The sequence below is a fragment of the Pezoporus wallicus genome, unplaced genomic scaffold (genome assembly GCF_028554395.1).
Source record: "Pezoporus wallicus isolate ANWC-B61680 ecotype Strahan unplaced genomic scaffold, APGP_CSIRO_Pwel_v1 contig_7485, whole genome shotgun sequence".
NCBI lineage: Eukaryota > Metazoa > Chordata > Aves > Psittaciformes > Psittacidae > Pezoporus > Pezoporus wallicus.
In genome coordinates, this window is record NW_026641901.1 from 1,132,718 (window position 1) to 1,204,806 (window position 72,089).

The 72,089-nt window shown below is 39.5% G+C and overlaps 2 protein-coding genes across 6 annotated transcripts in view; both read right to left on the minus strand.

The window, feature by feature from the left end:
* Positions 1-10,699: 10,699 nt before the first annotated feature.
* Positions 10,700-37,283, minus strand: GDA (guanine deaminase). 5 transcript variants are annotated; one of them, XM_057425823.1, is made up of 14 exons: positions 37,054-37,283; positions 31,433-31,521; positions 29,631-29,802; positions 27,503-27,590; positions 25,157-25,262; positions 22,915-22,942; positions 21,637-21,744; positions 20,122-20,229; positions 17,750-17,847; positions 16,890-16,957; positions 16,294-16,440; positions 13,781-13,899; positions 12,072-12,099; positions 10,700-11,046 (listed from the first exon to the last, which is right to left on the minus strand). In XM_057425823.1, exons 1-14 carry the CDS (start codon positions 37,174-37,176, stop codon positions 10,976-10,978), a joined length of 1,353 nt encoding a protein of 450 aa, XP_057281806.1. In that variant the 5' UTR covers positions 37,177-37,283; the 3' UTR covers positions 10,700-10,975. The 5 variants fall into 5 exon arrangements, with proteins under 5 accessions (XP_057281806.1, XP_057281809.1, XP_057281807.1 ...); XM_057425826.1 differs by lacking the exon at positions 37,054-37,283 and adding an exon at positions 36,704-36,840; XM_057425824.1 differs by lacking the exon at positions 21,637-21,744.
* A 32,345-nt stretch (positions 37,284-69,628) lies between these two features.
* CUNH9orf85 (chromosome unknown C9orf85 homolog) overlaps positions 69,629-72,089 on the minus strand; it is a 21,255-nt gene continuing 18,794 nt past the window's right edge. The window contains exons 3-4 of the mRNA XM_057425811.1: positions 72,079-72,089; positions 69,629-71,319 (exon numbers count right to left, since the gene is read on the minus strand). The exon at positions 72,079-72,089 is cut by the window's right edge and continues 103 nt beyond it. Coding sequence (XP_057281794.1) covers positions 71,142-71,319; positions 72,079-72,089 — 189 coding nt within the window. The 3' untranslated portion in view covers positions 69,629-71,141. The remainder of the gene's footprint in view (positions 71,320-72,078) is intronic.

Sequence of the window (72,089 nt, forward strand, 5' to 3'; positions counted from 1 at the left end):
AGATAACATCTGTCAAGAAAAAGTCAATACTATTTGCAATGGGTGAAATTTTACTTTCTGCTTTTTGTTTCTGTATTTTTAATTTTCATTCAGTTGCATTTCTATTAGCAGAAGGCACTGAACAACTTGAGTAACTTTCTGCTGCTGACAGCCTAAGCTGGATTTAGTGGATACCTTAGAAGTGGCACTTCATGAACTAATTATAGGAGCAGCTGTTTGCAGTATCCCAGAAAAATGATTCCAGGCTGACACAGGGATACAGAAAACCATGATCTCCCAACTGAGCACTTACCTCAGATATATAAGGCTATTTTACCTATAAGCTGGATATAGCTTGCCAGTTGGGAAAATTCCTACTGAAGACATTTTATCTAAATGATGGTTAAATTCCAGTGGCATTGATGAAACATTGGAAACAATACTTTAATTGAATGACATTTTTCCACCAGAAAGCATTTCACAATTTACAAGCAGCTGTATGCTGAATGTTTCAGTCAGGGCAATCACTTGGCTTTTCTTGCAGGGAAAAGCCAAGATGATGTTGCTGTGAGAAGAATCATTTTGCGTCTTTGCTGTGTATATTTAAGGTACCCAAGGATTGGTGGGGAACTGATCAATTTCTCCAGTGCCATGCCCCTGGAAAGCGCCTTCTCTGTAAATCCTCACCATCATTTCAGGTGATCCCAAACCCAGCCTGTGCCCAGGCAAGGAGCAGGAGGGGTGCTCTGTACCCTATTGTCCTAGTGGTTTAGATGCTGCCTTCATGGCCTCCACACCTGAAATCACCCATCAGTTTAATGAGGTGATGTGACAATGAAGTAATGACATTCACTTGCCTGTATTACAGTTTTGGGGTTTACTGTACCAAGTGTACCTTGCTCTTTCTGCACAGGTGGTTGTGCCTGAATGCTTGTATCTCTCATTACAGTTTAGCATTCCTGCTAGAAACAAAAGCCACCCATTAATGCCAGATGCTCTTTACTCAAATGGGAATTAAAAATGCTCCTTTTTAGGAGTATATATAAATAAATTCCATTGTAATCCATTCTTTCTGTTTCACTTTATCTTTCTTCTCTTTCCATTTGCCCTGCAACTTCTCAAAGGGTTTTACAAAGCAGTAATAGTATTACCAACCACTGTTCTTTTTAAAGAGAAAAAGAACCTGAATTGTAGGTGTTTGTGAAGGTTGCTCATAGAATCATAAAATAGTTTGGACTGGAAGGGACTTTCAAAGGTCAAATAGTCCAACCCTTCTGCAATAAGCACAGACATCTTCAACTAGACCATACTGCCCAGAACCACATGCAGCCTGGCCTTGAATATCTCCAGAGGTGGCACGTCCAACACCTCTCTGGGCAACCAGAGTATTCTATCCACTATTCTACCAGTGCCAGTATTCTACCACCCTCATTGTAAATAATTTCTTGCACACATCCAGTCTGAATTTCTCTTTTAATTTAAAACCATCACCTGTTGTCCTATTGCAACAGGCCCTGCTAAAACGTCTCTCCTCATGTTTCTTATATGCCCCTTGTAAGAACTGAAAGGCCATAATAAGGTCACTTAGGGGAAATTTTCCAAAAGTGCCAATCTGATCAGTTCATTTCCATTTTAAGTGTTGAGTATTTCCTAAGATCAGGCTGATTTTTTGCAAGCACTTGCACCCTTTTTCTTCCACACAGTTTCCCATGACACACTGCTTCACCGTATCTTAGTCCCAAAACAGAGCTGTCTATGCACATGAACTATATTAGAAGATGTGCAAGTACAGCAGTTTGAATTTAGCTTTACTCTTGACAGTTTGAGATGGTGTTGAGGTAAGGGTGCCCTAGTGATAGGGGCACCAGCCAAAGAGTGCAGCAAACTGTGCTCTCTGCTCTCTGTCCAGAATTTGGGCTGCTCATGTAGGCTGGCTGAGTGATGAGGTGTCCAAGCTACATCCCAGACTGTTAGCACAGAGTTCTAGCACCGTGCTTGAGGGACAAAACCCCCATAATAAGCCAAGATGATGAGCATTTAGCATGTGTGTAGTGTGATGCTGCTCTTGTCTACTGTGCCTGGAACAACACTAGCCCACCCGCTCTGTGCATGTTTCTTACAGCTATGAACCTTCACTAGGGTGCTGGAGGGATGAGACTTTTTTAAGTGCGAGCTGAGTTTAAACTTTAGCTACCGTTTTAATACTTCTAGGTTTTAAGAAGCAAAATATCTTTTATATTGTGAGATAGTACCTCTAGGACAACATATGAAAGGGAGTGGCACTGCTCATATTTAATCCAGATTTCATGGCATTTCTGACCATATTTGTAGGTTAATTCCTAAAGGACAGTTTTAATCAAAATTAACACAAGAGTGCAGTCATAAACTCATTATTTTGGAAAGAAGACAGCTGATTATGGAGTACAAGCGTAGGGCAAGTAACCTTCATCTTGTATTTTAACTACACACAAAACTCATGAGCTATAAACCTATTAAGTTCAGTTATAAATGATCCAGTATCTGATCCAAAACCAAGAGGAGTCTTTGTTTTCTTTCTGATAGCCATGGGAAACTGACAAAATCAAACTGGTAATGATGTGCTCTTGACTATTCAATGGCTTTTTTAAGCCTGCAAATTCAGTGTTTGCTTGTGTACAATGTGCCTGCATCAACTCATTGTAGTGAAAAAGGTAATTATAGCCTGAGATTTACTGACAACATACTCAAAGGCTCTCAAATTTTCAAACTGGCTCACAGATCCCGTATACTGTAACAACTACAGTCACATTTGGGATTTATAATGCTTTAAATAGGAAGTCTCAATATAGTACTCTAGCAAAATGTTGCACATAACATTTCTTACTGCTATTTTCCAAAATAAAATGTTAAGTAACAGCATTCCTATGTTAAAAACCTAAGTGGGCCTTTCTATTCAGAAAAGTTGTGTATACAGAAGTTTTCTTTTTCTTGTCTTTTCTCTGTGGTTTGAATGACTTCTGCTGATAAGTTGGTTGATGAAAATACAGAGCAGCTTTATTTCTTGTGGACATAATTTTGCATAAGTTGGTAACAACTTGCATATAATTCTCAAAACCTCAGCATACAGTTCTTCAGTGTGTAATTAGTGATTCTCCTGTGGTAGTTTTTGTCCTAAGAAAACCCACTTCTGGTGAGTTTCAGAGCTGCTTAGACTGGGGACATTTTTACACCTAAGCTCTGCAAAGTAAGAAAGTGAAGAAAAATGCATTACAGGAGATATGACCCTGTACGCTTGCTGTCAAGCACAAGAAGCAAGCATTTCAGGATAGTCTACTTAGACACAAAATAATAAAGAGCTTACTGAAGCACTGGCTTTGACTTATCAAGCCAACAAATCTGGTAATAGAGATACACCAAAAGCTGTTAGAGGGTTGAATCTGAAAAAGATCCCCTAAATACTACTGTGCATGTTAAGCAGAGTTTGCAAACAGCTATGATGGGTGTGCCTGAGTTTCCCAGGGAAAAGGTGAGTTCTGTGCATCTCCAACACTTCACTATGTATTATGATTTTCACCTTAAGTCTTCATTTGTCAGCTTGACACCTTTTTCTCTCCAAAGTCAAACATATAAAGAGATGAGGGCTGGTGTAAATACAAGGCCTCTTTATTTTGTTTCCACAGTACATGACTTCCCATTTAGCATGATCAAAACCAAGCAGAACAGCAGAAATTGCATAAGCCATCTTTATCTAATACATTGTTCTTCTTTGAAACTACATGAGAACAACAAGAAGGATAAATTCAACATTAACTCCGGTTAGGCACTTTTCACAAACAAAAGAACCAGAGCCTGCACACAACAGGCAACAAGCAGACAAAACCAAGGACCAGAATCAGAAAAGCCTACTCCACTGAGATGTCAACATTCCTTGGGGGAAAGAAGGTCTGCTTGAAGCAAGGGCTGAAAACTTCCTCAGCTAAGGAGTATGTGCACCCACTTTTTAAAAGCTTCATCAGTAAAAGCTTTTTAAGGAAGATACAGCCCCACTCTGAAGCTACAAAGCCAGATAGCACACAGAGATCAAAGCCTTCTCTTGTCACTAAGATTGGTCCATTCTCCTGAAAGCTTATAACTAGGAAGCTTTTGTACCTAAATGTGCCTAGGAGCAGTTGGCTATGCAAAGCCTTTGGTGACTTAAGTGCAAATCAAGCTAAAACATCATTATGTTTTTGTTAGCTGCTCACAGTTTACCTCTTGGTCTTTTATGTCCTGGTTTTGGCTGGATTTAATTGTTAAAAGCTGACTTAAGTCATTAAGCCAAATCACTGAGTGCAAGAGCTGTGCAAACATAGCGTCTACTTGCTGGGACAAGGATTTTGAGTTGTTTTAGGCAGGCAGGTGTAAGATTGCCTTTTAGCCCTATCTTTCTCCCAACTCCACTCATTCAGCAGTTACTTTCAAACTAAAACCAGGAAGATGAGAAACCATGGTCTAAAGCCAGAATAAAAGTGAGTCCTGACCAGAGGAGGAAGTGTGAGTCTAGGCCTGACTGTTGTATTCACTTCTACAGAAGTGACTGCCTCTAGAGAAGCCACAGGGGACCCCTTGGGTTGGAGTACATGCTGATTCGGGGCCTTTTCCAAGAAAAAATTTCCACCAAAATTTCCAGGAGACTGCACTCCAAAACCATTGCTCAGCTTTTTGGAAAAAAAAACCAAACAAAAAAAAAACAACAAAAAACCTCATAGCGCTATTAACTTTGCACAACAGATTGCTGTTGATGTTGCTGATGTCCTTTTTGTTTCCCAAGAATTGTTTTTGTTGATGTTGTTATTGGTTTTTGTATAGAGAGCCAATGTCATTTGCTGGCTTCACTCCTGAGAGAAGCATGAGTTGTTGCACATACAGTACCAGGGCTTAAAAAAGCTCCAACTTTAAGCCAAAGTACCTAGTACCTAGAAATTCACTATCAACTATGTGTTCATGTAATTTAAAACCCTGTGCTCTCTGCAGTGCATTAAGTTCAAAACAGTCTGATTTTTTAAGACAGCTAGCTTATTTTCAGTTACTCTAGCCACACCACGTGCTTGTCTTCCAGTGTCCAACTCAGTCATCACTGCTCCATGAGGCACATGATGGAGGATGATGTCTGGAGCATGCAGGAGCACAGACTGTTCCTCAGGACCAGGCCATTTTAGTCTACAAGCTGGGCAATCCCAAATGCTTCATAGGACATTTGGAGACAAAGCGTAGCCTGTCCTTGCATGAGGTTTCTTCTGAGTTTTTACAGTTTTGAAGTAGAGGTTGAGAGGTTGACAAGTGTTACGTAATTGTGCTAGGATTAGCTACAATTATTTGGGCTTGTATTATCAAGTATGTAAGTAACTACTTGGGAAATGTGCTCAGTCGTTGGTCCTCAATGGCTTTCAGAAGGAATGAGGTCTGTGATTTTACAGAAAATTGTCTGAAAATCTATCTTCTTTTCTGAGAATTTCCCACCTAAAACTTCACTGCTATCTTGTTTTTGAATACCTCTGATACAGCTTCTTTCTGCTTTGCATTATTGTGCATTCTGATACCACCCTTTTAAAATTTCTTCTTTTTTCTTTTCCTTTTTGTGGTCCTTTCTCAAATTTTCAAAATCCTTTGGTTGTTTTTTGTTTTTAAATACCTACTACTTGTACACTATCATTTTAGAGATGAGTTGACCGCTGCTACACACAGGCTGCAGATAAGGCAGCACCGTTTATTCACAGAAATCCAGTATTTTAAAAGCTGTTCACCATATCCTCTGTTACGGATTGTTCCTGGAAAAGCTCAAACCAGTATTTTTAAACAGCCTGTTTGAGTAATGTTGTTAATATATTTTCATTTTAAAACTGGGATATTCTTTGAAAGACAATACACAAGTCTTCATTTCAAGACTTGTGAATTGGTTTTGAATGTATGATCAGAATACTTACATTCTCCTTTGTCAGTAGAATAGTAGGTATTTAGCAAGGATTATTACCTTTTTGCTAATCTGCATTGAATAATCACAATTAAAATATAAAAGAATCTACTTCTCTCTAAATATTTTAAAATTAAAACACTGTTTGTGTGAGCTTTCATTAAGCCATTATAGTTTTTTCATTCATGAGTGTATAATCAATGCACAGATTTTTATATAGGGTCATTTTAACATTTCTTTTTTTTAACAGTAAGTCCACTTACAATTCTCGTGGTTTAAACCCAGCCAGACAGCTTGTTCACTCACTCCCAGTGATTGGTGCCGAGCTGACAACAATCGAGGCCCCGGCCCCCCCCCCCCCCCCCCCCCCGGGGCTCTTCCCTTCCCTGCTCCCGGAGGAACGGGGAGGAGGATCGAAAGGGTGCAACTCCCACGGGTTGAGACAAGAACAGTCCAGCAAACACTGTACAACACAAATCATCACCGCTACCACCAACAACAACAATGATAAGAGAAAATAACAAGGGAAGAGAATACAATACCACCGGCCAAGAAACGAGTCTGACCCAGAAGCCTGTGTCCTTCTGGGTAACTCCCAGTTATCCCCCACCCCGGGCATGAGGTGCTGTGGTATGGAATACCTCCCTGGCTAGCCCGGGTCAGGCACCCTGTCTCTGCTTCCTCACAGCTTCCCCTCCTCCCTGGCAGAGCATGAGCCTCACAAAGTCCTTGGTCAGGGTAAACATCACTGAGCAACAACCGAAAACATCGGTTTCACCAACATTGTTCCCAGGCTGGAAGTCAAAACACAGCACTGCACCAGCTACCACAAAGGAGAAACATGACTGCTACTGCTGAACCCAGGACAACAATACAATAACGAAAAATTTTTAGTCCAGTGGGCAAACATATATTTTTTTCCCCTACAGAGCTTTCCGGTTGCACAGACCCTGCAGAATGAATATAACCCAAATGTTGCTTTAGGTCAAGGCAACATTTTAAAGTGCAGAACTCCACTTGCCACACATGAATAATTAAAACAATGCTGCATAATGCATAGGCAATACTTACTAGCATGTCATTAATAATCAAAACCTAAAGTGACACAATGAGATCAACCTGTAACAGTAATTTAAATACATTCCTTTTATAGTAAGTGCTCATTTGAACATAGAACACAGTAAGCATATTGTCCCAACAAGCAAGCTTTCCATAAACTACCCTTTTCTTTGTCTGAATGGTGTGATAACTTTGAACACAACAGACACATTAAGAAACAAAGATCAATCCACAAGCTGGCAAGAGAATTAATAGGGAGTGACATTTGGAAACAGCTGTGTGTATATTTTTCCAGAAGCTTTATTTTCAGTCAGTAGCACTTTGTCAATTTATACTGACTGAAAATTATCCCTTTCTTTTCTTCCACTTACTCATCTCCCCTCAGTGTTTGGTTGCTTTATTTTTACCTTTTTTTATTCTTTTTTTTTTCCTGTTAAGAAGAGGAAGGAAGAGAAGGAGGAGGCTTTTATTTGCCTTCAGGTACTAAGTTCTGTGACAATAAGGATGGAAGGAAAATAGTCCAAGTCCTCAGCTCCATCTCCATTAGCATTTTGATTTGAGACAGTAATGCTGTTCTGAAGTGAATTTCCAATCATCCTCTCTTACAGAACCTTAGTTCAGTTTGCAGGGTGGTTTTGGTATGCAAGAATTGAGTTTATTTTGAAGAAAACTACACTGGAGGCCCAGCTGCATGCCAAATACACTCTAGCCTCTAAAAGAGACACGTAGAGTCTGAACCAATCGTTTGGCCTGCTTCAAACTGCATATGCAGTGGGACATTTATCCAAGGAAACAGACTATATGAAGTCTTACGTTGCATATAGTGTAGATTTACAAGTCCCAGCAGTAACTGCTTTCATCTGCTTATCCTCCCCTACCAGAACAAGTATTTCAGAAATCTACACATAGCCAGAGAGTCACAAGGACTGAAACTTCACAGTAAGATCCTCAGGAACTTTACCAAAATTGCTTCAGAGAAGTTCGGCAACTACATCCTCTGTATCTCCTAAACTGTGTGTAAGCCATATTGCACTGAACAAGCTTTCAGGACTATCCCAGAGAACCCAACCTCACCTTTTTTTCCGACACTACAGCCTTCTTCCATTGAATTCTATTTCAGATGCTGAGGTTAAAGTACCTCCCAGTTTATTTGTTGTATTAATTCCTCCACTGGCTTCCTTTCACATAAAATTAAGGCTTCTTTCCTTCACCCCTAAGCACTTCAGCAATTAGTGCAATGCTATATAGATCTTGCTCCTCACTCCTTCTGGTCTTTGGCACTGCAGGGGCCCATGGCACTATCTGCAAATGAAGTTCCTCCTCCAGCTAAGATTCTTCAAAAGTTGAGTCTCCATTTCTGAGACTGGGTAGTGTCTGGGTACTAGACACTAGTAAAGCTATAATCAAAAGGCAGAGTTCCTACTTTGGGCCTGAATTTAACAAGAATTAAACTGCTCATGACACAGCCAACAATCAGATACAAAGTTCATTGGCAGCAGTTATCCTAGGGCTACCAAAGCATCCCTTTGTAACTGGGCCAGCAGTATAGTGTTGAACTTGTTAAAGTTTTTCTGTATTCACAGTTTGCAAATAAGCAACTCCTCCTCCCTCACAATTTTTTTTTTCAGAAGAAATGCTGAATCCCATTCTTAACAACACTACAAAATAGCGAGAAACAGTGCAGTCAGAGACAGTTAAGGCTACCACTAAATTAAAAGCACTGATTTAATTTATAGTTCTGGAGGTAAAGAAGTAGGGCACAAATACACATTGTACACAAAGGTGTGTGATCTTTCTCTGCACCAGAAAACATTCTTGAAGGAAAGCCAAAGCTGAAAACCATGTAACTCCCTAAAAATAGTTTTAAACAGTAGCTGGGAGGATTAAAATATATGTCTCACAGATCTTTGGTTTTGGAATGTGAAATCTGGTCAATTAAAGTCATGTCAAAATTCATGAGGAAAAATGCCCCCTGAATGAGGAAACCAAGTTAAAGAGCTGACAATTGTATTTGCCAAGCATGTGTGCTACTGTGTAGGTGACTGGGACGCATGAAAAACAAAGTGGTTAGGAAAACACCCTGATGGAATGTGGAAATCTTAATCCCCAGATCTTGACTCCTAAAGCCTTAGGAATCATTGATCATAATGGATATGAAGGCTGCACCTCCGCAAGCACACACAGAGCACAGAGCCCTGGGAAGATACCAAGCCAACTCACCAGGAGCAAGCCGCGTAGCTACACCTCAGTGGTGCCTAAAAGCCAGTATCCCCTGCTGGTCAGTAGGGCTAAATGGCTATGGCAAAAAAAAAAACAAAACACACTGAAAAAACTGTGCTGCTTTAAGTGCCCAAGGCAGCTCTTACACTTCCACTTGATGCCATACTGGCTCATGTAGACGTAACCGTAATGGTACATAAGCTCTGAATATGCTTTTAATATCAGAAGGTTATCAGTGATGTTGGGTCAAGTACTCTCTCAGAAGTAGACATGAAATGAGACTTTGGTGCAGTAACCTCCCTTGTTCAGTGAACACAGGGAAGTCCTGTGCCTTTATATCCCCATACAGTGAGATAATAGCATGAAACAAAGCTTAGTGAAATTAAATGAGTTTGAAGCAGGCCATAAAACAATATTCCACACATCTGTAGTAACTCAACACAATATTGTCTCTACTGACACTGAAATTAAAGCTTACATCTTTTGTCTTGCAAAAACATAATAAACAAGAAGCAATCCCCTCTCAAACTAATTTCAGGAAAAAAAAGAAAATAAGTCTCTGATAAAAAATAGTGAAATATGCTTTTTTAAACAAAAGGAAATCACACAGATTCCCAAAATAAGAAGGGCACACTTTTTACCTGGAATTGTACAGGGCTGGAATTATGGCTGCCATATTGAAAGAAACCAAAGAGCACATTAAAGCTCAGCTGTGTTGTCCAGTAAAAATTTCCACCTCAAGTAAAAGATGGCAATGGCCAGAAAAGCGTTTCTCCTGGACTTTTTAAAAACTCACTCACTTTCCTTGCAGAAAGAAGGGGCTCCTTCTATCTGAACAGTCAGGAGCAAATGACCTTTAGCAGGTTCTGCAGGAAGCTGAATTAGATGAAGCGCTCTCTTTAGTCCAGAAAAACATCATAATTTGTTTGCCATTGAATAGCTGCTCAAGTATCTTAATGCCTGCTTCTAAATTTACACAGGTTTCATTCAGCTGTCACTCAGCTGAAATGATTGCAATAGAGTAGGTGGAAGGTCTGGCTGACCAGTTCCAGACATAGGAACAAATTCTGTGGAAATGCATTTTCAGCTTATGGTATCACAGAACAATGCAGCCCTCCCACTCTCACAGGCCATGTCTCTGCAACTAATGCCCCATTTCTTTGTTCTTCCACTAATTCTCTTCTGACTACAGATGACAAATTTGAGCTCTTTTAATAATAAGGACCCTTATTTTTTTATGAATACATACTTCTCATCCAATTTACCTTAAAAAATAAGCTCCTAAAGAAAACTGGGAAATGTTCTAAATGCCCCCAAATGCCACTGATTTTACCATACTTGGAAATAATATAATATTACAGAAATTGAATTCTTCCATTATATTCATTACCTGAAAAATCAATTTACTAGCACTGGCTTCTCTTTATTTATTATTTCTTTTTTTTTTAATTGAGATGCATTATAGACAATGGTGGTCTCACTGCTCTTCATAATGCTTCCTACACTAGGAATAGCAGGTGTCCTCTTTAATTAAGATATTTATCAAATCCCTTATCTATGCACACATGCTGTTTTACACAGAAATTTAAATATTCTTTTCCTCTAGAACTATGACAATTTCGGTAAAGTAATTCTTGAAATGTCTAACAAAATTTTAGTGTTTGCAAGTTTTAAAACATTAAACAAAAATGAGGTGTCGTTCCTGATGGTCAGGCACTGTGTTTAATCAGTCTGTTCCAAATCAGATGCAGAGTTATCAGCAGAGTATTTTGGAAAAGGGAAATGGATTTATACTGAACTTGAAAAAGGAACCACTTGTCTTCCAGCCACATACACTTCAGAAATATTCCGATCGTCACCTGAAATAACATGGTCAAAACAGAGATTTGCACTTAAATCTATGCAATGATTTAATTAATGAAAATTATGCAATCCATAAATGAGTTTTGGAATACACTATTTGCAGTGACTGTTTCCTAGGAATGTGAAAGTTTATTTGGAGAAAAATAGTCAGGGCTACCACAAAGATCAATGGATGTTTAAACTACCCGCGCTTCTTTTAAGAAACACAGCATTCAGCTGCTAATGTGTGACATGGGCTTTTCATATATTTAATAGATTCAAACCCTGAAAACATTATTTATCTGTACAGAATTCATGTTGTTGCATCTGAACTAACTTAGGTACCAGGCAGCAGTAAAGCTGGATTGCCTCAGCTATTTTCTCGAAAAGGCAAAAGCTGAATTGGAGAATGACACAAACATGGCCAAAACTACCACCAGTTATCTCTTTGGAAGAACATAACAGGCAGTGTAGCTCTTGTTCCATATGATGCCCTACAAAGAGTATCTGTTCTCTTAGCAGGGTAGAATTGTTTGGGTTGTGTTTTCTGTGTTTTAAAGGCCATTTTTTTTTTTTGGGGGGGGAGTAAAAAAAATCCACAGTGGTAGCTGGTCTGCAGAAATCCTTCTGAGCTTAACTGGTTCTGAACTGGTGATTAGCATGTCAGTGTAAATTTATTGTGAAATACGATTTAGCTCATACTGTATATAAATATAGGTGTGGTAATCAATATTACAAAGTGCATCTGATCATGCTAAACTATGTCCCAAAGAACAAAAGTTAAACCACTCAATTCTTACTCAGTATTTATAATAGATAGTATTTATAATAAATAGAAGTAATTGTATATTTTATGCAAATAAATACCAGTAGTGACATTAATGTTTATACACATTGTAAATAACTATATTTAATTACTGTAAACAAATGTATATTTAATTATGTATAAATAAGTTCATTAATAACCTTAACATTAATTTTAGCAATTTTTTATGTAGGAAACAAGAAGACAATTTTATGTGGGCAGAGATTCAGAACATACCTAGATACAGGAACTTCTGGAGAGTGTCCTAAAAAAAAGTGTGAGAAAACCAAATTCAAAAGCGTATCTGCTATCTTATAATTACTTGAAGCTTGAAAGAACTGATATAAATAGTTTCCCATAATATTCCTATTAGCAGTAAACCAAAACTTAATTTGCATGTTTTCTCATAAGCAACCTTCAGTAAAGAGGCTGTATGTCTTGGGAAGAAAACACTGCACAAGTTTGACAGTATAAACAAATACATGCCTAAAACACAGTACCTCCCCTTCCTATTTCTTAGAGTTCTCAAATTCATTTGCTTATTGAAAAATAAGAAAAAATTTTATTCATTCTTAAAGTCCCAAGAATTGTTAAGTTATCTAAAGATGTTTAGACTTAAACTCGAAAATATTTTTTCCAGAATTATTTGAATTAGGAAGTAAGTTTAAAGAATTTAATCTAATCCATATTATTGTGGTTTAAACAGACTAAGAAACAGCCACCTTACCACTTATGCCCACATAGAATCATAGAATGATTTGGGTTGGAAAGGACCTTAAGACCATCTAGTTCCAACCCCCCTGCCATGGGCAGGGACACCTCACACTAAACCATGACACCCAAGGCTCTGTCCAACCTGGCCTTAAATACTGCCAGGGATGGGGCATTCACAACTTCCTTGGGCAACCCATTCCAGTGCCTCACCACCCTTACAGGAAAGAATTTCCTCCTTATATCCAATCTAAACTTCCCCTATTTAAGTTTGAACCCGTTACCCCTTGTCCTATCACTACAGTCTCTAATGTAGGACTCTAAAGAGTCCTTCCCCAGCATCCCTATAGGCCCCCTTCAGATACTGGAAGGCTGCTATGAGGTGTCCACGCAGCCTTCTCTTCTCCAGGCTGAACAGCCCCAACTTTCTCAGCCCTTCTTCATACAGGAGGTGCTCCAGCCCCCTGATCATCCTCGTGGCCCTCCTCTGGACTTGTTCCAACAGTTCCATGTCATTTTTATGTTGAGGACACCAGAACTGCACACAGTGCTTCAAGTGAGGTCTCACGAGAGCAGAGTAGAGGGGCAGGATCACCTCCTTCGACATATCTAAGTAAACAGTGACATTTAAAATAAGAGACAGCAACCGGGAGTCTGGACACATCACTAAATTCAAGTTGATCATTACCTTTTCAAGTCATAAGGGATTTTGCATGAAATGTGCCTATTGCATAATGTCAATACTTCTTAGATGTTTGCATAAAAACTGTGCTTTCAACTCAAATTAGCTGTCTTGAGTTCTTTCTTAAGTTTACAACAGCAGTGCAGTCAAGGTAAGCTAGTCTTTATCTAGTAAAAGGTGGCCATTTTTGAGTTTGAACTCAAAGCATTAACTAAAACTAAATTGCTTTTTCTTGGCTGCCATCTGTCACTGCAAATAGATTAATTCTCAGCTTGGGCTAAATAAGCATGCATTTTAAAGTGTTACATGCATTTTTGCTGATGGGGATATGGGACAGTCACTGAGGACAACAAGGTTGTAAAAAAACCCCAAACCAAAAAACACAAACAAAGAAATAACCACTGGCTTTCTTTGCTGAATACAGACAGCAGTGGTATATTACATCTGATTCCTGTTATTGGAATAACTCCCAAGAGATTTATTCTGGCTGTATCACAGACCTTCCCCACATCCTTACTGGTAATTTTTTGATCATTAATCCTGTTCTGATTACCTCAAAATTATCAGCAGAGAACAAGTCAAAAGGGCTGTCTGAAGCCTTCGTGTTGATTAGCAGTGCATCAAATTCTTTGCCAACCTCAAAGTTGCCAATCACGTCATCTAGTCCTAGAACTGAGGACGAAAATAGAAGAGATCTTCAACATAAACCTCTTTCCACCATCTGGAAGCACCTGGAAATTTACTTGGGATGTTCATAAGAAAAATGACAAGAATTTGGATTAATACAATGAAAAACAGGAAAGCAAATTCAACATTAAGTACGTTAGCATCTGAGTTCTTAAGTAATCTCTCAGTAAAAAAAAGAAGCGTATTTTGGTGACTTTCTGAAGGGCATCTTTTAAGGGTAAAAGAAATCTGAAAAACAGTTTGAACCCCTCTTTTGTTTTTGTTCTTTGAATGTACTCCATTGATTTTGTGTCATTGCAGATGTGATGTATAGACCACTATCAGTTTAAAGGGTAACAATAATTGTTTGCATTGCAAAAACATTAAAGCTCCAACAGGGGTAATAAAATGAAGTCACAGAAAGATTAAAGTATATAATACTACTGACCTTGCTAAGAGTATTAGATTTAGTTGTTTAAACAGCTTAAGTAGCTTTGACAGTTTGTATATACCTATTATAATAGTTACATATAACAATATGATAATAACAGAGGTGTGCAGAGAGAACAATTTAAGGTAATTGCCAGGAATAAAGAACAATACGGTGTGGAAAAATAATCATAGCCAGATCTGAAGTCTCATACCCACCTGTAAGGCTTGTTATTTCAAAGCTTTATTACAACCTCTGGTTCTCAGGTCCATAAGCACTGAAAATCTACAATTTCATCTTCAGCAGCTAGGAACTTGCAAGTGCTCGGAATACGTAAAAAGAGGCCTCTGTGTCTCCTTGGAAATTACTTAAGAGAGTTATAAATTGGACAAAGTATATGTGTACTAACTCAGCTTCTCCAATACTCCTGAGTTAAACTAAGTTATCAAAGGGGATAATATCTGCAAATAATTTGTTCACTTTTTTTCAGATTGCTCCTCTCCAACAAAAGAACTTCAGCCTCCAGTGAAGTCTGTGTGTGGCAGGAACTTCACAGTACTTTAAAAATGGTGAAATTCCTGCAATGGTGAAATATTTTGACTACCTACGAGTTTCAACGAAAATGATCTCGTATATTACAGAAAGTAAGGCTTGCGAGCAGACTGCAAGTTTTAGATTAAACACAAGGGGGTGATAAGTGCTTAGAAGTCTCGGCAAAACAAAGACCTGCAACACGTATAATCGCTCATTTAAACGTCTGCAAACCGTACCTGTCCAGGCTACTGGAAGGCTGTATGAATAGTTTTTATTCTGTCCTCGAAAGTGATTCGTTAAGTAAAAACCAGCTCAAAATCAGTATAAAAAAATAATCAGACTACTAAGTAAACCTAAGAACCCAGATAAAACAAGAGCAAGAGTAGCTGGGAAGGGAAACCATGTGCGAGCTTGGGATTTTAACAAATATTCCTTTCCATATCTCAGCCAATTTATTCCCACCTTTCATGAGAACAGTATATACTGTGATAAAAACCCAAATCCTCTCCTTTTTCGTCCCCTGTCCGTTTTCTGTCTTCTCTCTTTCCCCATTACACCCTCTAGAAATTCAAATGCAGTCCTGAGAAGACCTGTTTGATGATATTTTCATTACCTCTTTCAGACTTCCATTAATAGTTCATAACGGTGTTTTCCAACAACTACAGGAAGACTTAGGACCAGTTCTTTAGCAGTTAGCTCATTTCTGCTATCTGAAATGGTATTAAATTTTTACTTATGTGTGGATTTGCTCTCTCGTAAATCATAAAAGTTCTGCTAAAACTTTGCTAAGTGTATAAAACTGTATCTGCATATGACCATGGCAAAACATACCAGTGAACCAAAATAACTGATACACTATATGATGTACACTATATGACTATATTCTGCAGATGTAGTTATACCTTAAAAAATATTTTTGCATATCCTGCTTAAACTTTGTGCTTTTCTCTGACTGAGGAGTGATTTGCATGATGTTTTGATTTGCTGAAAAGATAGTGATGAACTGCCTCACTGAGAGCTACAAAAACAGAAACAAAATTAGAAACCAATGACAAACAGGATTCATGATTGTACAGTAATTGCACATCTTCTCCTCTAAGTGCTGGTGGCTGAAAAAACAAATTTCCAGTTGGTGTGATAAACACACTAGCACTAACGATTAAGAAGTATGAGGATCTTTGCAAAGAAAATGTACAGCCCTGAAAAATCATTAAGATTCAATTGTTAAACTCTCAACATCAATATGAATACTCCTCTGCGATGAGCCTAGCATGGGTATGAGAGACTGAAGGACCTCTCTCCCCAGATGCCATTTTAGATGCCATCACTCTGGCACCAGAAATTCTGTGAATTCAGCCACCTTTTAAAGAGAGGTATACTTAACATCAAGAGAAACTGTAGTTCTCTAAAGAAATTCTAAAGAAATTTCTTCTTACCTTGGCTTCCTCCCAGAGTGGCAAGTTGAAAAGCTTCTTCAAGAGTTAGTCCTGTTTCATTCACTTTATTGATCTGAAGGCTATTGGATGCCATCATTGTTTTCCTGATGGCATCAAGCATAGAAGCTGAATATCCACCAGCAACATCTAGAAGAGATCAGACTCTTAGAAACAAGCTTTGGGAATAATTCTCTGGGTTCAACTTCTATGATCTTTAATTAAATGTTACAAACAGATGTGTTAAACACAGAAAGTTTTACTGCAAAGCGCTGTCTCTGAATGTGTAATTCCTAATAAATGAGCTCTCACAGATGTCAGGTAAATAGAACACAACACACAATATCAGAAACCTGAAAAGTTGTTGTTCAAGCCCTGTTTATTCTCACAACAGAAAGAGAACTTTCTTTATTCATTATTGGTTTTCTTTTTAAACACTTTAGAACTAGCTCTAGACTTCACTACTCTAGAAGCAGTGAAAAAACAAAAGCAGGTCCATAAGCTGGAGACATGCCGTCTTTTAAATACCGACAAGTAGGCACATTTTTGCATCCCCCAGTGTTTTCCAAAAGAAGCCATTTTTACAGTAAACTACTAACCTGTGCCAAGGCCAAGTTTCACATTGTTTTTCAGGACCTTTTGCACATTTAAGACACCGCTGCGCAACCTGGATTGGAAGAAGAAATGTGTTCTGCATGAAACATGCAGAGAAAGTTCAGGAAGAGTAGGGCTGCAGAGATGTTCATGACACAGGATACCAGAATGTGTGCAATAGATTTGGTTTATTAAACTGGGCCGGAACATTTGCATTCATACACCTGAAAGATGGGGTTTAAACATTTAAAACAAAGGCAGTTTTTCTCAGTTAAAATCTCCCAGTTTTATAGTTACTTGCTGAAAACAAACTTTCAGTATACCTGTGAAAAAGCCCAAATATGGTGTAAAATATATTCCAGGAGATGGGAAGACATGTCATGAGCTTCAGTAAGTCAACACAAACAAAATATTATGTTAAAAGTAAAATTACTGTTAACATTTAGTACAGTATCCTGACTGGATACCACACAGTATCTCATTTCTGCTTAATAGAAAAAAGACTATATAGCACATTCCCATTTCCCCAAAACCTATGCATACTTTGGAAGGGAGATGGCCTGAATTTTCAATTGATAGAACAGTCAGAAGAAATGAAGGTTAAAGAAATGAATATTTATTTATATATAGAGAGATAGATATGTATATGACTATGTTGAAAGATCGCAAGTCAGTCCAGGTCCATGCAGAAGTGGAGCATGAATGGTCATGCTCAATCCAATATGTCACTTTGGGTGGAACAAAATAGTATAGATATATATATATATAGAGAGAGAGAATATGTAGTAGTTGTATAATAGTAGGCTGAACTCAGGGTACTATGTGATCAACAGCTTGATTTAATTGTACAAGTCTTTTAACTTACGAAAAATTAGAATTGGGACAATGTGAAATTGCAGCTCCACGAAGACTAAAAAGTTTCAGCTCTTCTTCAGAAAGATAACAGGCATGAGCCATCACTGTCTAAAGAAAAACAGAATCACCAATTTACTCAATATTGCATTTATTTCAGAGCCTGTGATTTTTGCTGCATCGCCTTTAATAGCCAAAAGGACGCCTGTTACCACCAAGGGAAATTAATGCACTGCTCGAATAAAGCTCTTGAAAGGGGAGAAGCTCTTATTAACTTCAGTATGCCTGACATATTCACTCTCTCAGCTTTTTTTTCATTTATTAACCTAAGAAGATAGGGTGCTGACTCTTGCAGTGACTGCTTTGACCTAAAAGCTTCCAGGAACTAAAGCAAGAATTCCCCAGTTGGCCTAATGCTGCAGTAATCTAACAATTTATATTTTGTAGCTAACACAGATTTTAAGTACTGGGGCTAGGAACATATCAGAGAGAATGGAAGATGTACGTACTCTTACATGTTTCCCATTGTCTCTCCAAAGGTTTGCACCAGGCATACATATACATGGAATATATATACACACACACACACACACACACACATATATATATATATATATGGAATATTCTTTAATTAAAAGAATCTATTTTTTTATGCAACTGGTTAATGGCTTTTCTTTCTTGGCCTGCATAACTCACTTTAAAAATAAGATCACAAGCAGTATATACAAAAGATGAAAGTATAGGATAGTATCATTTAATAGGACATAAACCAATTATTTCTAGACAAATCTAATTGGAATTACCTCATATGCCAAATGCCTACTCGAAAAGAAAGAGCTCTGTTAGGCCTTGCAATCTGCCAATAGCAATGAGAACAGTACAGGGCCTCTTTCCACTGAGCATCTCCTAATAGCACTCTAGCTATCTCCCTACTTACCTATCTCCCTACTTATCAAGCTCAAGTGTAATTGAAAATGCGATGAGAATAGCCACATCTTAAGGACATACATATTAGCTGCTGACCTGTATCTCTGCTGATCTGTACTCTTTTTCAAAAAGAAGGAAATACTTCACCACAGCTCTGAAAATCATACTTTCAAAACAAAAACAACAACAAAAAATATTGTTGCCTTAGTTTTGGTGGTTGGGGAGGACGAAACATCTGCAGTTTTGTTATTATGCTTGTGTTAATCGAATGCCTGAAAGAACTGGTAACCCTAATTTTCAGTGACTTTTCAGGGTCACGCATATAAAAGTCTGACAGAATTACGGCCTGGTTTTGCAGAGCTAATATTCTCTTTAGGATACTGACGCAACAAATCAGCAAGCATAGGACTGCATGAGAGATCAAAAGCTAACACTGTATACATATTAAAGTAGTCCATACTGAATTCTCAGATGAAAAGGACTGTAAATAAGTAACTTACTAGGGTACAATTTCAAAGAAAGAAATGAGAGTTCAATAGCTAATTGTCAAGGAGTTCCAAGCTGCCCTTTGTGCCTCTGAAAATTCTTTCCTAAAATTTTAAATCAATTTGACTGATGTTTTGGCACTCTGGCTATAGTTAAGCTGTTCATACTCACTCTTGCATGGGCTGTCCACCGTCTGATAAGCACCAATAAATGCCTGGCAATCCAACCTGTACTTAAGTGGGGGCTGGTATCAGATCTGTTTTCATTTATTTCACCAACATAAAGATTTAATGAGTTTCAACTCTCCAGGCCACTGTGCCTCTCAACACTTGGTAAAATCAGCCAACAAGAGCACTTCCGAAGTCAGAACAGTAAAGTGTACCTGTCTGTGTGTGAGGTTCACACACAGAACACAAAGAGCTGCTTTTCTGTAGGAAACTGCCAAAAAATTAAGGTGGTCCTACCAATACACCATAGAACAAATATTTCAGTGTGCAAGAATATTGTAATATAAGGACAACTGGGTACTGCCCGAGAATCGCAGCTCCTACAATACCAACTTTACCTAGTTTTCTTCTAACCCCACTGTCCCAATTTATTTGGAATCCTTGGAAAATGGATCAGGAAGCATAAAGTACCTTTATTGTTCATCTACCCTAAAATGATTAGGAAAAGTGTGAGCTTGTCTAAAGTTCCAATAACTTTGCAACAACATCTGTGCAACAAAGAACATAAAAACTGATTTACTTTAACCTAGACAATAGAATCACAGAATAGTTTGGGTTGAAATGGACCTTGACACTCATTTAGTTCCAATCCCTCTGCCATGTCAGGGACACCTTCCACAAGACCAGACGTTACTGACCTTGAAAAAACAATAGAAACTTTTCAGGTACCTATTAACCTTTTCAGTTAACCATCATATTGTCTACATAAATCTAAGCTATGCTGTGGAAGTTTTTATGCAGCTACCTTGCTGGTAAGCAACTTGTTTTTATCATATAATTCAGTGTAATTCTGGTAGGCAGGAAACATGTTCTCCACAAGTTTGAGTTCTTCTTCATTTTCACTTATGTGACTCTGCAATAAGAAAATAGATAGGAATGAGTGCTTCAAATAGCATTAAACCTGGCATTACAACCTTCTGAGCAACCTACTGTGCTAAACATATAACAAGAGAAAGTAGTATTTGTAAAGCCTACAGTTAGATCTAGTCCTTGGTTTTTTTGTTTTTTTTTATCGGAGATGTCTTTGGGACCCAGAGGAGAACCTCCATTTGTTTCTTTAAAAGTGAAATGAGATGGTATGCCTTGATTGTCCATCACAGCAGTTTGGTGACACGATGGCCCACTTGTATTTGGCAAATTTCAACATAATAAATAAAATAATACAGATAACTATGAGGTAAAAGAGAAAACCAGCCTATCACACAGTGCACCCTCGGATCAAGGCAACATATAGGTAGCTGCTCCATGGATCTTCAGATAGGCTGATTAATTCCTGGTCTGATGAAATAAAAATCTGATCCTTCTGTACTCCCACTGGAGCATATATTTTCAAAATTCCCACTTTGTAATGACAAAAATCCTAATGTAGGATAGGTTTAAAACAGTATATGCTTAGAACTGTGTAATCAAAAAAGAAACATCTTGAAGTTTCAACAGACCTGAACACCTCTGAATTTGTCTTTATTAGACAGAGGAACTTCATCATACAGAAAATCCTACAGCAATGTTAACAATGTTAAATAAGATATGAAGATGAGTAATTCTTTTATCTACTGAAATTATAGCAGCCTTTCAGTATCTGAAGGGGGCCTATACGGATGCTGGAGAGGGACTCTTCATTAGAGACTGTAGTGATAGGACAAGGGGGAATGGGTTAAAACTTAAACAGGGGAAGATTAGATTGGATATAAGGAAATTCTTTCCTGTTCGGGTAGTGAGGCACTGGAATGGGTTGCTGAGGGAGGTTGTGAATGCTCCATCCCTGGCAGTGTTCAAGACCAGGTTGGACGAGGCCTTGGGTGATATGATTTAGCGTAAGGTGTCCCTGCCCACGGCAGGGGGGTTGGAACTAGATGATCTTAAGGTCCTTTCCAACCCTAACTATTCTATGATTCTATGATTCTATGAAATGTGCAGAAGCAGCAGGAGGCAGAGACAGATGTGGCAATCTTGGACTAGGGGAGAGCAACATTTAGCAAACCCACGGGTTGTTCTAACCTGCAGTACCAGATGATGGTCTTCTAGTGACCATGTGCCGGGGCTTGCTGAATTGTGCATCCTCCTACCTATGAGCTTTCTCATTTCCTGTGCAGGTCACAGCGTTCTTGCAGAGTACCATTAATAAATTCAGAGGAATGTAAAAGACAGACCCCAAGGTACGAATATGATTTAAGTATTTTCCTGGCATTATGAAAACTCCTTGATCCATATGCTATCTATCTAAACTATTTAAATTGGATACAGAGCTCTTGCAGGTTACCTGCACATGGAGGTCACGAGCCTGTGCTAAATCGCCAAGCGCACAAAGCAAATCCTCTGTGCAGGAAGGGCCAAAGCGGGGAGTTATTACAGGCTGTACCCTTGGATACTGAAAATATTAAAAAGACATATTAGGCATTCTACCTCTATATATGAGTATACAAGCATTTACACAGCAACTATATTTTGCTCCATCTCTTATTGCTTGCTGCATCCTTGCCAATTCACACTGTAAAGTCATTTACTTATTTTTATTAGAAATTTCACCATTGAAATAGAGAATCAAAGCAATGAATGACCACGTTTTTCTGAGTCCCACTTCTGTGAGTATCAAAGACCCAGTGATTTAAAACTGAAGAGTTCTTGCTTGATCTTCTCCAATCATTATAGCAACAAACTGTCCCTACACTTCCTACACAGGAAGATTAGTGCTAGCAACAGATATGTTATGCAGTAGAGAAGAAGACACCAAGACTAGAGCTACAGATGTTTACCTTACACCTTCCACTTATGGATTAAAATTTTCATAAAAAACAGACAACAGCATTACAAATCTGCCTTCAGTCACAGGAAATAGTTGTGCATGTGGCACCATTAAAAGGCAGTACATGATAACTTGGTTTGCGGTTTCTTATACCATCTTCCTGATATAAGGAGCTCAAGACTTCTCCAGATTAGCCAATTTAGCCAACATATGATTTAGACATGAAACTCTATGCTCTTGAATATTTTGAGACAAAAAAATCAAGAAATTAAGCCATTGAAAAAAGAAAGGCTGATACAAAAGGTATCCCTGATTGTAATATGTATGGAGTGTCAATTCTGTGTTTACACCCAAGGAGTGTAAACCTGAGTTTCTTTAGAAACACATTGGAAGACATGTGCTGACCCAAGATACTAATTTGGTAATGGGTTAGCAACTGTACTGTAAACACACTGATTTCTGCTGGTGAGAACTTCTGTCTATTTATATACCACAGAGTGAGAGACTGTGGCTTTCACCAGAAAAGTTTCCTTTCTAGGAAGCCGAATATATTTTAAAGTTGAAGCACAGAACATTGCTGTGCTCTCACCACCAAATTTACACAGCTACAAGTCCATTTCTCAACAACATGGCAAGCAGAACATTTTTCAGACTGATGACATCTCTCTACTACACAAAAAGATGTATATTTATTGACTTGTCACTAAGTCAGCAGTGTTTGTCAAAGGGATTAACTATTTCATATATTTACATGGAATTTCCTGAATACTGAAGTGAATAAAGAACTCTACTTACTTTCTTTTCCAGGAGTTCTTTAACAAACCTGGAAAAAGGCAGAAAAAAAATCTGTTAGAAACCTATTACCTGTGCTATAAATTGTGACAATATCTACTTAGATACCTTAAGTATTTCAGACATTTTTTACAGAAAGTTGGGCCAAATTCTCAGATGAAATAAAAAGAAGCAATACAGTGAAGTCACAATAGTTACACCAAATTATGCTAGTTGTGAATTTGATCCTAAATATTCAGAATCTTTTTCATTTGCCGTAATTAGCATTAGACATGTGGTAATTGCTCTGAGTTGTCACTGAAAACCAGATACATGTTACATTAAATTCACTGAAAACATAATTATAAGCTACAGATGCAACATTAGAGGAAAAAAAAATAAAATGTCCATGAACCTAAATTACAGCATTAAGCATAATCTATTATTTAAAATCCTGTTTCTAAAAGATGCTGCAATATCTTATGCTCACTTACAGCAGTTGCGTATGTCCTCATTCACTTACAGGACCCTTGCTTTTCTGGAAATGCTTATAACAATGTTAGCATATAGGTATCTACCTTATAGAAAATACAGTATAGATTTACTTACTTTGTTAAATAAAAGAAGCTTCCTCAGGGACCTCCATGTAAAAACCCCAAGCAGTCAATACAGATAATGCAGATGAGCAAATAAAACTTCCTCTGACTTTGCAGGGAAGAAATTCTTTGAAAATCCATATGCACAGTGTATGCAAATAATTTCCAGAAGCCTGTTTGAGATGGTTTGTGGAGAGGATCTCTGTGAATTCTTATGGCATAGTTATATTTAGAAAAACCTGTAATTTTGTTCACAATAAATGCTGAATCAAATTTGTCAGATATCTTCTGATGAAAAAGAAAATGCTGGAGGCTAGATTCACAACCCTGAATGTGGTGCTAGATCAGCAGCTAGAAGTGAGAAACCTAAGCTCAACCTCCACAGTGACTGAAAAAATTTGAGCCCACCATCTGACTGTCAGAGCCAAAACATAATGTGTATTAGATATCATCTGTCTGTCTCTCCTCTCATTGATTCACCTGATACAATACTAAAAGATTGACTGGAGCAGAAACTGTAACACAAAGTACAACTCTCAGACGATAATCCAAAATCTCCTGAAACAGACGGCTGTTTTCATTCTTCTCTACATTCTCTGAAAAGTGTCAGCATTGTTTCAAAACTGAAATACCTTTCTTAAAATACCCGATGCTTTTTTGGCTTATATACTTCATTATAAGGAAAGAAGCTCAGATTCAAACCACTGTCTTCTGTAGCAGTAGAACAGATTTGAACATAGGTCATCTTCTTTCCAGATGACTACAACTATTACCAACATATAATGCATATAGTAGAGTGCAAATTATTAATACTACATGTTTTAAAATGTCTTTAAACATAAACACTGCTAGAAATCCATTACCATTTCTAACTTTTACTTGCATTCTTCTAGCATGATTTGCAAAAGTAAGGTAGCAACTTCACGTAAGTGTAGCAAGACCTTTATATTACTGTTATTACTGTTTCAAATATCATTCTCTTTCAACATGATACTTGAAACACTTATACAAGTTAAGAAATAGTCCCATGAGAAATGCTGTATGCCTGCTTAAGCATTTTCTGAGCATGGATGTGAAACATAAGGGTAACCTAAGATAGCAGGCTGCCATTCTCCAGTCTTGGATCCCCTTCGCCATGTACATTGCATTGATTTCATTATCTTTCATTCTCTCAGCTGCAAGTTAGAGTAATTTCACTGATGCTATGCTGTAGAAGATAAGAGCCACAGCATGTTTGAAATGGGGTACATGAAAGCTGGCTCCTACAATCTGAATAAAACTTATCCTAAATGGGGGAAGGAAGTAGCTCAGAAGTTAACGGGAGTGAAGGAACTGATTGCCACCCCACCATCGCATATCAGGTCACATCACCTCCACGAACAGAGCTGTGAAGGGAAAAAAGAAGGCAGAAAACAGACAACCACCTACACATATTCTTTGCAAACCCCAGAGCTGCAGCTTTTCCCTTTCTTTGGAAGAGCTACGGAGAAACTGCTTGGGCTGCGTGGCAACCGCAGAAATTGCCAGAACTGTAGGAAGCAATGCCATCAGAAGGAAAAAGAAATGTTCCTAATAAATTCACACCTGTAAGTTCTTCAGTCAGATTCACATTCACTTTCAGATGGATAAGAAAAGTCTTATTTCTAAATCCATCAATTTAATCACCTCACCTTTCTGTCTCTTGGACAGAGTCTTCAGTAGTCTCTTTGTATTGTGGCACACTGTCATTCATATCCATGCAGACTTTTCCAACAAATGCTCGTTGACCAAATTTATCTGGTGAGATCCATAAAAGAAAAAAAATTCAGATTCATTTGTTCTGAAAAACTGCTATCAAAGCCTGTACTGAAATCAAAATAGCAAATGCCACCCCAGCAAGTTTCATTTTAGATGAACACAATTGATCTTTTCTTATCTTTAAGTTGGGACCATCCCTGTGACTCTTAAGGCTAAAAAGGAAAGAGAGGGGAAAAAAAAATATTCTTCTTCCACACTAGTACTCAATTTTTTAAATGTTCTAATTGAGGATAAGATTACTGTAGTTTAACCACAACCAGAATTTATAATGGTTGTACATAAAGACAACTCTGAAGTAGAGGATGAGAAACACAAACACCGAAGTACAGTAGCTGTAGTAGAACGTTACCCTGAGCTGACAGAAGGCACAAAGACCTCAGGAAACCATTTCTTCTTCAGAGAAAGGAATGAGGCTCCTAACATGCCTCCTACATGCAGTTGGATGGAGAAAATTACCACCACTACTTCTAGCATCCTTTCTTGAGATTTATCCATACTAAGACCAGGAACTCATGCGTAAGACTTAAAAGGAATGCATATAATGTTCAAATCTAAGCTTTTAAATGTACTTGTAAACTAGATCTCTTTTGCCCACTTTTACTGTCTGAGTTGTTGAATACAACAGCTTTAAAGTTTCAGGTTTTCATACAAAATCAGAAAGGGAATCTTTGGTGGACACTGAAATATTCATTAAATTGCTCTGCTATGGGAGTTGGCTGAGCCTTGAGAAATCCTGCAAGAATCACAACACTTTCAAACAGAAGGTAATTGCACTGGTGAACAAGAAGGGAGGGGTAAGATCCTGATGCAACTCCCATTGTTATGGTTTCTGAGGGTGTTTGGAAACTTCAGATTATCAGGAAATAAACGCACTGTCTGCACCTCTTGTCATTCAGTCCTTTAATCCTCAAATAGCAAAAGGCTAAAAAAAGCAGAAAATGAGCTGAAGAGCAACTCCAGCAAACTTAAGCTCTGCCAGCAGCTGATTTGGAAGTGAAGAGACACAAGAGGCACAAATTCGATGGACGGACCACCCAATGGATAAAGAACTGGATGGATGGCTGCACACAAAGAGTTGTAGTCAAAGGCTCAGTGTCCAACTGGAGACCAGTAATGAGTGGTCTCCCTCAGGGGTCGGTGTTGAGACTGATTTTGTTACACCTTTATTGTTGACATGGACAGTGGGACTGAGTGCGCCCTCACCAAGTTTGCTGATAACACCAAGCTGTGTGGTTTGGTTGATATGCTGGAGGGAAGGAATGCCATCCAGAGGGACCTTGACACACTTGTGAGGTGGGCTGATGCCAACCTCATGAAATTTAACCATGCCAAGTGCAAGGTCCTACACCTGGTTTGGAGCAATCCCAGGCACAGCTACAGGTTGGGCAGAGAAGAGATTCAGAGCAGCCCTGCAGAGAAGGACTTGGGGGTGTTGGTCAATGAGAAACTGAACATGAGCCGGCTTCAGTGTGTGCTCTCGCAGCCCAGAAAGCCAACCATATCCTGGGCTGCACCAAAAGGAGCGTGACCAGCAGGTCAAAGGAGGTGATCCTGCCCCTCTACTCTGCTCTTGTGAGACCTCACTTGCAGTATTGTGTACAATTCTGGCGCTCTTAACATGAAAAGGACATGGAACTGTTGGATCAAGTCCAGAGGAGGGCCATGAGGATGATCAGGGGACTGGAGCACCTCCAGTTGGGGCTGTTTAGCCTGGAGAAGAGAAGGCTGCGTGGAGACCTCAGAGGAGCCTTCCAGTATCTGAAGGGGCCTATAGGGATGCTGGGGAGGGACTCTTTGTTAGGGACTGTAGTGATAGGATAAGGGGCAATGGGTTTAAACTGAAGCAGGGTAAGTTCAGGTTGGATATAGGGAAGAAGTTCTTTACTGTCAGGGTGGTGATGCAGTGGAACAGGTTACCCAAAGAAGTGGTAAATGCTCCATCCCTGGCAGTGTTCAAGGCCAAGTTGAACAGAAACTTGGGCAACATCACTTAGTGTGTGCTGTCCCTGCCCATGGATTGGGGTTTGGAACTAGATGATCTTAAGGTCCTTTCCAACCCTAACCGTTCAATGAGTCTATGATTCTATGACAGATAAAATGAACAAAAAAACATCATTAGTAGAACGAGAGATTGCTAGCAAGTATAAAACTCCTAAGCTCTGTTTCCTTCAACTAATACAGTCTGAATAATACCCTTCAAAACTCACTGTTAGCCTTACCAATAATTTCAGCAAGAAGAAGAGAAGTATCTGTATAAATTGTCGCAAAGTAGCAAGCTGTAGTCGTGCCATTCTTTAGAGTTCGTCTCTATAAAAAGAAATCAACTGTTTCAACTGTCTGGAAATAAAGATAGTCAAGCTGCCAAAATGCAGAACAGGCAGCCTGATTTCAAACTGCAAGAACATTAAGTTATTTTGAAATTGTGCAGTGAATTGAGAAAGTAAAATATAGATTTTTAATTTCATAATAGCTTTTTTTAAGTCTGAGTGTTCATAAATACAAAAACTCCTCTTCTAAATTTATACAGGACTTCCACAATGGCTAAACCCATAAAAACCATGCTATATTTCCTTCAGTCAAACTGGAAATAAATTCTGATTTATATTTAGAAATACAACCAGTCTTTTATGTTTTTTTCTGGTTTTGAAAGGCTTTCCAATTTTCACAGTGAAGCACTGTTTACCTAATGCTAGCAAAGCAAGGCTTCTGGGGAAAAAGAAGTGGTTTTCATTTGGTCACCGGATGTGGCTGGTAAAAATAGCCATACTTTCATGTATAACACCCCTTTGTTATGCCTGAATACAAAGGAATAAACTTCAAGGTAAAAGTAAACTGAGAATAAATGCTCAGAGTGTAATTCAATTACTGAATTATATCATTTGAAAGGAGAGGCTGGTTGACACCTGCTCATACTACTTTGGGAGCACATAAACAGTAAATGAAGAGCCATATAAAGGTACATTAAGTCACGACGAAATCTATAGCATCACTTGCCTAGACTTAAGACTAATACATACTCTATTGATTACCCATCTGTCTTACAGGTTTAAACAAATTTTTGGATTCTGGCTACAATGTAATTTGAGAAATCTTTAAAATTTTTAAATGAGATAGAAGGTGGGACATTCAACACAACTTTTGAGAATGGTTAGAGCTAATTTTTTTACAAACATGAAGGCAAGCTCTCTTTTTTTTACAATATTCGAATTAAAGCAAATAGTTAAAAATATGTTTTTAAGGGCTTCTAAAATGAGTCTCAAAAATAACAATGTCATTAATGAGGCAAACTACTTTGGTCTTTCTTAGTTTTTCAACCCCATGATTCTCTACTTCTGGATTCCTAATATCATTGTTAAATTAAACCTAAAAACATGCTGTTTCCAAGTCATCAGCTTGAAGAATTTCCTTACCTAGAAGTGGACCACAGGAGGTTCCAGGCATAATATGATAAATGCCACCTACTTTGTTTCTTTGACAAATTGTAGAAAGTCTTTATTGAAAACAGAATTTTGATTTGAAAAAATCACTAGTTTTTTATTACAACTCCAAAAGTACAAAGATATATATGAAACAATATCTGCTCTTTGCAGGTTTAGTCCTATTTCTAAGAGTTTTAGACAAATGCAAGGGAAATTATGCTGGCCAAATCATTTAATCTGTTGAAGATATTTCATCCACATATTAAAGGATACATTTCCTTTAAGCACAGAATCAGTATGCTGCAGAATCAGTATACCTGCTTATTGTTCATCAAGTGGAATTTGACCTTAAAGCCTTTATATTGCTCAAAACCAGCCTAGTTCAAACACAGTCTCTCTCTTTGTGCCACAATACCATTGACAGACTTCATCTAAAGCCTCTGTAGTGACAATCCTGCTACAAGGGCCTCAAATGTAGAAACATCTTCCTTAATTACTTCAAAGCACCCTAGATTTGTTGGCTGTGAGAAGCATCTTCTCTTTCATGTGGCCTTTGCAGAAAAGGAAATATCCTCCAAATTTAGGTGTTGTTTTTTTTTTTTTAATATGCTTTGTTATTTCTACACCTGCTGGCTATAGAGTATTCTTAAATGTTGGTCGTTGCACTCAGATATCAGAAAAGTTGATATATAAATTTATTGTCAACCATGGGATTAAATGAACTGTTTTACCAGCAACAACAGAACAAGACTGGAACTAGTAGGAGACAATCTTGGCTGGCATTAGAACAGTAGCTGTACTGTTGGTTTTATCTAGTTTTCATGACATTAAAACATGCTCTGCTACTTCAAGTGACCTTCTGAAAACTTACATGTATTTCACAAATATGAATATCATCAAGTCAGTAAATTATATTTGCAGTACTTACAACAACTCTGGTGTACACTTCTTCTGCAAAGTCACTGTCTTTGTATTTGGCTTCTGTTGGGAATGTGTAGGTAGTCAACCATTGCAAAAGAGGTAGATCTACTCTTGTACCAGCAAATGAATACTGGGGAGCATGAATGTGTGTATCAACCATTCCTGGCATGAAGAATTCACTAGGGAAAGAAAACAAAAATGTTAATAAATTTTCCACAGAAAGTAGTTTTGCTTTAAACAGTGTTTGAGGAAAATCCACCAGAGTGAATGGCAAGTACAGATCAGCCTTTCACTTTCAGCATCAGCCTATCAATCACTACTGCACCTCTATCCATACTCCTTTTATGGTATAAAGCAGCTGACGAATAACTTTTATACAGACCTACTACAGCTAACAGGGAAAACAATGTAAGACCATGATGAATCCAATTATCTTTAATAACAGTAAATACCAACAAATAAAACCAAACTGACTTCATAATAACTAAAATGATTCAAGCTTAGAACCCACCTGATAAAGAGAGGATTTGGGCACAGTCTTTCTTGCTAGTATGGCTATATTTGGAATACCTTTAGCTGCAAGAACATTATATTTACAGAACGGTAACTTTCTATATCTCAGTTTTCCTCTAAATATGTCTCTCTGTGTATATTCAATCTTGGAATTTCAAAGCTTAATGGAAGAACAGGACCGTGTCTACAAATGCAGACACAGATACCCATGAAAAAGATCTCTACTGAATACCTGGACAGGAAAGGCATCTTTACAATGGAACTGTAATATTGTTTATTGTCATGTAGTGTTCATGCAGTAACAGGGATGAATATATCAACATCTGATGGAATTTCATACAGTATAAAATTTTTCACATTCTTCTGCCCTTCTCCCTGGCTACTGAATGAACAGTGATTTAGCCTCTTTGTACTTTCCCTTCTTCCTGTTTTCCTGCGTGCTAGAAATGCTGAAAGACATTTCACAACTGATCCATATTCCCAGCACCATCCATTTTCCTCAGGCTATTTCAAGTGAAGAAAACATCTGATGACTCACATATACTGTATGATTGGCCTTCCAACAAAGCATACAGGTTTTTTAACAACTGAACACTAAAACAGTGCTGCAGTTCTAAACTCTAAGCCACAAGTGGTTTACACTTGTATAGTTTACAGCTGCTACATGCAAAGCATTGCAGGTACAATCCAAAACTATTTCACTTCACCAGAAAGGTGGGGGATTACACTGGCTGAGGAAAAAAGAAACATTCAAGCTGCAATACAGTTTGAAATCCAAGTCTCTGTGTTCAGAAAGTTTAAATAGTCTCCTTTTATTAGAATTTGTAAGCAACTGTGCCAAAGCCCAAGCAAGTGCCTTACATCTGTAGTGTCAGTGGCACCTGTATTTGCCAAGTCTAGAATTTTGAGCTAGTTAGGCACAGCATGTTGCTAACAAAATGGATATAAAATGTAATTTCAAGAAAGAACATCATTTACTTGTGTAAGCACAGAAGAGGTGTGTATGACAGCTACATATGACATTTTGTCCCACGCAGTGTAAATCAGCCAGTACAATTCAGCCATGGCTGCAGTGACAAACCAAGGAACACAACCAACCCACGGACCATCCACCCTCCAAGTCCCATCCAGGATGGAGGCAGCTCTTGGGTTAAGAGTTATCACAGAGCTGAAAGGGAGTTTTGCCCATGAGATTGGACATAATGTGCTCTCTGCTAAAATGTATTCACAGAGACTTGCATTACTTCACTGAGACTAAACTCCATTAGCTGAAATTAATCTAAACAAAATACATACTGGTTACTCAGTTCTCTTATGTCAGAGATTTTGAACCCCCACTTCCTAGCCAGTTGCTGTTGCTGATCAGTTTGCTCCAAAAACACAATCTAGAAGAAAGAAAACATAGTTAGATACTTTAAACCTGTATCCCTCCTCAGCTTTACATGAAGGCAAAGTGAATCACATCTTAAACCAGATTTTGCACACTCACAAAGGTTATAGTTTTGCACTGACATAACTGTTCTGCCTAACTATGATTTTGAAAGGCTTACTCACAATACAGTGAATAACTGCACCCACTTCGTAACTTGTAAGGAAACAATTCATTCATTTTCAAGTGATGAGACTTAAGCAATAATTCCCAAGTAAGGACTTCAGTGTCCACTGGTGTTCCTGCAACATAGCACTATGCTAGCGGTGTGGTCATTCGTTGTAGAGGTGTGTGGCAGCCTTACCACAATGCAATTACAGCATTCATCACCAGAAGGGTCAAATTAATTGTTTTACCTAGGACTGACTAGCACTGAGCTAACTATTTTCTAATTTTCTGCTCATGTCATTAATGTTGTTTTTTTGTTTGCTTGGGTTTGCTTTTTGTTTTGTTTTTTTTTTAATTTTATTTCTGAAGTGCCTGGGAAGAGAAAAGTGAGGGGAAAAAAGTGAGTCTGTTCATTTTCCAGGACAGATTTCAAGCATGACTGAGATCTTCATTTATTTAAAAAAAAAAACCTACAATCTGGAGCCTAACTCAGCCCCATTTGACTCTTGGAGGACACTGAAGCTACTGCTGCTGAGTTTCTGTTGCCAAGTCAGGATTTTAGCACACTTTATTTTTAAATTGCATGGTATTTTAATCTGCAACATGATGCTTGGCAGATGAATCCTCAACTGTTTAATTCTCTGGTCTGGCAATAACAGGCACACCTCTCCAAGAAAGACTGGGGAGTCTAGGAACTGCAATGCCCACCACAGGCTCCAGGTGGGATCTGGACACCCACAACACTTCACAGAGCAGATAGAGGACCCTGACGCCTACTCCTGTGAAAGACTGTCTATCCTGGGCTTTCAGGAATTCTTGCCTAACCACAGTTTCTGCCAGAAGATAACTCATGGACTTCTAACTCCCTTGGTGTAAAAGCTAGTTCCTCTAAGTTCAAGGGAGTACTCTTGCTGCTACTGGTATCCTTCTGCTCCTGTGAAGATTCCCACACTGAGGGCCTGTATCACCTTCAAGACAGCAGTTATATTATGAGGCAGCAATTAAAAAATCATGTAAAGGAAACATCAAATAGTTGTAAAAAGGCAGTAGGAAGGAACTTCAGAGGAAGATCAAGAGGACCAGAAGAGCACTGTTTTATCAGTTACTTGCATGCCCTTTTTTATGTGTATGACATAACCTTTTGCATTTTCTACCTTTTTCTACAGAGAAAAATAAGCAAAGACAGCTAAGCTGTATACAAGAAGGTTTTGGCTGCTTATCTTGTAAATGTACATATGGCTTATATGATTTACATTGTCTAAAGAGTAGATGTTTTAAATTTTTAGTCACTAAAAAAAATTTAAATTATACCTTATAAATAAATACAACACTACCAAAAATTGCAAGAATATTGTAGTCCATTAATACTTCTCATAAAGCAGCATCTCTCCTTCTAAAGAGGAATATATCCAGCTTAATTAGATATATATATGAAAAGGGCTTAGACTACAGACCTACAGAAATTTCTGATGAGCAATAAAGAAAATGTCATTCTGATGCTGAAATCAAAATGGATGCAGGGAAAAAAAAAAAAAGAAAAAAATGGGAAAAAGAAAAGTGGGGAAAAAAAAAAGGAGAGAGAGAGAAAAACATGAAACACCAGATGACAAATTCTGGAAACAAGTGTTGCCATGGAAAAGAAGTGACTATTATATGCTCTTATGGTGCAGATAAATAAAATACTGAAATCATGGAAGTATGAAGAAAATATGTTTCAAGGGAGATGAACACAGGGAATCAACCTTAAACTTGACACCTGGTCCATTACTGTCAAATGCAGCAATGGATGAATCAGTAAGACATCTACACTCATTGCAAACAAACTTCCCAACAGTACTCCTTGGTTACCTAAGAGATGCTCCCCATTGCTTTAGCATGTTTTTGTTATGGCCACCTTTCCAACACTGAGTGCTTAATGGTCTTTAAGGTCGGACATGCGTGAGTATTTGCTTGCACATTCAAGGTAATCAATGTGGTGCATTGGTCCTTTAAATTAGTTCTGGGCCTTAACACTGTTAAAGCAAGAAAAAACCTCTATGACAGAGTCACTAGAGTCACAAGAAGTATACAAGCAAGACTTCAGCTTGTACAGAAGGAAGTAAAGGAGAACAACCAGTGCTTTGGCAAAGTTGTATCACATAAGCAGTTATCAATGACTGCTAACACTAGTACACAAATAGTTCATTCAGTTCTGATGTGTTACCTGTGTGACGGTGCTAAAGGATCCAAAGATAAGGAGCAGAGACCTCCCTACCCTGGTGCCTAGCTCAGGCCTCTTTTATTCCCTGACAGAATCATAGAATCAACTAGGCTGGAAAAGACCTTTAAGATCAAGTCCAATGGTTACCCCAGGACTGCCAAGTCCACCACTAAACTGTGTCACTAAGGGCCTCATCTACACAGTATCTGAACGTTTCCAGGGACAATGACTCCACAACCTGGCTCTCACGTTCAGCTATCCATCAGCATCCCCAGGTCTTTTTCCTTTGAGCAGCTTTCCAGCCACTCTTCCCCAGGCCTGTAGAGTTGCATGGGGTTGTTGTGACCCCTGTGCAGGACCCAGCACTTTGCCTTGTTGAACCTCATACAATTGGCCACAGCCCATCAATCCAGCCTCTCCAGATCCCTCTGCAGAACCTTCCTATCCTCCAGCAGATCAACACTTCCAGCCAACTTGGTGTCGTCTGCAAATTTACCAGCCAAAGCTCCTCCATCAACGCATGGTTGGTCCACTCAACTACACATCAGCCCTGATGCAATAAAGTCTGAATGCCTTCGAGTACCACAGTGCAAATAACTTTGCTACCAGAAGAATGGAAAATGAATGTTACTGGCTGGAGAAACACAAATTTTGTTTTTTTTTATCCAGCTGTGCTTGTATTAACTTTCCTTCTGGCTACGACATTCATAAATGAACATAGATGTAAGGGGTCCATCCTTGTTTCCCCTCTCACATGCTTCTCTTCCTTTCTTGTTCCCACAGTGATGAGTTGACTTTTGCAATTAGACCTGATGCCTATTGCTTGCCTAGTTCCCAAAACTGGAATGTGATTCTAGCTGAGAGGCAGGACCCAGCTCCTGAAGGAACAGCCCAACCTCCTGAGAAAGGCTAAGCAACAAACTCCAGACGGATGTTTGTGTCTTGATACTTTCCTCCTTATACAGCTAACACACGTCACATGCTATCCCAGCTGGCTTAAATTAAACACTTATGTTTGGCAGTACGTAACAGTATTAACTCGTATTCCACAACACTTGCTCTCTTCACAACACTTCTCTCTTCAAGAGGAGGTTTTAGCTTAATACTAGTTCTATTTACTTAATATTCTATTCAGGTAATTACACCACTATTTCAATGATAACTCACATGCTGCCCCTGTGTCTGTTTCTTTTACTCTGAGGAACAGTCATCTTTCTATTTGCATTCCTCAAGAGCGGCACCACACTGTTCTCCAAACTGCTCATTTAGACACAGTCCTGATTCTGCCAACTTAACAATAACTTGGGTCTTCATAACTGAAAGCAGCATTTTCCTTGCTAAAGTTCCCTTTAAACCTACAGGCAAAACAGAGAGAGCTGACATTTCACTTGTAGCCTTTATCAGCCAAGCATCCCCACTTGCAGTGGGGGTCTAAGCATTCTTTCTGTGGCACTGGTTGTATGCGCCTGTCCCTTGGAAGACATGCTCATACTGGAGAACAAGACCTGGCTGCTCACAAATGATCTGTTAACCCTCTCAGAGTCAGTGTGAGATTTTTCTATGATGGACTCAGCAACATGAATCAGAAGAATGATATCTATTTAGTTAAGATTACTTCTCTGGGAGTAGTACTGAAATAGTTTTGGTTGAAAATTTGGACAATAAAGGTAAGCAATTTTCTAACCACCATGTCCTCCTTGAAGAGCCAGTTCTTCAGTGATTCCAGTGGAAGTTCTGCCTGAGGTTAAATTAAAAGTAATAGAATAAAAGGTGCCAAACCTCACTAATATCAGGTCCTGGAATAGCAAAATGCCAAGAATTTGTATTATAAAGAGAAGAAGATGGAAGTCCTTGTGACTGTAGTCTGTTGGGAATTTAATTTTGGACAACAGTGGTGTTCTACTGGAAAACACTTCTTTTAAAAAACGTAACTGCATGGGAATATTCCAATTTATGCAAGGAAAACAATATCCTTGTGCACTAGAACAGGGGAAGAGAGTGACATTGCACAAATCCTTAAATATAGCTTACTAAGGTACCTGCTTTTCAAGAAAAATCACTTAAAAGTCTTGATTTCCTATGGATGCTGAGTAGAAACCCTTTTCCGGAAACTGCCTTTACAGATGGCAACAGAGGTATGAGTCTCTGCCCCCTGTGCCAACATTACATAAACCAAACCCTTTTTTCATTCATAGCTCTATTGTTTTAGTTGGTAGCAGCCAATACTGAATTACGTACGCTTTCACTCCCCTCCCATACATGAAAATACAGGTTCTCTGAGACTTTGCTATGCCTTGCGCCACACTCCTCAAGAGCTGTAAGATGGCTGTCTTTAAGCAGGCCCTCATGGACCTGTATTAACAGAGGAAAAAAATACTGTGAGGGCTGAAAGTGTGCTTTGCTGAGATTTCAAATGGTACTGACACAATGAAGCCTGTTATTTAGCCATAAGAAAGAAAATAACTTCTTTTTATTATCTATATAAGGTACCTATATATGTTATTTCTATGAAAAAAAAAAAAAACAACTCGGCCTTTGCCACTAACATGCCCCACGTCATCACCTTCCTAACTCCTTGTAGGTATATGTCATGCTTTATCTTGTGACAACGGAAAACCCCCAACAAACATAAAGCCTTAGTCAGACGACTGCCCACGAGTAAGGGGGGGAGACACTGTAATTATGCAGAGTCATTATTTTGATGCTCAAGAGAATGAAAAACACCCTTGTGAAACTGAAAGAAAACCGAGAGAATGTGAAAGCAAGCCCTGAGCAGGCGCGCTGCTGTTTTACTAATATTTAGCACACTTCAAAACCAAATTTAAGCTACCTGAAGACTCGTCCAAGGAGATAACGCGCCATCCCAGTTATCTCCAGCTCCTACGAACAAGAAACCGCTTCTCCGCAGCTCTTATAAGCCGTCGGACACCGAGTACTTGGGAGTGTGGAATTTTGCCACTTTCTCCCTAGAGCGCGGCGGAGGCGGCCCTACCCCTCCGGTTCGCCGATCGGTCTGCCCTGGTCCGCTGGTTGGGACCATAAAGGGTCGTTTTCACCCCAACCCAGGGGGCCGCCGAAGAGGGCACCTGAGCACTCCGACCCCGGTGGAGCGGAGCGGAACGGCGGCTCGGGAACCCCCGCGCCCCCCCGCAACGTGCCTTCTCTCGCCCCTGCTCTCACCGTCCCGCTCTCGTCCACCCCCAGCAGGTGTCCGTGAAGGACCTCCATGGGCGCCGAGGCGCTGGAATGCACGAAGGTGCCCCTGAAGACGTGTGCGAGCGCCGGACGGTGCGGGGAGTCCATGGCTGCTGTGGCCGCCAGCAGGCTAGCGGCACCCGGCGGGGCTCTCTGCGCTGCGCCGCGGCGGAGGCGGTGGGGAGCTGCCAGCCACCGGGCTGCAGCCCGTCCGTGTCTCCCGCTGCCGGCGGCGGTTTACCAGGAGTTGTCACAATTTCCCCACCCCCTGGTGACTTTCTCTTCGGGGACTGGTTTCAGCGGAGGGAGGGCGGGCGGCCGGGTAGCCTCTATCCCTTTGCCCCGCTGCTGCCGGGCGGGAGGTGCCCGCGGACGGCCGGGATGCGGCCGAGAGGAGCGCTGGGTGCTCCCCACCCCAAGCCGACCCCCACTACCCGACCCTCAGAAGGGATAGGGGCCCCGCCGCTTGCAACAGGCGCAAAAGGCTGGAGCAATGCCTGGTGGGGTTTGGAGTCCCAGTGACTTCCAGGGAAACGTTGAGAAGTGTAAGTAGGTGTTTCGCAACACTGGCAGCACTGGAGTGCCTGGCAGCCAACTTCCGCAACCGAGCTGAAGGCTGCAGCCACTTTCCAGAGTTTCATGTACAAAAAGTTGACTTTGTAACCGTTCTGTGCCGCAGGCTGCCAGCAGTGGGTAGCTTGTCTCTCCGTGCCTGGAGCACTAGGAAGTTTATCGGGCGTTTTCAGAAGAATAGACCTAATTTTAATATACTATAAGCATGTGTTTTGAGGTGGCAGTTACTGCTTTGTTTCACCTGTTCTGTCATACTCCATGATCCAAGATTAATCTCTCAGACTGACTCAGTCCTCAGCCCATGTACTGCACTTTGTTACGGTATGGGAGTAGACAATAGATGCCAGCTGAGGTACCAGAATGTGGGCAGTCAAATGCCTTGTTCAGTGGAGGAGATGGTCTACAGAAAAAGAGAAAACAGCCTCAGGAAAAGAAACGGCAAGAGAAAAATGAGTTTTGTTAATCTGGAGAAACTAGAACCATATTCTGCTCCAAGAACCTGTCAAGAACACATGAGAAGAGGTCTGCCTCTGGGAATACTGAAATAAGACTTCACAGGACCAGAATTACATACCCCGTTCAGGGTAACACCTGAATTCCCCTTTGAAGACACCTTTTTTGTCAGGTTGTGAAATGGTGAATGAACTTGGCACCCAGGGCACTGGCACAATCATTCTCAAAGCTCAATTGCAAAGTTTGTCATTACATTGTTTATTATTAAAAGACCTTTGCACTTCCCACTGTGCTGACACCATACAAATGCATAGCAGATTATCTTTGCTACAAGTTCTCCAGGTCAGTTGTGGGAGGAAAGAAAGATAGTGGAAAAGCACAGAATGAATTTAATTTTGGTCTGCTGTGGGCAAGTCAACAACCTATGTCTTGACATCTTTTCTTTAGGTTCTGTGGAGGAAGTTTAATAAATAGTGTACTTACTGATGACAACTGAATGATCTTACTTGGACTCTGCTATCAGCTTAGTCAGGCCATAAAGTGTCCAAAATAAAATGGACATGTTAAAGTGACCTTACTTGCTGATATTGGTAATTTCTTGTGAGAGGTCTTTTAGTTTAAAAGACTCCCAGTGAGATAAAATGGATTTTTTTAAGGCACATGGTGTTTTTTTATTGTATTTCTAATCTCTTTGACCTGAGAAGTTAGGAAACAAATCACGAATTAATCTTGCAGGTTTGGAAAAGAAACTGGCATGAAAATCTTTAATGCAATTCAGTTTGCTTACAACACAATGCTTCCTGCTTCCTTGAATAAGCAGAGTAATACTTATTTTAAAGAAATAGCACCAAAAGTCTTTTAAATTAGTACTTGCAAAAGCCCTCTTAGAAAGGTGTTTCTCAGGGTGATATTTATGCATTTTTTAAGGCTGCAGCTGAAATGATCTATAATCCAAGCTGTCATGCCAGATGAGGAAAATTGTCTTTATGAAGGATAAGGAGTGAGAGATAAGCTGGTTTTTGCCACTGAATAACAAAAGGTAGAAGGAATAGAGCTGAGAAATGGGGTGAACAGAGACAAAGCCCTGAAAAGGTAAGTTCACTTGCTCTTCTGTGAACAGAGGAGTGAAAATGACTTTCCTCAGCAAGAGCTACTGCTAATGCAACTTTGCTTCTACCTCCGTGGGCAGCAGCTAGCCTAATTTTCAAAGGTGGCTGGGTCCCACTGTACACTGTCCTCTCCAGTATGATGCCCTAGGTAGCTGCATGCTCCATGTAATGAAATCAGGCTACATATGTCTCATGGCTTCAAATCCTGAGCTCTTGCCACACAGACGCATGTATACTGCTGTCCAAAGTAATATTCAGCAGAGCTCACTCCTGTTCTTGAGAAACCATTTGGCTGCATTTGGTGGGGATGTAGGCTGCTCCTGAGAATCTGAGACAGTTCCAACCCTATTTTTCCACTAAAAATCTCAGGGATTTCCTCCACTTACCTCACATGAAAGGTGACACTTCAAGGATTTCAGTGAAATTTAATCCAGCCAGTATTTACGCATGAGAAGAAAACAAAAACCACTGACAGTTTCTTCCTTTAGTGCCTTTAGTGAGAAATATCAATAGCAAACACTGTTAATGATAAATTTATTGCCATAAATGGGTTCCAAACACTAAAGTCTTGTAATTTTGCTGTTAAAAGAAGTAGAGGCATCTTCTACTTTTTCCAGCTGTCATGAGGGAGAGCATGGAGACCCTGAAGAGGGCTGGTAGACAAATGCTTAACATCCTTCCCTCTTCCCAGACTTTTTTTGGTTGTTAGTTTACAACATGCATGCCCTTAGATTGGCTCAAGATGACCCAATCTAGACATGGCTTAAGATGAGACCTTGGCCAGCTCTGAAAAACTGAGTCATTCTTCAATGTTATTATAAGAGGATTACACTGATGCATGTTTAGTTTTGCTGGGATATGTTGGGCTAGGCACTTTACTTCCTTGTCTAGAAAGGTAATGCTCTGTTGTGACTGCTACATACTAATTAAAGAGTGAATGAAGTCACTTGCTCTTTTTTTTTTTTTTTTGCAAAACATTTGAGAGTTCAGAGAGAGGTTTAGCTTCTTAACAGATTACACAATGTTTTGTTTCAATAGCACTTACACATTAATCTTAGCTTTAAAAACTTCTTGAAATCAGAGTTGTGTTTAAGTACATAATCACCATACTTTAATCTACTCCTGTTAAAAAATAGTCTGTCTCAGCAGTCAGTAGCTTTTCTGTCTCTTTTTGCCTTCTAAATCATTGTCATCAAGTCAGTTGTGGAAATGAGTCTTTAGGCTGAGTCCTGAAGCCTAACAACTGAAGAATTAGTCAATGTACTTCTGGGAGCACAGGGACAGATTTTAGCATCATTCATTCTCATTAGCACTTTCACTTCCTGATCTTCTTTTTCACTTTGTACTCTATACAGAGCACAAATTCAACAGCTTGTTTCAAAGTTTCAGAGCACCGAAGCCAATCCTGCAACATCTGAGAAATATAAGGGATAGAAACTTGTTTCTCTCCCCACTTTCAAAAAATAGTTGATGTGTTACATGCCACCAAATAGAAGCTTCCATTGTCAGGATCTTGCTGGGGTAAGTGCCTGTGGAGCCTGAGTGTAAGGGTACAATAATTATTGTTCTGATTTAGAAGTGAATGTTCTTACTGCATTCTATCATCAACATGTACCTTGCCTATAATTTGTAACATAGCAACTAAGTCAATGGAGAGAAAAAATATAATTGATTTATCTGCTCTTGAGCGATGCTTGTCTGTAAAAGAGTGAGCTGATTATGCAGAAAATACTTGGCTTTACACAGAAAAAGAAACTGACACACTATAAATATATACTCTCAAGTATGAAATTAAGTTGGGAGCTAGTGTTGATCCATTACACTCAAAGAGTAAGAAACAATAACCATAAAAACAAGCTCCATTTCATTTACTAACGTGGATGTTCAATCTTGTGTCCTGGGTTCAGCAATAGCAGTCATTTTTTGTCCTTCTTAGGAGCTGTGCTGTGTTTTTAACTTTAGTCTGGGAACAGTGCTGATAACACCGATGTTTTTAGTTTCTGCTAAGTAATATTTACTCCGATCAAGGACTTTTCACTCTCATGCTCTGCCGGTGAGGAAGGACACAAGAAGCCAGGAGGAAGCAGAGACAGGACACCTGACCCAAATTAGCCAAAGGGGTATTCCATACCACAGCACGTCATGCCCACTATATAAAATGGGGGCAGTTACCTGGAAGGGATAGATCACCGCTCTGGTCAGGCTGGGTAACGGTTGGCAGGCGGTGAGTGGTTGTAGTCTATTCCCTTGTTATTTCCCTTATCGTTGTTATTATTATTGGTGGTAGCAGCAGTGGTTTGTGTTATACCTTAGTTACTGGACTGCTCTTATCTCATCCCGTGGGAATTACATTCTTTCAATTCTCCTCCCCATCCCTCCAGGAATGGGGGAAGGAGAAGAACGGACGGAGTGAGCAAGCGGCTGCATGGTTCTGAGTTACCAGTTGGGCTTAAACCACAACAGTTCTTTTTGGCGCCCAACGTGGGGCAATAATAATATTATCCACCAATCATAATAATATTATCCACCAATCATAATAATGATAAGGGAAATAACAAGGGAAGAGGATACAACTGCTCATCACCCACTGACTGATACCTAGCCTGACCCAAGCAGCGATCTAGCCCTTCCAAGTAACTGCCCCCAGTTTATATAGTAGGCATGACGTGCTGTGGTATGGAATACCTCTTTGGTTAGTTTGAGCCAGGTGTCCTGTCTCTGCTTCCTCTCAGCTTTCCCTCCTCCCTGAGAGAGCATGAGACTCAGAAAGTCCTTGGTCAGAGTAAACATGACTTAGCAGAAACTAAAGGCATTGGTGTTATCAGCGCTGTTCCCAGGCTGAAAGTCAAAAGCACAACACAGCACCAGCTACTAAGAAGGAGAAAAATGGCTGCTACTGCTGAACCCCTGACAGAGAATTAAAAAAAAAATCAAACACTTGTTGAGTTCCAGTGGCAATAGAGATGTGTGTAAATTGAGTTAACTTGTTTATACAGAGCTAAGTAGTTTCATGGATTACCAGCTCCGAAACTGAAAAGGAATTTATTTCTAAGAGTTGCTGACAGAAGGTTTCTTATTTCCATTCAGAACAGTGTTTTTAAGGTGTCTAAAACCAGCAGTGTCTTATTTGAGCTGCACAACATTTCCAACTTCCCAGTAGTTCCTTTTAGAGAAGAAGAGGGAGAGGAAAGGGAGGGAAGGAAGGAGGAGAGAAAGGAAAGAACAACTTATCAATGATAACCATTACGTATGCATGTCAGAAGGGAATCCTGATAGAGTTCTCAAAAGCACGTGGGGCTTCTCCCAGAACCAGTGCCAGGGCAAAGTTGTCCTTTTGGAAATGCACCTGCAAAAGCTGTGAGGAAACTATAGAGACTGTAGCACTATGAATACATATACAGGCATCATACTGCCACAAGGCAGAACACTGAGATATGGAGACATGCTGTAGAGGCCATGTATTAGTGTTACAAAGCATTGGATCAGGTCTCCTATCTAGCCAAGTGCTCTCCAAGAACATAGTTTCATCATACTTGTAATTCTTTATTTCTTCATCTTAATTTTTTCACTAACGTCAGAACTAACAATTCTTTTTTCAGTTCTGTTCTTATGTCACTCCTGTTTATGCTGCAGGCTTTTTCTCCTGTGAATGCTATCACATTCAGGTTTGTTTCCAGATGTGTAGCATTCAAGGACTGCTATGGTTTGTACAATGTTTTTTTTCAGACTTTCTCAAAAATTCAAGTAAAATTACCCCCTCCCCTTTTTTTTAAAAAAAGTGCTTTTCAATTTTTCACATCAGTTGTATCAAGAGATTTCCTTCTTTTTTTTTTTTTTTCAGATTTTAATCTAAACCACTATACTCGAGGTTAAACTGCAACATGTTCCATGGCTGTTCCCTTCACCCACTCATGCAGCAAAATTTGTATAAAGAAAAGGGGCAATTGTGATCCTGTAGATGATCTATCTAATATGCACCACTGGCAATGCCTTAGGTTGTACATATTTAGGTATATCTCTAGGAAGACCTTGTTACATAATTTGGCAGTAATGGAGAATTCATTAGGGCTTATAACACATTATGCTAATTTTTTTAATTGATGATTATCTTTCCTGGCAAAAAGGAAGAAAGCCACATTATTTATAACTTGGTTTTTTTTTTACTTTGGATTTCCAGACACACAATTTATTAAGTAGAAAATCTCATTATGAAAGCTGTGCTTTCATAAAGATCAAGCAGATCCCTTCACACTCTTCAACAAGATAAATAGATTGTGCCTTTTGTCTTTCAAGGTATAGATTGTTTTTTCAGCCTTAAATGTTCCTTATGTCTCTTTTCTGGATCCTAATTTTGGTGTCTTTCACGGACATTGAGAGCTGAATGTGATATGCCAGAAGCAATCATGCTAATGCCAAATGCAGAAGTTATGTAATGTCCCTATTTATATACCTGAAACCAGCATATTTGCCATCATGCTGCTGCACCAAGAAGTCATGTATGTTTATCAGTCATAGTCAGTCTCAGCTGCCAAATAAATATACCCTACAGTCTTTGTTCCTAAGCATACATCTTGCATTCATTTTTGTTGAAATACATACTATCTGTTTGAGACAAGGCAGTTAAGTTCTTGAGATCACAGAACTGGGCTCCGTACTATTAACTGCCTTCTATATCTACATGTCTTTTACAAATTTTACCAATGACTATTTTATATTTTATTCCAAATGGCTAGTGATAATTGTGTAGAGCCAAGCTGCGGTATCTGCAGAATTCCAGTAGACACACTATTACATACTTACACGTTTATAGCATGCCTAGAGATCTGTCTTCCTTCTCATATGAGTTGGTGGAGTGGTCAACAGCAGACCATGTGTGGTACCCCATCTTGTGTTTTATCTGGTAAAATAGATTTGCTAAATATTCAGTGGGATTTTTTTTCTGAATTTTTAATATTTTGAAAACATAATTCATTTGGGTTTTTTTTCATCACTTCACTACAGCAGAAAATTCTTACTTAAAAATAAAAAAGCAATCAAAAACATTGCTTTTTTTTTTCATCACTTCTTTCAATGCTTGTTGAAAAGAGCAGTGGGATCTCCACTCCAAAGCATTGGCATGCCTCAGCTGGCACACATTAGTAAACGTCAGCTCTGAAATGCTTTAAGAGTCAGTTAAAAAATGTATGAAGCAATCTGTCAAGCTGTCAAAGACCAGGCAGATTGAATGACAACCCATCAAGGATCTGGATACTGGGATTTGTTTAAGAACTGATGGGATTAAGACTTCTCCATGCACTCACTCCCTTGCTTCCCCAGCATCAGGCTCCCAGACTCTTGACCCTGTCCGCAGCAGGGAGGTCACTGCTGATCCAGTACAGCCAAGCAGAAAATCACTTATGTTCCTGCCATGTCCCTGCTGGCAGTTACCTCTCTTGGGTGTCCATGGCTAGGGCACTCACCTCCACTCAGCTCTGATCTTCAGGATCTCCCCCGACTTCCAGGATGTTTCTTTCAGCCAGGATCTTCCACTGCTCTTCACCAGGCCCCAGCTTTCCCAACGTTGTGTGCAGAAATATCATCTGCTTCTCAAGTGGTGTTTCATGGCCCTTCATAAGTGAGAGGACTCTATGTGACACCTGTGTTTAGACAAGATGTTACCAACATTTACAATTGTTCCCCATACCAGTTGCCACTATCACATAGCAGGCTTCTGTTCAGGGTACAAAAGTTCAGTTTCAGACATCTACTCATACACACATGCATCTAATTATCTGCCGCTTGCTGGTGTGCACAGCTAAGCCATTTTTCTCATCCATAGCACAAGCAAGATCATTTTTTGTGATTCAGAAGTACTGTCGTGACTCATAGGCCCTTTTGATATGCGAGTATGTGGCTTTAAATAGTAAGTTGTGACAGAAAGAGCAGGCAAAGTGGTTTGTCTCCTTTGAGAATCTTGGTCCCTGGTAAGTCACACTCATTCACACACTTTAAGTGTTAAACTGCTGTATTTTTGTAGTTTTTTGAATTATATGCATCAGAGAGGAAAAAAAAAGTCTAAGCCTTTATAAAAGGCAGCTAGCTATGCAAACCAAATAGTATCCTGTTTCTCAGTGCTCTACACAGTCAGAGCTGCAGAAAAACAGTCAAGGCATCTACAACAGATCCTAAGTGAGTGCTTCATCATCGGGGGGAAAAACAGTTTTATCTTACTGCCTTGTCAGTGCAGAGAAATGGATGTTTGGAATAACAGGAAAGTACTAGCCAGAAGTACTGTTTCTGCTCTGGCTGCGTCATTGGGAAGAGAGGACTTCTACTGTTTGACTCTACAGACACACTAGCTTTGATTTATCCCTACCCTAAGCTCCCAAGGCAGATGACAGAAAGATCTGCTGGGCTAAGGGAGAAGAAAAGAAACTCCCATACATTCCCAGGAGAAGTTCTGCAGCTCCCACCTTCTTAACACTAATTTCTAGTTTTGTTCTCAAAATGGATGTTAGAGAAAATGTTTTACTCTACTTTTTGCTGTTTAACTGGTGGGTTTGGTTGGTTGGGTTTTGGTTTTGTTTTTTTTTCCAAGAGATTTAGGTAAACCATTACCTGCTAAAAAGCTGTTCTTACAGCAAATATATGCATCCCAAGGAGCCTCCCAGGGCTGGTAGATCAGGAGCCATATATGTGTATCGTTCTTCAGTGGAGGCTCTGGGTAGGTGGATTCCAGGTTGAAGTCAGAGAGATTTTGAAATTGCAATGTAACTGGACTCCAGTATTGCAGCGAGGTTCATGAGAAGAAGGGCCATCTTCACCATGCAGAAATTGATTGCCATATATCCAGGGAGAATCCAAAGTACCTACTGATTGACCAGTTCATGGTCTGGGATCAAGAGATGTGTAGCAAATTCTGAGTTTCTAGCCAACACATAGTATGTTTCAGAGGAGTTTGCAAAGCCTAGCCAGAGGACACTAAGATACTAAAGAAGTTAGATGTGTCTGGGCTATTCTAGAGCCATGTGCTAGCAAACCCTAGAGGACAGGAATTACCATGTTTCTGGGATGCCAGATCTGGTGTGTCACACCAGAAGAATCATGAAAAGATGTAAAATATCCAAGCAAGTTTTATGACTGGAGAGTTTTATGAACCTCTCAACTACCCCTATTGATCCCCTAATAAAAGTGGTGATCCTCCCCAGGGTATGACCTTAAAGTATACTCTGTTTTTGCAGAAATTGGGTCCTATGTATATTTGGGAATCTTGAAGCATGCTGGAGCTGACGGAACTGAAATAACGGATAACGATTTTGAAATTATTATTGTTAGACCTTCTGATTTTACCTTAACTATGCAAATGCATAAGTATCAACTTATAGCAAAGGCTGACCTGCGCAAGGTGACTAATTTGCATTATTCACTGCACAGCTGAACAGTCAAGTTTGAATTGAAAAAAAACAGGCTACATTCTCACAAACTACAAAAGAAGTGGTCAGCTGAGAATGTTTTTCATCACAAAATAAAACTGAAGGTTACATTTGTCTGTGCTTTTGGCAGAAATATAGAAGAGAAATAAAAGGGTTTGTGTGTATTAGAACCTTTCTTTTCTTATTGAAAGGAGCCTGTTTATTTCTCCAGGTAGAAGATTCACAAGGAATGTTTATATTGTGAAATGACTTTGTACAATGAAGGAGCCAATTTGTACTTCACTTTCCATGCAACATAATTGCATTAACTTTGAGATTGAGCAGACAGCTTTTCTAATAACCTGTAATGGTTAAAAATTAAGACTGTTAGTTGAAGATTGGATTAAGACTAACAGCAATCTCAGTTCACGTGCCTGAAACAAAAATAGAAACACCCACCAGTGTTCGTTAACTCCTCACCGCCAAATACTTTTATTCACTTCCCACATGCAGCCACCCACTCTGTTCCTAACTTATTCCTTTAAACCATGCTCAGATGCACCAGATTAAATTCAGTCTTAAGGTTTTTAAAAGTGATATTGTATTATATACTTCCACAGTGACAGTATGTCTGCTAATAAAATACCTAATTTCACAGGGGGTGTATCTAAACTTGCACGTGCAAATCTAATTAATGTTTTGTGGCCTGTTTTTTGTTTTTCCCTATTTTCTGATCTTCTGAAATTTTATGTTTCAGTTAGCAGCGACTCTTTTTGATGTCCCTGTCCAATCTCCACTGGGCGCTTGCTTCCACCTCCAAAACAAGAAAGAGTTTTAATAGTTTTCTTTTAACTACCAGCCAGCTGAAGTATAAAAAGTCAGAGAGGTGGTTTCAGTGTGGAGGGTGTGGAGGATGTGAAGCAGCTTACTATACTAGCCCTGTGGCTCCTAACACTGAAGTATTTTGTTAAAGATCTAGATTCAGATCGTACATGCCATACTCACGTGCCTCTTCCCTAGCCATTTCAAGACTGTAATTACAGCAATCTGTGATTGGATGAAGTTTAGATTAAGCATCTGGGTTTTCAGTAATTTAAGGACCAGGAGGAAAGAGAGAAGAGAAAAAGCTATTCACCTCTTTCACAAGCAAACTGAGTGCCTGGTTTCCCACTAGAAATTCAATAAGCAAAAGCTGCAATGCAGTCCTCACCTGCTAGACATTCAAATTATGTATTTCTGCAGCCATAATAGTAAAATTTGTTTGATTAAGACTGCAGTTGTAAGATTCTTGTCTAACACAATGAATAGCAGAATGAAGAAAGGCCAAATAAACAAGCTGTCTGGATTTTTCTGGAAAAATCAGCCCGTGTCTTTGAAGAAGTGGAAGGGAAGTTTCATTTCTATCATTCCCTTTTTTCATTCTTGGGATGCTGGATAAATCTGCTCCTCCATTATTCCCCATCTCACTTCTATAGATGCATAGGTAGATATTTGAGCAGCTGGCTGATTTTATATTTGAGAGTGCTTGAAAGATCAGGGGTTGTTTCCTGCATTAGGGAATCTCACTTTTATTACTGAGTATGTCATATGTTTTTCCATACCACTCTTCTACTTCACAGTAACATAGTTTTCAGTGTGGGTTTTTTTTGTTGTTGTTGTTGTTTCTTTGTTATTATTATTGCTGTTATTACTAAGCTAGCTGTTTTGTATATATGATTAAATTTGAATTTCATTTATTAGTAATAGGGAAGGTTAGTCCTTCTCTTATGTCTTATATCAACTCATAAAAAGATAATTTTCATGGCTATACTAAATTTACCTTCTAAAGACCTTCAGTGTTGCATATACACAGACTGACACGTACAGACCCCCTTTCCTCATAAACTGGTGCTTAATGGAGATGAGTCAACTCCCATTAGCTGAAAACAAGGTCATATGTTTCCAGTCATCATCCTGAAGACCCAATGAATCCTAAAGGATGCATGTATATTCAAGAATCTAAAATATTATTACATTTTTTTTCCGTCTGGATTTCTGTCTTTCTTAACAAACCAATGGTTTTATTGAATCATGACTTTTCAGCTGTTGCTTAATATAAAAAGAAACAGTGGGAAAGCACTTTCATTTTACTTTCTGTAGCTATAGGGAAATGAGAATGGCTAGTGCTGCTGCTAGGATCATACATACTGGTTATGCTATAGCATGACCATTCATTATACCCAGGGAAACTCAGTAGAAGGTAGCAAAAGTGACATTCTGTGTAATATGAATTCTAAGCATTTATACATTATGCAAGTATTTCAGCAGCCCACGTGGCACAGCCTGCATACAAAACAATAAAAAGCAGCAAAAATAAAATAATCATTTTGTGAATAAAAAAATGGTCAGGTGATTTTCTATCTACTCTTGACAGTTACAAGAAGTTGGCATTGGCTTGTACTTTCCAACCGTCCAACCACTGATAGGAGAGTAAGCATTTCACAGCAGAAGTAAACATTAGGTAGCTCAATTTGTGTTTACTTCCATAGACTGCTTCATTTCTGCACAACGTAAATTCCTTGGATTAAGAGTTTTACTGAGAATCTTTCCCCTGAAGCAACAAACGCAACCCAAGAGAGACACTGTAAGGTAATACAGGATTTTTGTGCAGGCATGAAAACAGCTCAGTGCAGTATTTACTGGTGCTCAGTGGGTATTTCAATGGAGACATGACTAGATAGTAACAATGGCTTACTCTTCTCTCCTTCCCATTTTTAATAGTATTGCTCTCTTAAGTCAAAAAACATGATTTCAAGAAAGACAGCTCCAGAACCTGCTCCTGTCATTAGTGTCAGCTGTACTGAGTCTTGTAGGCAGAATAGCTCCAGGAGCCTTGCTGCAAAGAAGGCACAAAACGGGTGAACACTGATATTTCACCGGATGGAGAGTTTCCCTTTTTACATCAGAGCCCTTAAGAACCAACCTGTTTGACACTACGGTTTTTGAGGTATTCACCTGCTGAATTACTTTCGAAAGCAGAGCTGACTCTGCTGTATGTTTGCAGGGCTGACTAAGGCAACTGTTTAAGCCAGCAGGACTTTATATGTGAACGTTATGACCCTTTCAATCACTGTTCCCACCGAGGCGGATTTCAATTATTGCACTGTGTTTGAAGTAACACAATTTGTGTCATTACTAAGACAGAGGTTTTAACTCATAAAGCTAGGAGCCTTGACATACTGCACAGAAATGAAATATCTCAGTTAAGAGTTTAAAGACAGATACTTCCCATTTTCTGCTACATCCTAGGATAGCTTTGTACTTATTTTAAACTAGAAACAGTAAGCTTCTTCCAAATATATCTACTGTTATTCTATAATCATTTATAGACTTATTATATTTATGGTAATATAGCAGCAGGAAGTACCTCCTCAGCTAAGATCAGACATCTGATATTACCTCATAAAGTCTCACAAATCCATGCAATATCAATTTCCATCCTAGAGGAGCTAGGGTTTTTCTGTCCTGACTATCGTGAGGCAGCAGCCATTACAGATCCTCTTTTCTCTAATTTAAAGGACTTCTCTTCTTATTTCTAGCCTAAATGTATTCATGCACATCTCGCAGATCAGATCCTAGAATCATAGAGTCATAGAATAGTTAGGGTTGGAAAGGACCTTAAGATCATCTAGTTCCAATCCCCTGCTATGGGCAGGGACACCTCCCACTGCACAAGGACGTCAAGACCATGTCACCCAAGGCTCTGTCCAACCTGGCCTTAAACACTGCCAGGGATGAAGCACTCACAACCTCCCTGGGGAATCTATGCCAGTGCCTCACCACCCTCACCTCCTCCTGGATATAAGGACTTCTTCCTTATATCCAATCTAAACTTCCCCTGTTTAAGTTTTAACCCATTACCCCTTGTCCTATCACTACAGTCTCTAATGAACAGTCCCTCCCCAGCATCCCTATAGGCCCCCTTCAGATACTGGAAGGCTGCTGTGAGGTCTCCATGCAACCTTCTCTTCTCCAGGCTGAACAGCCCCAACTTTCTCAGCCTGTCTTCATACGGGAGGTGCTCCAGTCCCCTGATCATCCTCGTGGCCCTCCTCTGGACTTGTTCCAACAGTTCCATGTCCTTTCTATGTTGAAGACACCAGAACTGCACACAGTACTCCAGGTGAGGTCTCATGAGAGCAGAGTAGAGGGGTAGATTACCAAGGTCTCTTAGTTTGTGGATTAAGTAAATGACAGATATAGACCCATTCTTTCCCTGCACCAATAAGATTGAAAACAAATTGATTCCTCTTACTGATCAATCATAAATTAGATATCTTTATTTTTTTTGCTTTCTGCTAATGCAACACTAAAACTGTAGTTAGCTGTTCCAGGTATTATTACTACTTGCTTTCTACAGGCTTCCAAATTTAAACATTTATATCAAAGCTCATAAATTTATTATTTGCTTTAATTTTTATGAAGGGAACAGTAAAAGGGAGATGAATGCTTCCAGAACATGGCATCAGGATACAGATAGGCTAGGCTGTAATTCTAGGCTCTTAACATCATGTATTACTCCCTGAAGGAGGCACGGTATAGGGTGGGAAGGGGATTTTTTGCCTCAGTCTCCGTGATTATGGATGCCATATATTGTCAACACTTAAGAATCTACAGTAAAGGGCAGAGTAGGGGAGATTTCCTTGCTGCTGGTCCTGTGGTCAAGAAATAGGTCTGTGAATTGTAATATAACAGTGGCAGCTCAGCACTGCCTGTGTGCAGGGTATATTTATTCATCTTAGCTTTTGTCCATAGTTAATACGTATTTTCTTAAAATTTTATTAAATAACTTACTTTGGTGTGCTGAAATAAAAATATTTGATTATTGTTTTCTGTGTTTATTATTTACTGGAGCACTAAGAAGCTAGATGAAAACACACAAAGCTTGAAAAGCATGAAAAGGGCATACTTTCAGATAGTGTATTCAAAGACTGCGCTAATTCTGTTACATGCTGCTGCCCTCAGAAACAGTGCTGTGGCTTCAGATGTGCAATGGGCTTTCCATCTGTTTCAACCTTCTGCTTTGTTCAGGGGCTGAAGGCACATAAACAGGTTCTCCTTTTATTTGCTTAACAGCCAGAAGGACAAATAGTTACAACTGCTATCACAGTAAACAAATGTAGAAGGAGAGCAGACATAAAAGTTTTTTTTGACCAGGGGTAAGTGTCTCCATGACAATGATGACTGAATAAAAGCTTAGATTAACTAGTTAGATTTAAATAAATAGCTCTCACAAGGACATAACTAAATAATCCCCTAAGAAAAAGTTACCAATGCTCCCAAAAGATTTTCATTTTCTGCATATGTACAAATTCAGGCAGTTTGAACACAGGTTATGAACGTCTGATAAGCTGCTCAGGGCTTTGGGTTTGCAGTTTATAACTGTCAGGTTCAAGGCACAATGCCCTTCTGTTACTAGGTAGCAGGTGTTACCAGTCCATAACAAACGCTTTTACAGTTTATTCCAATTTATACTTCACAATAACTGCATGCTTGAACGAGGATAAGTGTAAAAAGGGCTGTGGAAAGAAATAATGGACAGAATGGAGTTGAAATTGCCTTTATAAATGAAATGGCAGGCTCCTCCCATCGCCGCCTGCTCCCTCATGTGCCCAGGTGTGGGCTCCAGGACTCACTTCCCAGGCTGCTGCTGCCCTGTTCTGAAGGCAGGGGTGACATTTGCCTTTCTCCACTTGTTGGGACCTCCCTGATCTCCCTTTGAGAGCTGATGGAAAGCAGCTGCACAAGGATGTCAGTCACCTCCCTCAGTACCTCGGGATGCAGCCTGACAGGTCCCAGGGGTGTGTGTGGGTCAAGTGCTCTTGAATGAACATCAACTGGACCACTGTCCCCAGCTGGTAGCTCCTCTCCTCCTTCAGACCTGTCAGTAAGAGCAGAGGCCTAGAAAACTTGCCAGTGATACCAAAGAAGGTGGTGAGGACCTACCTTATCTGTGTCTGCTCCCACTAAATCACCCACCCCATCCTGCAATGTGTCCACATTTTCCTTGATGAGCCTTTTGTGACTAATGTAGCAGTAGAAGCTCTTGCTGCCCTTTACATTCCTTGCAGATCTCAGATCCAGCTGAATTTTTGCCTCCTTGATGCTGCCTCTACATGCCTGGGAAGTGTTTCTTGTTTCCTCCTTTGTCCTTGTTCTCCACCCATGTGCCTTTTCATGTTGAAGCTGTGCCATGACTTACTTGCTCTGCCAAGCTGGCCTCCTGGTAAGTCTCCTTGTTTTCCTGAGGGCAGACCACTTGGAAAATGCTGTCCTTAAAGGCCAGCCAGCTTTGCTGCTGTCCTTTGCCCTTCAGAGCTGCCCCTTATGAGATCTCACTTACAAGTCCTCTGAGTAAGGCAAAGTTTTCTGTGCTCTGATGATCACCTTACCCTCACATGAAAAAATTGTGCTTTTCATTTTAGATTCCTTTTCAAAGGCTGGACCAGCAATTGTAACTCCAAAACCATGCCATCTTCAAAACACATAGCTGTAATGTTTTCTGTTCCTCAAAGGAGAGAAGAACACACCCTGTTTCTAGAGGATTACTTTTTGTTTGTTCATTTTTCCTATACAATCAATCCAATTTCCAATGAAAAGCATGAGAAAGGGGAACAGCTATGCAGATCATTAAACATAATCACCACCTAAAGTCAAGCTAGAAAACATACATACATGGATTTTTTCCTCCACCAAGAACTTTCTGTGAAATAGTCAACTAACATTCTATTTTTATCTCAAATAAGTTTGTCTAGGAAATATATCTGTGTTTCACACTTTCTTCAGGGTTTGAACTGATATAGCAGTCTGTTAGATAATATTAATTTCCCAGAACTGAATAAGATGCATTGAATATGCATAATTCATCAGCTTACATTTCTCACATTATTCTCCCTCATTTTATTTTAACACAAAAGAGAGTTGCATTTTCTACTTTATTATTGATATATGAACATAAAACATAATCATTAAGCCACTTGGCATTTGTATTTGTTCATTTACATGTACATGACACAATTTGCCCCATCATACGGAGCTCACTAGACTTCTAGGTGTTGAAAAAACAGTCACCTGGAGAGGGGTATTTTCCTAGAACATTTCTTTACTGAGCTTGACTTAACGTAAAGCAGGCAAATGCTCTTACCTCATGAGCTTTATATAAACTTAATTTGGAATCACACTGAAAATTTTGCACAGGACAAAGCTGAGAAATCAGATAATATACATTTTGGAGATTAGTTCTTTTTGTTTGGTTTGACTGTGTTTGGTTTGTTTTGTGTTTTTTTTTTTTTAAAGGGACAGTGTTGTATGGCTATCTGCAATGCATATTTTGTATTTGTAATCATGAGCTATACATGCCAGAGTTCCTTCCTTCCTTCCATCCATCCATCCATCCATCCATCCATCCATCCATCCATCCATCCATCCATCCATCCATCCATCCATCCCACCCCATCCCATCCCATCATCTCAGCTTCTGTTTCTCTTCCTTGATCCAGACCTGGCATGTCCAGACACCTATATAGTACTCCTGCTTCTAGGAGACTAATCAAAAGGCCACTTTTTTTTCCCAGTTCCAGCACATACCTTAGAGAAGTGTTATCCTTTCCCTGTCCAGAGTTTTAGGAATAAGAATGCTCTTAGAGCAATTGGCATGTAGCTTGTTAAGGGTAGAGGTGGCAGAAACTGGATCTTCCCACAATTGCTCAGGGCAACTAACTGGGTTGCAGAGTTGTCACAGCATGTAACTCTCCAGCACAGTATTGCCATTGCTAGTTACAGGCCTTATGCTGTGCACTGAACTTGCAAGGCCTCAGAGCTGAGGCTTGTCAGAATTGTGCTGACTAAACTGATTCTGGCCCGCACATTCTTTTAGTTGGCCTAACTGTCAAGGCAATTTCTCTCAATGACCAAGGTGCTCGTGATCACTCTGTTTTGTGCATACAGCAATCCTATTTTTATACAGATAGTGGATACAAGCAGTTATTCTATGCAGAATGGGATATTTACACCTCTGACACAATGACATAGTACAGAGAAACCCAAGTCTGATGCAATAGCAGACACACATGATATGGCTCAGATTATAGGCATGGGGTGATATGAGGTGGGGCACAGGCTTGGCACTGGAGAGAGACCCTGCTGCTATAAACAACTCTGTTGATCAGTTGATCTGCCTCAAGTGAATCCTGGGGAGAGAAGGAAGAAACTAACAACATCAACCTAATTTTCCTCCCAGAGGACCCAGGGCACTGACAACTTCTGGTATTGCCCTCTCTAGGAGTCCAAAGCTATTGACCTTAAGATGCAAAGGAGCAGTAGAAAGGTGAACATAACATCAGTAAAAAAGGGGATAGAAACTACAGAATGTGTGTGTTTCAGTTTTAATTTTATTATTATTGATATTTTTCCATGCAGAAGTAATTCAACTGCAAAATTATTCTTTCATTTTCTAATAATTAGATCTAGATGACTACAGATACTTGAATTAGACCTTTAAAATTTCCATCATCCTAACAAGAGATTTCTGGCTTTACTTGTATACAAGGCATGATTCATCTTTCCCATAAACAAGATTTTGAGCATAATGCTGCACCAGCTCCCGTGGCTCAGAGAAGAGAAACATCTCAGAGAGACACAGTGCTGGTTGCAGCAGGGGTGCAGCTGCTCTGTGACGGTAGTGATAGGGTCTGTCCCCCATAGGGGCCAGTGATGAGCCTGCATCAGCGGCCTCCAGCCAGTCGTAAGGTAGCTTTTGACCCTGTCAGTTTTTGGAAGCACAATCAGGAAAAGTTAGTCCTAATAAATCACAAGGTTTGCTGTGCAAGGCTGAGTTACAGGTGCAGTCTTATTAGTCAGAAAAAAAGCTACAGTTAGAACAATTGGACTGATTACCAGCACTTCTGATACTAGCAGTTTTGAAAGCCATCCGCAAGGTTAAACTTTAATAACAGTGTAACCATGGTATCATTATAGTGTTTATATTCTGTTAGTCCTACGAAGGGCTTGAATATTATCATGCATAGCACTGAAAAATAAAGATGTAAGGGCAGCTAAAACAAGCTGTAAAAGACATTATTTGTGGGAGGAAGGTTTGTTCCTCAGATATTCCCTGCAGCGATGTTTATCTTGGGTCCCTGGCGTGTTAAAGCATAAACACCATTGTGTAGACATAAACAATGGGCTGATATAGCGGTTAACTACCTGTTGTGTAATTTGTATTTTGGTGGTGTTGCAACTGTTATTATTAGGTGTCTGTGTACTGCTGTGACGGGAGCAGGCAAACCTCAAAGCTTCCAACATGCTTTTATTTATGTTCAAAGACTAGGCAATCTGTTAGCATCTAAAAATCAATCATTAATCAAATATGTTAGTTGGGCTGACATACCACACCACACAGCTGGTGCTCCTTTTCTGGCTCTGATGTTCACAGTCTTGGCTGGCTTTGGGTCTCTGAGTCCACGATGGCCAGGCTCAAGATCTCTTTGGTTTGGCCCTAAGAATTATTTCCTCCTTTTGTAGATTAAAACCAGTCCATTTCAGCTCTTCCAGACATGTTACTGGTTTGCCGGAGGGGTGTTACCTGATAGGTGGCCATTATCTAATTCCTTCTAATAGTTGTACACTGGATGTCATCGCCTTAGTCCTACTTTTTTTATGCAACTGTACCAAATAAACAAACCTTACAAAAGCTGTAACTTCTTGCGCTGCATCAGTCAGACTTTTGATAAGAGTGGCTGCACAGCAAACAGAACAAAGTCACTAGTAGGTCTTGCTGATATACAGAGGGTAGTGTTTTAATTTCATTAACGAAGAAGGCTAAATTATGCATAGCTTGCAGTTGCAATAAGCCTATGACTGAAAAGAATTTCAAGTGAGTCCTGATGCAACTGAAGAAAAAATACGGCTTTTTAACTTGGAGCTTATTTGGTGGTCAAGAGATTCCACAGAAAAAGAAAGAATTAAAAACACTCTCTCCCACTAAACACCTCCCCCCACAAAATCTCCCACAGCCTAAATTCAGAAGAGCTTAGTGAAACATTAAGTAGAGCAGAAACATGAAGAGTGCGCTCAGAATCCAGCACGTTTTCAGTGTTCACATCTTTCTACTCTGACTCATCCCTTTAAGTCTCTTTTCAATAACCAGCAATGCATGTTAATTCAAAGACTGGTGTAATTAATTAATTAATTTATTTTAAAATATCAATTTTCTGCTTTGTAGCTTAGGGACTGTGGTGAAAAAGTAAAGTTTCTGCTTCTTGGAAAAAGACAATATTACACTTCACAACTATTACTTCAGCTTTGTTAAAATGAAGACTTATGTCAAACACATATTTGGTTTCTGCACTAAAGTACTGGAACACCTATCGGCTAGAGGATTTAAAATGTAAAATACCTTTATGCTTTTTTAAATAACAGAAATTGCTTTAGATGTCTTTTGACAGCATACAACAGAAATGCATGTCATTTGTTACATTGCATTTCTATGTTGGAAGGAAAGAACATTGTAATCTCCAAAGCAGCTTGTATTACAAAATAAGGAACTGACTTTTCAAACAGATGACACTTCTCACCCGGTAACTTAAATTCTCTTAAAGCTCAGTGACCAGTGCTCAGGGCAAAGCTTAGCCAAAGTCAAGAAGGGAATTGTCAGTCAGCAAGTATTTGGAGACATTATCATCAGCTTGGAGCTGCTGGGTTTGGCACAGTCCCAAAACAATGAGTGAGAGCCTGCTTTATATCCCTTATTTTTATCCCAGCTCTGCCATCTACAGCTTTAGTCCAGGCCAGTTTTGGCACAGCAAAGGGAGGTGGTCACCTAACCTGACCCAATTCTGCTGCCTGCCCACCAGCATGCCCTCAAAACCAGCACTGTGCTCCCAACACACAGGGGGAAGTGAGAAGTCTTCTCTTTATTTATCCTGACTGGATCTCAAAAGCCACACTGACTTCTCCACCAACCTTTCTTCCACTGCTACAAAATTCAGTTCACATTGGCCAACAATGAAGGAAGGATAATGCATTGTTTTCTGAACGTTTCTTTCAGAATAAAAATAATTGTATTACAAAGGTTGCTAAAGACCTGGAGGCTTCTTTGAAAATGATTTTGGAAAATGGTGTAATGGTTATCTTGATAATTCAGTTTCTTCTTTCCAACAATGCTTTTTAAGTTAAGAGAGGTTCTCAGGTTAACTAATTGCAGCTGGTGTTGAGTATAAAAGCAACTTTACTCAAAAGTATTTCTTTACACTTCCAAGAGGTATGCAATTCATAGAAGCAAAGAAAAGAAAAGGGAAGTACTTTCCTACCAGCTGACCTCAGTCATCATAGTGGTCCTAGACCAGCTAATGCGGTAGAACAGTTGCTCCAGTTTTGTCCACAGAGTCATGCAAAGTGATTTATCTGAGTGCACTTCCAGTAAAGAGAGCAGCATTTCACTAGCAGACAACCCTTTATTTAGATAATTAAGGTAACCATTAAAGGTATATTAAAGGTAAGAAAGGTCATGTACAGATGACACATACCACTCCTTATACATTTATAATAGGACAAAAGATGTGGACATCAGTCCATGATGTTTCTTGGAGTGAACACGCATAGTCCACGCTGAGATACATACTGTAAGCATCAGAAATACAGAAAAACAACTTTTGGGGGATTGTCAGCATTAGGCATGATTCCTCACTGGACAAGGAAACCCAGTATGCATCTCCAAATGAAGTGAGATGGTGCTCATATCGAGTAGAGGCTGTTGGGGGTGGTTGGTGGTGGTGGCAGAGCTATGGCTTTACTGGCTTCTGACGCTGACTGCCCCTGCACTGCTTCACTGTGGGCATCAGCTCTCTCCTAGCCTTCTCAAACTGGACTTCCCAGCACAGTGGCGATGTTGGAGGCACACTGGAGACCAGGGAACAAAACCTGGTCATCACTGACCAACTCCATGCTTCAGAAATGTGCTGGACAGCTTTAACAGGTTCAACAATGAGCCAAATGCGTTCGGGAGCCAGCACACCCTGGGCTTCCTAGTCGTATGAGTGTTTTGAAAGTCTTATCTTGCATGTGGAGAACATCCTTTGGACTTGTTTGGTCAGCTTTTTTTTCCAGTTTGCCATTAGAATTGCCATGTAGATATGAGATTAGCAAGACGTGAGATATGATATGCAGATATGAGATCTGCTGCATGATGCGCTGACTGCAGTTTGAAGTAAGGATGAACGATAAGAAGCTATGCTATTAGCATCACATTATGGAACAGTGGAGTTATTTTGTCAAGGTAACTATTTTTGGGGGGTTAAGCAGGGAGTAAAACTGTGAGGATGATAACCTCAGAGTATGTGCAGAAGTTGAGCTTTTGCAGTCACCATGGTTACTTACTCATAAACCAGAAACAGGGAGGGAACATTTTCCCTGAAAAAGGGAGGGAACATTTTCTTGAAAATGGACTGCCCTACTAAATCTGTGTTGCATTCCAGGTTGGCCCCATTTCAGTACAACTGTCCACAGGAATGGGGCTGTGTTAGATGCAAAACACCACAGGCATGAATCAGTGTCCCTGCACTCTGCAACGAGCAATTGCAAAAGGGAGAAACTGGTAGCGGGAACAAAAGCAAATGAACTGACCACATCACGGCTTCCTTTTTGGTGGCTTTTTTTAAGATGGCACAGAAATGAATTTTAATTTTTATAGAAGGTGAAGTTAGACTCCAGCTGATTGTCTGCACAATGCCAAAAGGACTATTTGGGCTAAAGGACCTGCTTTCTCTCTTCTTGTCTGCTTCTCATCAACTCAATTCTCATTGGGAAGGATTTTTCTTCTGGTAGTTCTGGGAGAGGATTTTTTTCCACATTTATTCTGCTTGAACTTAGGGAATTCTTTAACTCCAGTTCTTCAATAGCTGCTTATTTAACTGGGAAATACACACCTTAAAATTAAATCCTCACTGAAAGTTTCAACCAACTCATGCAAGCAGCAGTAACTCCATATTGTAGTTGCATCACCAGCCTGTATACATGCCGTCTGTGTACCTTGCCATTATAAATGTGACACTTATTACTAAACAATGTTGTCACCTTGCTATGTATTTTCTTACTTAACTAAAAAACATCTAGAGAGGAGAACACAGTTTTCTTTTACTATTTCCTACCTGATTAGCTGTGTTAAGACAAGTGATTTAACGCTAGACCATATGTGCAATAGGAAGGGTCTGGCTGCACAAAATGATGCAAGGCTAAAAGTGTAAGTCCAGGTCTGTAGAGAGCTATTATTTTTTACTAGATGATGCACATTCAGCAAATGACCACTGCAGATGCCTGCCATTTGATCGGCTGAAGTCCTCCTGTTAACATGTTATTTTGTGTAAACCAGCAAAAGCGTACAGAGACAAATGATTTTCCCATGTTACATCCAATTCCTAAAAAGTTGTATCTCTTTAAAAAACACAACTTTCTCTATCTTCATGCACTTAAGGTAGCAATATTTTGTTCCATATACTGTTTACTTATGTGATGGCCTGTGCCTTTTACCACAGTGCCATTTGCAACACAAGAAGCACTGTAGATCAAATTCAATTGCAAAAAATATGCTTTCAACATTTAACAGAGACCTAGGCACTGCCTTACCCTGCTTATTTTAAAAAGCTTACCACTGGTTATTTTAAAAAGCAGTAGGGATATGCCTACATAGAATACCTGATAAGACACCATTAGATTTAGTCTGTGATAACAAATATTTTTTTACACTGTTTTGATATTAATAATTTTATTTGCATATTTGATATTAGCACCAAATCAGAAATGCTTTCTTGTGGAAACCGTAGCTTTCATGTGCATTGGCATTTCATGTTTTTGATTTGGTCTCTAATTATAAATGTTTGCATTCATGGTACAAACATGATGAATTATCAGTTATGATTGTGACCAGACATTTGATTTTGACACTTTAATGATTTCCATTATGTAAAGGAAGCATTTTTGACACCTGAACATTGCTAATGTTGTAGCTAATCCAGTCATCACAGTCAGTGCAGTAAAGGAAAATGGTGGATGAGTTAAACTGTAAATAAAAATTAACTTTTTTCCTGCTACCTCTCCCCTGCAAAGTCAAACAATAAAACATGTATTTTTTTTTGTTTTAAGCAAGTCTTAGACTTTGCCTACAATAGCTCAATTGCAAATGTCCTTCAGACAACAGCACTGATGCACACCCCCAGTGTGATGTTATAAATATAGAAATACTCTTCTGCTGTTACCATAGAAATCATTTAAGATCACAACAAGATGTTATTGGAGAACGCAGGGAAAATTTAACTGATGTCGTTAATCTATTTCGCTTTCAGTGGACAAACACCCTCAGACTGGCAATACCCACTCAAGCCTCTGTTCATTGAGAGTGTCCTAACAAGGGACCTAGGGATTGCCACGACAGTGTGAAGTTGTGCACTGTTGGATAGCATGTGCGGATCTGGGGAAGTCTGGTCAGCAACATGAGGGAAATCTTTACTGCTGCCATTCCCCAAGAAAAGTCTACAAAAACAGAAGCATGGCTGGCAGCTGTCTTATCCAACTCCCCTCTGCACACAAGTCTTACACCACTGGAAGATGGATCCTTCAGTTCACCTTTCCCAAGATCTGGGTCAGAGAATGGGGGGCAGAGATGAGCAGTAGTTAACATCAGTTGGGGTGGAAAGAGTTTTACCACAAAATCTATCTTGTTTGAGAGGTGAGAGTCCCTTTTGTTGGCCTTTCTGCCAAGAAAACTCACATATATAGAGTGATATATATGTGATATCAGAAATATATACTGATATAATAGCTTTTCAAAGTAACTTCTTTGTCACCAGTTTGGACAAACAAGGTTGTTACCATTTTCTAGCAAATACACTTGTGAATCAGACCATTATTCTGAGACTCCATACACCCATGAGGGCATTTATTCTAGGTGTTTACAACTGCGTAAGGTTTCATAGTCAAATCACCCTTAGCACAGTACAAATTTAAAAATGTCAGTTCCAGAGACCATTCGATGTAGTAGTGAACTTTTTAAACAGTCTGGATTTGACCCAAGATAAATGAACAATCCCATAATTCTCAGAAAACCTTTCAGTACTTCCAGAACAAAAATTTTATGCAATGCTGCTCTGTGAATTGCTATACAGACTTTTAATACTAACTAAAAAAAAACCATGCTGGTGTGGATCTGAATGCTCTTATGCACATGGCAGAGATCACCAGTCAGAGTATGAAATGAATTGTGAAAGGAACAAATAAAGGAGCTCTCTTTTCAGGAGTGGCCAATAAGTAGTTTCCAGATTTCCACTCCCAAGCACTTATGATAGTAACTTGTCTTTCTCATAATTATTCTTATACTTGAACTCCTCCAGAACACACACATCTGTGAAGTGATTCAGGAACCTCCAAAAGAGGAAAAGACAAAGTGCCTGCTCACCACAAACTCAAATGTCATTCTTTCATTCCAAATATCCAAATCCTAAATGTCCAGCACCTTATAAGTGGGTTTTGTTTGGGTTTTTTCTGTCTTCAAATACCTAAGAAAGAAGACATAGATTTTTTTTTTTTTTTTATTTTTGTTTTTTAATATAGCTCAGATCTCTTTTGCAAGAGAAATGTTGCTTAGCATGCATTTTACCCCATGGTGAATATAGCACCTAACTTTTAGTGAGAGGCAAACATTTCATCAGATTGATGTGCATAGATCACCATGAGTATGCTCATAGATTTTCTCAGATTTGTTCAGCCTGTGCCTAGAAAGGTCCGTATTGAAAATTTAACAATAATTTCTATTTTTGGCACTCAGACCTGAGATTGCTGTAACACAGACAATTCAGAAAGCAAACTCAGTACATAATGTACTGGGTCTGGCTGGGATGGGGGTTGACTTTCTCCACAGCAGTCTTGGTGTCAAGCTTTGCATTTGTGACCAGAACGACGTCGACAGCACATCCGTGTTTTGGCTATTGCTGGACAGTGCGGTTTCTCTTTCACGTTCTTCCATGCTGCGAGAAGCAGGGCAGGGGTGGGCAGGAAGCTGAGAGGTGTCACAGCTGGGACAGCCAACCCAAACTGGCCAGAGGGAAACCCCATAACACATGGCATCATGCTCAGCAATAGAAGCTGAAGGAAAGAAGAAAAAGGGGATGTTTGATGCTGTTTGTCTTCTCTAGTAACTGTTATCCATGCTGAAGCCCTTCTCTCCAGGAAGCAGCTAAACATCTGCCTGCCCACGGAAAGTGGTGAATTAATTCTTTTTGCTTTGCTTGCATGGGTAGCTTTTGCTGTCTCTATTAAACTGTCATAATCTTGATCCAAAAGTTTCCTTGCCTTTCCTTCTACTCTGTCCCATGCTGCAGGAGAGGGGAGTTGAGCAAGTGGCCATGTGGGCTCTTGGCTGTTAACCAAGGCTGTTCCACAGTAAATAAGTGGGATCCTTATTGAGGTGGAATTCAACACAGGAGCACAAACTAACTCGTTTTTCATGTGTTCTTGCTGTCAGCTAACTGAAGGTAAGAGTTGACGTTTTGTTGGCCCCCATACACAGGTACTCTGAGGCCTTGTTAAGTAGAAGCTCAAATGTGCTCCTGAGAAGCTGACGATAAAAAAAAGGTGTTCTGGGTGAAATGTCATTTTGTGGTAACATTTTTTCATTTTCAGGCTTCTTTCTCTCTCAGCCACTCCATGCCAGTTTTCCAAGATTTCTGAGGAAATTCATGAGCTGAGTTTAATATACTGAAGTGTAATCCTGTCCAGTGTGATTAATATGTGATATGCGGAGCGTTGAGGGGATTTTCATTCACATGACAGGCTGTCAGAACACTGGGTGAGCACATTACCAGTGATTTCTGAAAACTCAGTATTTGCCTACTTGTGGCAGTGCAGGGCAGGTGTGGAGGCCAGGCTGGGAAGCACATCTGTTTAAGGCTTTCCCTAAAAGCAGACTCCAGATTAAAAGCAGAATTCTCAGCTCAGGTGTCTGCCCTCGGCCCAGCCTTCCTCTCCTGGGCAGCTTGTCAGAAGTGTAGGTCACTCTCCCTCTCTGCACAGGTCAGGGATTGTTGCATCCCTGAGAGACAAAAGCTGGCCAGCCAGCCCCGGGGTATGAAAGCAAAGCACCTTCGACATAGCCAGCCTGGAGATCTGAGAGCGCCGGTGGGTTTTAAAGCCGCTACCACCGCGCGCTGCGAAGCCAACTTCACAGCCAACTTTTTCTCTTTGTTACACTGACACCTGGTGTTGCAACGGAGCTTTTTCGAGAGAGAAACGTGAAGACGTCCGTAAAAGCAGCGCCAGAAACACTCCTACCTTTCGCTCCGCCATTCCCCATCTCACTGGCAAGAAAATGTACCGATTTTAAACACAAGGCTTTATATATATATATTTAGCACGGTTTTCTTTGTTCCACATTTATTAACTAAAAAAAAGTTAGGTTTTTTTTTTGTCTTTTTTTTTGTTTTAAGATTCTCACTCTATACAAGGTCACACCCCTCATTTGTCTATTGTGGGTCAAAGTCACACGGTGGACAGCAAAATCAAATAGCTAAGGCACTGGAGAGTTACAGGTTCTGTTGCAAGTCTCCTGCTGATCTGGTAGCTCCTATGACCTCATGCATCTACCCTAACTGATTTATGCAGTATACTCTGGAACAGCAACTGCCACACAGATTTGGGGGCTTTGCCTACAATGGAGTAGCAAACCACTCATGTAAATAAAAGCACACACACACAAAACCCCCAATCCTCAGACAAATCAAGTGAATCATGAAGCCCAGTGGACTATCTTGATGTTAAATCAGTTAGGGAAGATGTATTTAGCCACCAACATAGTTTGTTCAGTAAATCAAGCTCCCTTGTAACACTACTTATCTTCAGGAAGGAGCACAGCATTCCTAGTTGCAGAACAACATGACTGAGTGGTCTTGTGGTTAAAGGTATAGCTTTGCGCAGAATAGAGCTATGCTCAATAGTGTAACTAATGGTAAACATAGCTTTAATACAAAGGGGAAAATAATTTTAAAACCCATTAAATTACAGAGGTAAAGTGATAAATCCATATTTTGTCACTCTGAAAGTCTAGCTTCAGTTTCAGGAACAGGATTCTTAATCTAAATTAGTCTTTTTTTTCAGTAATTTCCATTTAGGCCTCAGGAGAACACGTACGTTACAGAATAGTTACTGTTCATTACAAAGTTTTATTTAAGTTGCTTTCATTTTCACCTCAGATTTAGAGAACACAAACCGCAACAAGCTATTTCATTGTTTGCAGCCCACTTGCAAATCTCATTTAACATGCTAGGGGGCAATAAACACTAACTTCTTGTCAGGCTAATTATGGTGAAGTTGTAGGTTTATTATTTGGATAATTTCCATGCACACTGCAGTGACAGCTGTAGACTGCAAAGATGAAGAGAGGCAGTGGCAGACTGTGTGAACCTTTGTACTACCACACTCACAAGCTCAGGGCTGTGTTTATTTCAGTTAGAAGCTTTTTCTTCCCACCCATCTCCCCATTCATGGCCTTTTGGATAGACCTGGCTTGGGCATCCTGCCTGACACCCTCAAATATTTGGCAGAGACCCTTCTCTCCATTTAAAGACTACAGACATATACATTACCCTTCCTGGTAAGCCACACACTGTGTTCTCATTAATGACAAACAAAATCTCTCTGCTCAGTGGGCATACAATGCACACTTTTACTTCTAGCCTCTATAGCGGAGAGGTCTGCACTGCTACATGCTAGGAGTGGCAGGGACCCAGAATGCCCAATGGTGTGAATTTCTGCAGTGCACTGGATGAGCGCTCCTGTCTTTGTTTGCCACAGCCACTCAGCTGCTAATGTGACTTTTTGAAGTAACACAACCAGCCATCAACTTTGTTTGTACTCCAAAGACTTCGGAGAGAAGTTCAGTCATGAGGATGAGAAAGGAACAACTAGTTGAATGTGATGATCCAAGGCGTAATTCTTACTTGGTGCAGAGAAAGCACAATGTCAGTAATACCCAAATGCAACCCAGGTTAATACAAAAACTGGAAAGAGCTGGACAAGAAAGAACTTTCTGTAGAAAAGCAGTAAATACAATAGCTCTGAAGCTCCAGTCACTGCACAGCTTTCAGATGGTTTAATCTTTCGTGTAACACTTCAATAAAATAGAAAGACTTTTGCGTAACAGCATCAGGTTTCTAGACATTTATGCCAAATCCTTATGATCTTTGCAGAGCATAGGATTACAGTTTTACAACATAAAGACTGTATTACATCTTTTCCCCAATAATCAAGTACAGGTTGTTGCATTCTGAGAGATTCCATCACTAACATTACAAGAAAGATTGAACCACAACTGAATAAAGAGCTATTATCCTTTGAACATATTAGCCATTCCCAGAGACTTCTAAAATCTTTGTCACACAATAGTGAATCTGCTGTTGCCAAGATAATAGATATGGTCTGATTTTATGGGGTTTATTTTTCCTTGGAAATGGAAGGCTTGGGGTTATTCTGCATTTCTCCACTATACTAAAAAACCTAGTAGGGCCCTTTTATCCTTTTCCCCAAGACCTGTGGTTTCATTTCACTTCACATAATCTCACAAACATCACCACTTCAAAGTGTTTTATGGTTCTGGCGTCAACCCTGTTGCTGCTACTGGGAATAACCCAGACTAAACTATTGCTGCTGTCAGTCAGAGGCTCCATCAGGTCTCATTCAAGCTAGCAACTTCTACAGTGCAGAACCATGCAGAAAATAACCCTAAAAGGAACAAAACAGTCAGGAGACAGAGTGAGGTTTATGAGGGGAAAAAAGAAAAAAACAATTAAACTGTTACACATTGCAATTACTGTTACACAGCTTGCAATTACTGATACAAAAAAAAGCTACAAATTCCACTGCTGCTACACATACTAATATGTTAACTATGGGTACCCTTTATAGACTTTTTACACATTATGTCACGCTTGCTCACATATGATTTAGGAAAGAGCGAGCCAAGTGCAAGGAGCATACCTGTGACAAACTGGAGACTCAGAAAGAAAAGCTGTCCTAAAGAGAGGTTTCAAGTGAGTGCTGCCATTCAGAAGCATGCATAATCCATATGATTTTTGCACAAAACCAGTCTTCCATGTTACAGTTTAAAGCAAAAAGCATTAAAATATTTGGTACTGCTTTCAAAGCACTTTTAGTTATCAGGCTACAACAGACCTTTTTAATTTGGGTTTCTAAAGCTGTATCAAAGGCAAATACATGTACAGATGCTATACATATCCAAAATTCAGGTCAAATCTTAATGCATTGGATGTGATCTTCAGCCCCTGTTTTTAGATACTCAAACTTCTTACTGATGACTGTATTAGGAGTCTATCCCTATTTCTAAAAATAGTTGTTTTCTTAGAAAAAAAGATAACTCCATCTGATTTAATCTTAACTATCTCAGAGGCTCCAACAGGAAAACCTGCTACCTGAAATATACCAAGTATTTAATTTCTAATCTCTTACTGGTAATTTGTCTGAGAACATGTTATCAATCCCTAGACAGACTTCACTTCACACACTAGTATTTTCAACTGTTTTGAGATTTATGAACCCTACTTCACACACTTACCGTACGTGACAAGAGCATGTATGCAGGGCACATACTTTCTTTTTCATATACAGTTTTGTCCTTTAATAGCTTTTAGATAAAAAGTAGGCAGAAGAATGAAGCAAAACAGATGCTGGCAGCATACATGACCAGCTTCCTAAACATCTGGTTATCAAGAATGTCCTTATGATACTTACAAACCTTTCTTCATTAAGACAGCAAGTCATCCTGATGGTTCCTGTAAGCAGAGGTAGTTCTGCATTTTCTACCAGCATCCATTTACTTGTGAGAACTCCTAAACAAAGAAAACACACGTAATTGCAGGGCCAGAGGTTTACAAGGTGGCTCATATTTGATTACCTGCTATGTTTTTCTCTATTTTCCTTGCTAATGCCATGATTTGCATTTCAGCATCCACATACATGCCCATTACAGGGAGAAAACAAGCCATCCTTTTCCTAATTAACCAGTAGCCCTATGAACCTTCAGAGGCTGGTATTATTTTAGTACTGTAGAGGCATACAGATTCATCAGTAGCCAAAACAAGAACAGCCCAGCCCATGCAAAACTGGAAGTAAATCATTAGGCAATGTTTTTTTTGTATCACCTGATACTTCAAAACATTTGATGATAGGATGTCTCAGAGAGGACTGTGAACTTTGACAGAGAAGACTGTTCAGGAATTATGCCAGGAGGCAGCACTGTGTCCCTACCCGACTCTCCTCATACTGCAATGAATCCAGATTGTCCTGAGAAATCCTTGTATGTGGCAATTTGGTTTTCCGGAAGCCTGTACAATCAACAATGCCAAGTTCTGACAGCTCGAGCCTATGATAAGCATTTCCCCTGTGAAGTAAGAATCATCTTGCATGTCTGCCTTACACATGCCGACAGTCCATTATCCAATTAATTATTGTCAGCATTGAGTCACACTAAATAAGAATTGGTAACACTCCTTAGGACAATCAGTTAACAGGAATTCAACTGTGTCAGCAGCATCACGTTTATTCTTCAGATGACTAATATTAACACCTATCATTCTCTTGTTCAGCATTGTATTCAGTAAGGATCCAAAGTCCAAGTTAGCAATCTTTCAAGCTGACTCACAACCACCATCATACATGGCGTCAGCTGCAGCAATCACTTCCAGCAGTGTATCTTCTAACCACAGTTACGGCTAAAGGCAGAACACTTGCCAGAATCAAAAGCTGCCTTCAGAGAGAAAGGTTGGACTACGCAGCCAGCCACCACTGCAGCTGTGCTCTCTCACAGCAAAGTTTCATCAGCTGTGGCACCAAATACCCACCTAAAGGCCAAATAGAGCTAACTAACTTCAGGGGACTTTCCCTAACGTCTGTGTTTCGCGGCTACTGGTTGCTCACCTGTGTGGTACTGCTCTTCCTCCGTACTGACAGGTTGTGTCACCACTTTGAGAAGAGCATCCTTCCCCTCATTTTGTCATCCTGCCAGTTCCATGACATGCTTTCTTATCTTTTCAGGATTTCCCCTCACCTTCGGTCAAAGGGTTAGGTCATTACCTAATTTTTCCAAATGGAAGAACATTTCCCGTACGTATGTCCCTTTCAAAAGCCTGTTCACTTTTGATGACACTCATGGTTTCCTCTTCAGAGAGACCCTTTCTGAAGTTAATTTCAGATCACTTATTAGCTCTCCCTCTCCCTCCCTGCCTGGTCATCTGTGTGGATATTCTGTTTACTCTGTCTTTATTCTTTGTTTACTCTGTCTTTATCAACGTCAACTGGTAGGACAACAGGCGATGTCACACTGACTCACACGTCACTGCTGTCCTGCTGGGAGGATTTATCTGTCAATGCAACATGACCTTCACACCAATTTCCAGTCACTTCTAAACATACCAACCTCCTTTTCTGCCACTAAGCACCTCCTGGTGGTTTGCTGCTTTACTGACTCTTCCTAGAGAAACCATTGCTCTTCTACAAATTTTAAACTTCCAACCTTCTTGGATTTTATTAGTAGCAGTTAAGTGAAAAAACTGGTATGTTTAATCACAAAACTAGTGGTTTAGCTTATAAACGTGTTTGTAGAATGGGTGGAAAAAGAAGATGGGTTGTTTGGGTCATTAGTCCCAGTTCTTCACGACTACAAACAACTATGTAATAAGCAACCCCAGACGGAAAAAGAACACTACCCAAACACTTAGTAAACTTTAGGCTGCCCCAGTGACAAGCCTCAGAAGTCTGGACACATCACTGGAACAGAGAAGACCAGTAGAATGTTTTTCAACAGTTCAAACACTTAGCAAAAATCTACCTATGCAAAAAATATAGATGGGACAGATCACATTCTTCAGCTGCAGAAGGGCAGCACAGAAAAGGAATGGGAAAAAGAAAACAAAAAAGAAGAAACCAAGCAGTCCTTAGAGATCATCAAAAAAACATACAAAAGCATGTTTCAGGTATTAAGATACAAACTTACAAATAGTTTAGAAAAGGTAAAACACTGTTTTAATGTATAATATTAAAGCAGAATACAAATCAAAATACATGTAGTAGAAGAAAAAGCTTACTCTTAAGGCCGTATGTGTAGTGACAAGCAGCTACACATTTAAGAAAAAATAGTAAAAGTTCATTGTTCCATGACTGATTACAAGAATTTTGCTGTTGTCTGTTATTGTCAATACTAAATAATAAAGTTGTCCTTTAAATAATATACTTTTAGGCTATTGACTGCTGAATGTCTTAGTAGTCTACAGCCTGGTAACCACATTTTCTTTTAAATTAAGGTCAACTATAGCACCACAGGGTAGCTATCTTTACCCAAAGGATAAAGTTTCAGTATTTTCCCCACTGTAGGTGGGGAGAATAATCCCAGAGCTGAAGTTCCTCACAATTCATTCGAAGAAGGTAGTTTGGTAATCAAATTTTTCCATGCCTGCTACACTACTGTACATCAGGCAGAACACCCAAGCAGATGTATACCTGCTACACAGTTAGTAAAAACGGCATACTGTATTGTCACAGCTTAAACTATTTAATTACTAAAAAGTACTTCTTCAGTTTTATGTCTAGAAATAGAAGACAATAAAGAAGAAATCAAACTGTTCTGAATCCCATAAAAGATAGTTACTACAAATTCAGTTAAGTTCTTCCTAGAGCTTAACCTACATTGAAATAATCCCTAAAAAGAACTGAAAATCAGGAACTATATAAGCACCACTACACTATACAAGTGTTTTCATATCAGAGCAAACTATATTAGATCTGCAGACAAAGGAAATGAAAGTGTGGGATCTGTTATGAGCAATTCTAAAAAATCTTTTTTTTTTTTCTTTTCAAAACATTAGTAGTAACAAGGTCACAAATTCATAGTGCATACTTATAGATGGTAAATAAGCATTAAGTGCTCATGAACTGTACTGGTGATGGCATTTACACCCTCTTTTTTGCATAGAAGAGAGACAACAAGCATAACGGTAATAGCCACCTGGTATTTTGACCCTATTTGGAAACTCATGGACAGAAGTTGCAAGATTTTCCTTCAGCAAAATACACTGGTTTAGCTATTCCTTTTTCTGACAAGACTATGTATTTATTCTAGACTTTCATGTAGCTTTCCAAGTGGCAATACAAAGTAGCATAATACTGAATTCAGAACAATTACACAAAGGCTTAATTTAGAAAAACAGGAAGTTGTTACATATATGCATGAAATACTATGCTTAAAAATTCAATTTCTGAATCTTTTTCACAAGAAATTCTGCTCTTTATGCACAAAACCCCCAACATTAATACAAAATCTTCAACAAGCATCACAATACACAGTGCCAACATCTATATGCAAGGACCAAAGATACAAAATCAGATTTCAGTGCAGTTTAAGGCAAACATTGATTTAACACTTCTGACAGCATATAGTCTCCCATATAAACTCAGCCTTTTAGATCTCTGTCCTTTCAAAATTCATACTTTTAAATTGTTCTTCAAGCACATCAGTATCTTCATCACTGTCCTTACTACGTAAGTTTGCATCAAAATCCAGCTCATCCTCCAACTGCCTGCTCTCTTGGCCATTTTTAGCAGTCACAATCTCAGCTCTGTCTTGTCCTTTATCAATCCTGCAGAAAGAAAGAGGATGTTGTCACCACCCACTTCTGGAATTTATTTTTCTTTAACACAAGAATGAGATGGAGGGTAGAATATTCTACCAGTGATGGAAAGGGGCGGGAAGTGGAAAGGAGGAGAAGGATAGTAACCTAAAGTTACTTTCACGTTGAAAAGGAAAGACATAAAAGACAATAAAGGAAAAAGGGTCTGTGAAGCAACAAAAAATACATGTGAACAGTTTGACCAAATAAGCAACAGCTGTCCAGTTGTCACAAACTAGTAAATTAATATAGGATGCTCGAAAAAGAGAGATCAAAAAAGCCAAAAGCATGCTGAATATGTGAGGTAATTCTACTCAGTATTAGCCCTTGTTTAGTTTTTCTGTTCACTAGTAACTGAATCATCAAATGATAGACAAAATGCAAACAGTAAATTGGCTTATGCATATTTTATGGTGCTTTAGACCGAAATCCATTTAGAAGTGCTTTGTTCCTAAGGAAGATATTCAATTGGTATTAAAGTGCTTTAACCAAGAAAGACTTTGGGTTTGGTTTTGTTTTTTGTTTTTCCCAGCTCCACTAACATCAATAGGCATTGCACCCCCAGTTTCAGCAGAAGAAAGCGATGGTAATGACTCCTACTTATTCCTGTCAGGATTATTCAGAATATGGCATGAAGTACAACAGCTTCTTGGCAGTTTCCCAACAAGCTTTACTAAAAGGGGAAGAAGCAGTTCAGTACTGGAACTATGTAACCTATGGACTACTTACGGAATTATTAT

Coding starts and splice junctions, on each gene's coding strand:
- GDA (XM_057425823.1), bottom strand. CDS start 37,176: ATGGACTCCCCGCACCGTCCGGCGCTCGCACACGTCTTCAGGGGCACC. Junction 29,803..31,432: donor ATAAGAGAACTGAGTAACCA/GTATGTATTTTG, acceptor TTCTTTCCCTAG/TGAATTCTTCATGCCAGGAA. Junction 25,263..27,502: donor TCTTCTTGCTGAAATTATTG/GTAAGGCTAACA, acceptor GGATCTCACCAG/ATAAATTTGGTCAACGAGCA.